Source organism: Phascolarctos cinereus, unplaced genomic scaffold, assembly GCF_003287225.1.
Source record: "Phascolarctos cinereus isolate Bilbo 61053 unplaced genomic scaffold, phaCin_HiC Scaffold_3;HRSCAF=262, whole genome shotgun sequence".
In the NCBI taxonomy this organism is placed as follows: domain Eukaryota; kingdom Metazoa; phylum Chordata; class Mammalia; order Diprotodontia; family Phascolarctidae; genus Phascolarctos; species Phascolarctos cinereus.
Window position 1 is genome coordinate 61,433,859 of NW_027555736.1, and position 65,889 is coordinate 61,499,747.

The following is a 65,889-nucleotide window of genomic DNA, read 5'->3' on the forward strand; positions in this document are numbered from 1 at the left end:
GGAATTCAAGCTCTTGTGTGTCCTACCATGAGGGAAAGGCTTCAGATAGGGACTCAGCAAAAGACTGTGTGCATCATCCAGGCCAAACTAGCTAAGTTGGCGAGACTTCTCAACAAAGAGTTTACCACCATGTTATAAATGATTTTGGCCACCGCGATTCTAGTAAGTTATGGAGGGGTTATGGTGTACACCGTGGCAATGGATTATCCATACCACAGATCTTTGTAAGTATGGAAACTAAAAAATAAATCCATTTGTCAAATCCTTTTAGACATACATCTTACTGGGAAATGTTTTTAAAATTTTTTTTTAAATGGCCTACGAATCTGTTGATAAAGAAATAACACAGGCAAAAAGGGATCTGAAATTCCCCCAAAAGTATTGTACCCTTCTAGGTGGGCCCTTTGTACTCTGCCCTCATCAAAATATATCTGTAATATAGTCAATTCTGTGAACCACATCTTGGGAAGGATAATGAGGGCCTGGACAACATTGGGAGGAAGTAACCAAGACGTTGAAGGACAGAAGTTCAGGCCGCATGAAGCTAGCTAAAGGAATTGGAACTGTTCACCCTGGAAAGGGGAAGACGTAGAGGGAACCTGAGGGCTGGCTTCAAGCATTTAAAAGGTACTCTTGTGGAAAAGGAACTAAATCTGTTTACTTGACCATAGATGCCAGAATTAAATGAAACAGGTGGAAATTAGAGCAACAAAAGTGGAGTAGATTGTCTTAAGAGATAGAAGATACCTACATCCCACTAATACCACCCTCTGCTTCCAGGAAAGGTTAGATGACAACTGTGTTTACTAGGTAGAATGGGACATCCTTTTCAAGATATGGAGCAGAATAAAAGGCCTCTGAGGCCCCTTAAAACTTTGATATTCTATGATTCTATGATATGGGTATGAGGGAAAGAAAGATTGGGGCACTGCCCAAGAGAGGGCATTTATGGTCTAGGCCATCCAAAGGGAAGACTGAAGGTACTGAATGCTAGAAATGAGCAGAAGGGTTAGGGCATGAGAGGGATAAAGCTATGAAAGACAAAGAGGAGGATGTCAAATTAAACTTTGCTGATTTCGCAGTTTTCCTGACCCTGTTTCGTGTACCTTCCTGTGAAGCGAAGGAAAGACATATACAGAAACTGTTGTATAATACATGGTTTCACAACAGCATCTAAAGTTAGGTACTGTCAAGAGCCCTTCAGGGTTTTCCCAGCAACTACTTGTCCTATAAGTGACCTTCTGTTCTCATCTGGGACTCTGAACCTAAATGAGCCTCTTTGCTCTGCAATCCATGCTCCACAAAACTGCCCAAGTGATTCTCCTTGGGCATAGGAAAATGGCCTGGCCATGTCACTTCTTTATTCAATAAATCCTATTGATTCCTTGTTGCCTCCAGCATCAAATATAATCTCCTCTGATAATTCTTCCATACTCTGGCCCCTACCTTTTTACCTTCATTATATGCCACTCTCTCCCCCACATTCTATAGTCCAGTCAAACTGGCCTTCTTTCTCTTCTTCACACATGATACTTCATTTCTCATCTTTGTGACTTTTCGCTGGCTTTATCCCATGCTGGGAATGCCCTCCCTCATCACATCTACTTTGTCGCTTCAAGACTCAGCTTAAACACCACCTTCTAAAAGAAACTTTCCTGATTCACCCAGCTGCAAGTGTCCTCCCTCCCAAGGCTGCCATTTATTCATAGGAGAGCTTTCACCTTTTCTTGCCTGGAATGAGACCTCTGGGCCATTTCTACATCATGCCACTATGTATATCCCACTCCAGATACCCTTTATATGTTGGCTTTTCTCATTAGAATGTATGCTTCTTAAAATCAGAGACTGCATTACTTGCTGGTTTTTGTATCTCAAACATTCAGCACAGTTTCTAGCACATAGTAAGCAATTAATAACTATTTCAATCTATCCTACCATCTTATATATCTGTCTACATACCTATCCATCCGTCTACCTATCTACCCATCCATACATCCATTTATCCATCTCTATCACTATCTATCCATTTATCTATCATCTGCCCATCCATCCATCCATCCATCATCCACCCATCTATCAATCTATTGATCTATCTCTCCTGGACAAAAATAATCTGTCTCCTCTGGGCTCACGTAGCATTTTGTTCTCTCTTATATCATTTACTATCTTCAACATACAACCATACCAGTAAATGCCATATCCAAGTGGTAGTGGAAGAAGAACTGGATTAGGAGTCAGAAAACCTGGATTTGAGTATCTTTTCCACCATTATCTCCATATATATAATTTAATTTCTCTGAGTCTCCACTATATGATCAGGATAAAAATACTTATGCTAGCATCTCATAAAATGATTCTAAAGAAAGTCTTCTGTAAACCTTAAAAAGCTAGAAAAATATGCGTGATTTTGGTTGTTTGTGTTATTTTGCCCCTTTAAGGGTCATGGCCAAACTGTCCTATTTGCTGTTCTTCATACATGGCATTCATCTTCTGCCCCCATGCCTTCATACAAGCTATTGCCCATATCTGCCCTCCTCACTTCCATCTCTTGGAATCTCCAGCTTCTTTTAAGACTGAGCTCAAGTGCATTTGCTATGAGAGGCTTTTCCTATCTCCATACCCAACCTTAGTGCTCTCCTGATCTGCCACTTCTGGAATTACTTTGTATTTACTTATCTGTATACACATTTTCTGCTTCCGAAAGAATATAAACTCCTTGAGGGAAAGGACTGTTATTGGGTTTTCCTTTATAGCTCTAGTATGTTACACAGTGCCTGGTACATAGCAGTATTTATCAAATGCTTGTGGAATTGAATTAACAAAACTAACTCAACAGTCACAACTGCCTACAATCAAGTTGTTCAAGCCAACAAGAATTTAATAAGTACCTGCTACGTACCAACAACCGTATTAAATGCTAGTGAAACCATGAAAGGGGGAAAATTGCTGAACACACTTATACATGTACACACAAATAAAATAACCTGGAAAATGCCCCTGTCCCCCCACAAAAAAAAACCCTCCATGTTGTTGTCTTATTTGTATGCGTTTCTCTATGGACTTCAGGCAATCATGATTGCTGTGTTTTTGTCCACCCACGTCAGAGACAGAGACAAGGTCCCACAAGGTTAGGATATAACCACTCCTCACAGTCATTAAGGGCCCAGTCCTCCTCAGTTATCAGGACTGTGGCTTTTATAATTCATTCCAAACTGCACAGCACGGTCTGATGCAGATAGACTCCAGTCTTTAAAAGAACACCAAAAGTGACCTTGACAGTGCAAAATCCAAATGGAAAGAACAGATCAATTAAACAAGGGATATGGTAGGGGTTTTTTTTCATTTGACAAAACGTTTTTGGCATGTGGTTTGTTAATGAGCTGCCCTTATATGTTTAGAATGGGATTCAATTTATTGAAAATAGGAAAAAATATGTATACACAACTTTTTCTAGGCCACAGCTGTTTTTGTATTCAGATATTTCTTGTGTGGCTGCTCTGCAGAAAAGGAAGGATTCAAATGAAGAAAATCTTTCATAAAACTACAAATAGTGTGAAGGCAGTGTGGGCCAGTAGAAAGAGAATGAGGTAAGAATCAGGTCTGCAATAGTCTTATAATAGCCATATGAGTAGTATTCTTTTCTCCATACACATTTTGAGAAAACCCCTCCCTCTATTCATGGGAAACTCCTGGGACCCCTACAGGAAAAGGATCTGCTTCCATACGTGAGTGGGAACATGTGAACCTTGTGGGCAAAAGACAGAGATGCACAGCTGCATCCAGAAACTGAACCCTAAAGCAAACTTCATATACAGGAGCAATCAACCCGAGACAGACATGATGGATTAAATGGCAAGTAACCATTAGAGAGAATAATCAAACTGGTAGCCTTTGCCCTTGCTAGTATTAGAGAAATTGGCACATCAAGTAATCACATGCACCAGAAAATGATGAAGCAAAGAACCCCAATGAAGAGGGGCAGCACACCTGTCCCTTTTCTGGTACCATGAGTCATGTGACCCGAGTTACCATAGGACCCACCAAAGAAGGGACTTGCTTGATATCGTCCAGAATGCTGAGGAGAGTTTTCCTGAGGAAAGTTTAGTTATAAACCAGATGTGGGGAACCTGTGGCCTCAAGGCCACACATATTAGGTTCTCAAGTACTGCCCTTAATAAAAGGACTTGTTTGGGCTCAGTCAAAATGTCATGCCCGAGGACCTAGAAAGCCACACGTGGCCTCAAGGCCACAGGTTTCCCCACTACTGTTATAAACCCTTTCAGCATTTTCATGTTGGGTTACATTAATCCTGTCCTGAAGTAGTTATCTGATTAATCTAAGCTCTTGTAGGGAACTGAGGGCCCTTTTGGAAAGAGAAGAATGATTTAGATAATGATGTTCTCAGCTTTTGCCTGGGTAGGGGCATGAGCCAGAGAAATTTTGTGAAAGACTCCCCCCACAAATCATACTCAGGTCTCTCATATTAGAGATTCAGGCTTAATTAACAGAATAATTTCAAATGTGAGGTACTTAGCTAAAGAGAAACAAGATTGTTTTAATTAAGAAGAGGAGACTGGGAGGGACAGGGCAATGTAACTCAAAGGAAGTGATAGATTTAATTAAACAGAGCTGAAAAATTTTCTATCTGTCCATCAGTCTTTCCGAAATTTTCTGAATCAGAAACTCCTCACTTATTCACCTGTAGGAGTTCCTGATATCCTATTAGTCAAGGTCCTTTTACCCACTGCACAGAAGGAAAGCACCAAGTACCCCCTTCAACTCACTTGAATCTTCAGGGAAGAAATTAAATATGTAAATAAAAGAGGTTTTTTTTCCCCCTCCCTCTACCTAACACTTTCTGGAATCCCTAGTCACCAGATCTTTCCTTCAGGTACAGGATATATAAATATAGATATATTGCATTACAAACAGTATAAATGGGACCACTAGCTTCTCCTTGCTGACACTGCCTGGAAGAAGAGAGGTAAGTGTCAGTTACATAAACTTTAAAATGTTTCTGAATTTCTTTGTATCCAGGACATTTATCCCTTCCCCCTCTGAGATAGCTAAGGGACACAGGGACCAGGGCAAATGGAAGGGTGGTATTGGGAACCAGGTGAGAGCAGACAGAGCTAAGCTAAGCCACTCTTAGGAAAGAGTAGTATGGTGGGATATAGGGGAAACCAGAAAGGCTTCTTTGTAGAACAATATCTTCCCACCTGTCTTCCACAATACCTGAAATTTCCATCATTAGACAGTCATTCCCTTTTGGGACCAGGGAATGATGTCATTCAAAGTCTTCAGGAGGGCCAACATATTGAGCTATTATTAATTAGAAAATGTCTATTAGGACCCTTCCATTGTGGCTACAGACTGAGAAAAGTTCCTTGCAGAAGAGTTTCCAAGGCAAGTTCTGAATAACAGATGATGTGGAAAAGTCTGCAGATGGGACACTGAAGTGGGGGACTCTACGTAGCATTCAGGAAATTCACAGGCAAAGCACCCAGTGAGAGAGTGGGAGAGCTAGGCAGAGAGGGAGCTGCAGAAATACAGTAACAAGAAAAAACTTTATCTACGTGTGTTTTTTTTTCTTTCCCAACACCTTCCCCCATCTCCCTGTAAACCTCATAACCAATAGGTTAACAAAAGTTGAACTCTCCCAATCATTTGCCTATACATCCAGCACTAATAATGAGGAAAATGATGGGGATTGGGGAGGACTGGGGACTGTCTCAGTGATGAAGGTAGTTTTAAGAAAATATTGCCCAGGATCCCAAAGTAAATAGCAACTCACCGATTTGGCCAACTTTCTGATAAATGGTGATGTCGATGGGATTTTAATATCTCTATGTCTCAGTTTCTTCAGCTCTAAAGCAGGGATAATAAATCCATTCTAGATCTAAAATGTTATGATTCCTGTATCCCTACTGGCAGCCCAACTTATAATCTAATAGTGATTGATACAAACTCTTTTATCTCTGTATATTCCCAAATCATTTAATATTCTTTACGGCCCCTACAGGTATAGGGGAATTTACATCCCAGTTTCCTCATCTGCTGTTTTCAGTTCAAAATGGGGTGGTCTGGATTGGATGAAATATAAGATAGTTCCAGCTCTAAACCCTAGGCACCCCTATGGAAGTGATATTATTTTTCTTTGAGTTCAAAGGCAGTGGAGGACAGTGGGCAAAGCAGTGGCTTTGAGGTTAGAGGACCTGTTTTTAATCCTGCCTCTGATACTTATTACTTGGTACTTGGGCAAGTACCAATCTCTTAGGGACTCAGTTTCCTCATCTATAAAATGAAAGGATTGGTGTACATGACTTCTAGCACTAAATACACACACACATGTACATACATACATACATACATATATATATATATATATATATATATATATATATATAAATAGTTGAGGAAATTAATTTTACAGTTGAGGAAACTGAGGCCAAAAGACATTGTATAATGCCCAAAATCACAGAGTGAGTTAGCAAATGAGCTGGGACCAGAATTCAGGTCTCTCACTGCCCAGTATTTTTTCTGTTGCTTCCCATGGATCAAAGTCTGGCATTTAAAGAATAAAGCTTTAATGGTGAAATTGTAGGTAGCATCTAATTAGTAAAAAACCTGTAGAGGGATATTGTGAACAATATCTCCAGTCTTTGAGTGGTATGCAGTCCCTTCATGAAGATAGTTTGAGTGGTAATGGGGACTAAGGGCAAGGGGCCTGTCTCAAGCTGATGAGCCAGTGTGGAGGCATAAAATGCTAGTTAAAATTTCGGAAAGGATGGCAGCCTGTCATATTATAACCTATTCTGCTAAGCAAATACCTCCATTGACCTTTGCAGGTGGACCTGGAGCAATGATCCTGTCCTCACTGGTCTTGGCCCTGATACTTCTGGTGCCTTCCCTGGTCACGGGTGGCATGGAACTGTGCTCTGGAAATCCCGGTATCCCAGGAACCCCTGGTGCTCCAGGTCTGCCTGGCAGAGATGGTCGGGATGGTGTCAAAGGAGACCCTGGGCCACCAGGTACCCAAGAAAGCTCCCTGTCACCTGCCTGAATGTGTCATAATTATTATTGGGAAAAGAGCACTAGATGTGACCATGAAATCTGGGTTTAAATTCTCACTCTCAGATTTACTAACTCTAGGGTAATGAGAAAGTCATTCGATTTCTCTGAGGTTTAATTTCTTCATCTCTAAAATTGGGATAAAACTTGTACTTCCAGCTGCCTCATACACCTGGTAGGAGGAAAGCATTTTATAAATCTTAAAGTACTTGATTAATGTGAATTGCTATTATTATGGGATGGGGGGAGGGGAGTGACTTACCACAACACTCTCTGGGATTACTGACATGGGACACTAAAAAGGGGGATGAAATTTGGAATCAGAGGACAAGCTTCACATCTTGGCTCTTTCACTTACTACTGATGTGACCTTGAGGTAGTCACAATCCCTTTGGACCCCCATTTCCTCATGTATAAAATGAAAAGGTTGGACTAGATGACTTCTACTTAAAGTCCCTCCCAGCTTTAAGGCTATTATCCTATGATCTGATGGAACCCTCAGACTAAATAGAGGAAAGTGGAAGGTTCCAGAAGCACAGATGAGGTTAACTGTGAAGGATAGGCCTATATATCAGGGGTAGATGAGAAAATGGTGGCATTAGCCCTTGCTCTAGAACAAGGAGGTCTTAACCTGTGGTTCATGGACCCCTGAGGATTCCACTGAAGGATTTCAGGGGGTCTTTGAACGTAGAGGGGGAAAAATTGCATCTTTATTTTCATTAACCTCTAACTAAAAATTTAGCATTTCCTTTAATTATGAATTTTTAAAAGTATTATTCTCAGAAGTGGTTCTCTAGATAACACAAAAAAGTTGAGAATTCCTATTCTAGAACATGCTTGCTTGAGGATGCTTGCTTGAGGATGAAGAAAAGCCAGTTTTATTTCAACTAAGTGTGCTATTGGCAAAAGTATAGGGGGTCATAGGAGGCCATGATCATTGTGGGCTGGAGTAATAAGTAAAGACTTCATTAAGGACATTGGTACTTAAAAGATGGGTAAACTGTGGCTAGATGGAGAGGAATAAAAAGGAAATCTTAGATGGCGAGAATTTTTGGTAAAGGTGGGGTGTTTTGGTCAAGGCTCTCCTTAATCATAGCTTCATTTCTATTTTCCTCTGAGATTTGGTTGAAGCTTCACCAAAGCAGAGAATTGTGGGAGGTGAAGGAAGTTGTTAAGAATAGTTGACTATGTTGTGGAACTTGTCCAAACCCTGTGTCAAGATGTCCACTTTTTTGCTGTGAGTCCTCTAGGCTATGGATTCCTGTGTTCACCCAGTCTTGTGGTTCTCTCTCTACAGGCCCCATGGGACCCCCTGGAGGCATGCCTGGGCTCCCTGGAAGGGATGGACTGACTGGGGCTCCTGGAAGCATGGGTGAACGAGGGGAAAAGGGTGAAAAGGGTGAAATGGGACCTCCAGGTGAGCATGGCTGTGTGATAAAACACGGGGTAATACTCCGTCTCTCTAAGTGCTTGTAGGTGCCAGGTTCAGTCTTTGCTTTCCCTGCTCAATGGTACAAAAGGGGGAAAATCTAGCTTTGAAAGCGCATACTCCTTCCCCCCACTCTTCCTAGGTTCTCCAGAGACACTCAGAGCTATAACTAGGGCAGAGAATTTTGAAGATGAGGACTTTGAAAGGCACATTCTACCCTGCCCTGTCTACCCTACCCTAAGATGGCCATAGTTTCATTCCAAGGTGCTTCTCCCTCACCTTCTATACTACCTATCATTGGCCACAGAAATGGTCAGTGCTTAGGTTCTGGCAATACTCCCTTTGTCCCTTTGTCCTTTCTGTTCTCTGAAATCCACCAGTCAGGCATTTGAAGTACACAACCAGATACATGCACACATGAAAGAACTTTGGGTACCAGCTATCATAGCTGCCCTGAACTGCACTCTTACTTTTTTACCAAATGAAAGTGACCTAGAGGTGCTAAAGTGAAGAAACAAGGAGATAATCACTTTGGAATAGTATAGTCAAGGTAAAATTTTTGGTTTGGGTTTTCAGCCTAAAGGAGATTTGTAAATAGAGGGAAAGAAATCATTGGTAAAGGAGAGACCAAAGATGCAAAAGGGGAAGTCAGGGCCCTAGAAAATAGTATGATCACCTTCATATTAAAGGGAATCCTTCATCTGGCCCAGGGAAACACTATTGATTTCAATTTTTAATATTGATGATCCCATATTTATATTTCAAAACAAGAAAAATATTTTCTTTCCTGCCTTAATTCTGGTCTGGAGAAGACAAAGGATTCACAACCACTTTGCCAAAACCTCAAATGAATTCCACACCCCAAAACACTGTCACTGGCTTCCTTTTTCCCCAACAGCCTATTCAAGGAAGTCTGGTTTCAGATGGAATGTGGATCCATCATACTCCTACCACTCTGGCCTGCCAGCCTAAAGCACCAACTACAGATAGAATATGTTGCATTTAGAAAAATAAAAGAACTAGACTAGGGGTCAGAGAGCCTATATTAAAACTCTCTCTGCTACTGTGTTGCCTTGAGCAAATCATTTAACCTTTCCACGCCTCAATTTTCTCATTTGTAAAATGGGAGGAGGCAGACAAGATGATCTCCAAGGTCTGATAAAACACACTTCTACTCAGGGGTACAAAATGCCTGAAATTCCATTAAGAACTATCATGTTGGGGAGTTTTCATAATGTATTTTCCCATCCCCCAAAATCCATTCGGTTCAACACATCTTCTGTTAGGTGCTATGGAGGATAAAAGGGATGAAGACTAGGTTTCTGCCATCAAAGAGCTTTTAGCCTAAGAAAGAAAGAAAGAAAGACACAGAGAAAAATATAAGATATTTCATAATGAAGAGACAACATCACTTATGAGGTAGGAATGAAGAAGCAGGGGAGAGATAACTGTGGACTGAGACAGTCAGGGAAGGTTTGAGTGAAGAGGTCAGATTTGAACTGTGCCTGAAGGATGGGTAGGATATGGACAGATAAAGAGGATGGGGAAAATACTCCTGCTCGATGAATGGGATAAGCATGGCTTGTGCCGAGGAATAGAGAGGAGATTGCTCTGAGTGACTCATTAGACTGCTCCTGCAAGGCAGAAACACTTAATACTCCTATGTCAAGAAATGGTAGAACATGTCCTATGATCTAAATGAATCCCTGACTCAGCAAGGTGCTTAGCAAGGTGTGTTTTACCAGACCTTGGAGATCATCTTGTCCACTTCCCATTTTACAGATGAGAAAACTGAGGCCAGGAGAGGTTAAATGATTTGCTCAAGGCAACACAGTAGCAGAGCCAGAGTTTGAATATAGACTCTCTGACTCCTACTCTAGTTCTTGGATAGCAGAGTTTGCAGAATGTGAATGAACACTGAGCAATGCCTCATAAGCTCAGTTGGCTCTCAGCCTTGATAGTGATTCCTAAGAGGGGGTGTCTCCTCCCCAGGGCCACCTGCTTATTTAGATGAAGAGTTACAGTCTGTACTTCAGGACCTCAGACAGCGCATCCTGCAGTCAATGGGAGGTAAGGGGGACAATTCTTACCATAGAGTGAGAAAGACTTGTAGTGTGGACCTTTGTGGACCCTGCAGTGGAAGAAGCTGAGGGTCTGTTTCATATCCTCAATCTTTAGGGTCATAGTGTGGGTTAGGGAAGTGGCTGGGGAGAAGGAAGGAAAAAGTGGAGTGGGGAGAGAATGGGCAACGGAAAAGAGAATAAGATTAAAATGGGGGGGAAACCCAGGGATAAAATTTTGAGGTTACTTATGAGTCTAGGATTCTCCTTTCCTTCTTATCTGACTGAATTTTCCAAGGTGGAAATGGTGGTGGCAGTTTAGGGGCATAGGGCTACTGACCAGAGTGCAAGAAGGACCTTGAGCTTCAGACTGGCCAAGGTCTATGTTATTGACCAGCATGTATAGCTATGTAGCTTCTGGTCACACAATATGGCCAACCTCCAACCCTTCCTACCACAACCACCCCCTTTCTATTCAGGTTCTGGCTGAGAACCAAGTCCCTGGGAAGCTAATGGTTTTGTCAGGGTCTTTGAATCTGAATCTGAATCTGAATATCTCTCTCTCTCTCTCTCTCTCTCTCTCTCTCTCTCTCCCCTACCCTCCCCTCTTCCTTCTCTCTCCTTCCATCCCTGTCTTCCTCTTTCTCTACAAATAAACAGAGAATTGAAAGCTACACAAAGACAAAGAAACCTTAACTTAGTTTCCTTTGCTCTTCAGTTCTCAACTTGCAAGGCACCATGTTGCAAGTGGGTGAGAAGGTCTTTTCTACAAATGGTCAGTCAGTGAATTTCCAGGGAATCAGAGAGACATGTGCCAAGGCAGGTGGTATGGTTGCCACTCCAAGAAATGCAGAGGAGAACTCCGCTATCATGAGCCTTGTGAAGAAGTACAACTCATACGCCTACCTAGGCCTGGCAGAAGGGAAGACACCTGGGAAATTCTACTACCTCAATGGAAGTCCAGTGAACTATACCAACTGGTACTCAAGTGAGCCTGCGGGTAAAGGGCAAGAGCCTTGTGTGGAGATGTACAAAGATGGCACCTGGAATGACAAAAGCTGTCTCCAGTACCGTCTCACCGTCTGTGAGTTCTGAGTCCCTGACCACGGCCTGATTCCCCAGACCAAAGTGGGAAGGAAGCACAGCTCATTGGCCTTGACCCGCCTCCCTCCCTTCTGGCCATTTGTCTGCCTCTTCCAGGAAACTCTTTTTAAAGTCCCATTCTTTGCTTTGGATTACTTATGTCTCCCTAAATTGGTGGCTGCTAAGCTGTCTCTCCCAAACATAGACAATGTACTGTGGCAAAAAGAACAATGGATAACTTGGAATCAGAGGACCAAACCAGGCTGTGTTTTAACTTACTTTGCCCTCTAGTAAATCACTTAACTCTAGTCTTCATGCCTCAGTGTTCTAACCTATATAGTAGAGATTAGCTAGCTAGCTAGAGACATAGAGACATAGAGAATATATGATAGTGAAAGATGTGAAAGAGAGAGAGAGAGAGAGAGATGCCTGCATCTGTGATTCATCAGTGCAAGGATTTCCTGAAATGAAAACTCCTTCCCCCCAAAGATGTGGAAATTCATTTGTAAGTTACCTCAAGTACAACTCATTTGTAACTTATAGCCTTAGAGAGTTACTGAGGGTACTGAGAAGTTTAGTGATTTGTCCACAGTCCCTCAGCTTTGTCAGAAGCAAGACTTAGTTGAGAATCTTCTGGGCTGCGAGGCTCTATTCATTCTGCACACAGTCTCTCAGGTATGATACTAACATCATATATTTTTATAAGACTTAACTTTTTCAAAGTGCTTTCATATTATGGACTGATGCAAGTCTCTTGTGATGCGATGTGTTCACTTCTCCATAAGAAGCCTGTTTGGAGAAAGTGTAATCATTCTGTAGCCACAAGACAAGATAAAGCTGCTGTTGGGTCCTCTTCCAGGAATACATTTCTCTTGCCACTTTCTTCCACTTACTCAAATCCCACATGTCCGTCATGACCCAGTTTGATTCTCACCTCTCCCACAAAAGCCTTCCTAACTGCAATCCCACAGTGTTTTCCCCTTTCTCTGCACTCCTGAAGCACATATGACTCTGTACCCCTCAAATTCTTCCTCATTGTCTGGTAATGTTAATAAATGCTTCCAGTATGTATGTCCGAAATCCTCAATTTGACTGTAAGTTCCTGAAGGGCAGATAATTTTTATTCCCTTATAATCCTCACAGTGCCTAGCACTAGGATAGGCAACTGGAAGATAGTCAATAAAGGCATATTCACTGACTGAATGAAAATTGATTAATCGTTATTGATCTATGCTCTTATTCCATCTCCTCTAAGCAATTGTCCTGGAGCAACTGATCAGCATTTCTGATTTCTCTCACAATACCCTTCAGGAGATCTGAAGCTTACCAACACATAAAGAATGCCATCCTAGGCAATTAATCTCTCTGTACCTCAGTTTTCTTATCTGTAACATGAAGGATATAAACCCCATTTAGTAATGCAGATCCTTTAAGCTCCGATCCAAAACCTACCTTCTCCAGGAATTGTTCACCAAATACTGTAGTTGATCAAACACATAAACTCATAGAATTTTGGAGGTGAATATGAACTTAGAGATTATTTCATCCATATCTTTCATGGAACAAATAAGGAAACTGAGGTTTAATGAGATTAATTGATTAGATAGATAGTACACTATACAAGACAGATCATTGGACTTGAAAACAAAAGTCCTGAACTGAAGCATGGATTCTACTATCTGTAACCTTCAAAACTTTAAGCAGCTCACTTTTCCAAAACTCAGTTTCCTTAAATTTTTTTTAAAAAAAGATAATAAATAATACCTGCTCTGAGGCTATCTCATAGTGTTGTTATAATGATCAAATTGAAACATCAACCCTGGCACAGAGCTCAGTAGCCACCCTGAAAAAAAATATCCTCCTACAGTATATCCCACAAGAGGCCAACCAGCATTTGCTTGACTATTTCTAATGAGAAAGAAAGAACCCACCTCTTTCCAAGGCAGCCCATCCCACTTTTTGATGGCCCCAATTGTCAGGAATTTTTTTGTTTTGTTTTCCTAACATCAAGCCAAAAGTTGCCTCTTTGCAGCCTATGCACATCACTGCAGAATCTACCCTCAGAGACCAAGTAGAATAAATCTAGTCTCACTTCCACCTGACAGCCCTTAACAGCTGTCACAACCCCTCTAAGTCTTTCCCTTCTCTAGACTAAGAGATCCAGGTCCTTCAACAAATTGTCATATAGCTAGAACTTGAGGCCTTTCAAATGAGATAAGAATGTGACAGCTACCATAATGGGCTGAATATAGGCTATCTGTGAAAACAAAATCTCTTTGAAAAGATATATATGTGTGTGTGTGTATATATACACACACACACACACACACACACATACACACATATATTATTTATATATATACATACACACATACATGTATGTATAGATATGTGTATAGAGATATAGATATATAGATATGCATATATATATCCATATCTATATATCTATATATAGATATGTATATAGAGATATAGAGATATAGATATGCATATACATCCACATCTATATATACACGCATACATACACGGATATATACGCATACAAACATGTGTGTGTACATATATGTGTGTGTGTGTGTGTGTATGCATTGGGAAGCTAAGTGGTGCAGTAGATAAAGCACTAGCTCTGTGTGACCCCAAGCAAGTCACTTAACCCTGTTTGCTTCAGTTTCCTCATCTGTAAAATAAGCTGGGGAAGGAAATGGCGAGCCACTTCAGTATCTCTGCCACGAAAACCCCAAATGGAGTCACAAAGAGTGAGACATGACCGAAAAACAACTCAACAGCAAAATATATGTATATCAGGTGTGTGTGTGTGTGTAAACTCCAACCTCAAAAAAAAAAAATCTCAGTCCCAGTTATCACAGTGAGCCATTTTTGGTGGGGAAGAACAACCCATTATAGTACATGTCAAATCTTTTTGTAACCATAAAGCATGATATGATATAAACATGATCTATTATTTTTCTCTAAAATGGCCATTTTTGGTGGTAGAGAGAGAATCCTGTGTTCTATGATCTTTGTGTCACTCCATCCTTCCCTCTCCTTCTTCTGGATTCCTGTAGCACCTGTCATCCAGACCACATAGCACACTCCTGAATTATTCTCTTGTTATTTCATGTGTATGAGTCTTATTTCTCCAGCTATAATATGTGCACTTTGAGAGCAGATATCATACCAAAGGAAAAGTTTTACTATGCTTTCCTCGTACTTTAGCCTAAGGCTTTGCCTGCATTAGCTTCATCATTGATTAGGACACCATATGTCAGAGCCTGGCAACTAGAAGAGAGGCAAAGGGACAGCCAGGGTGAGAGTAGCAAGTCCCCTTCCAGAAATGGAAAAAGAGACCAGTTCCAACATAATATAGTGAAAAGAATACTAGACTAGGAATCAGGACACTTGGGTCTGCTTCTGATGTAACATGGTGACCTTGCACCATCAGTTCCTCTTTCTGGGCCTCAATTTCCCCTATTTAAAATGAGTGGGTTGGACTAGAGCTCTGCAAACTTCTCAGGACTACTTAAATGCGAGTTACTGTTATTCCCCATAAGTTACTGCTAGCAAAGTAGAATAGAAAGAATATTTCACTACAAATCATGAGTCCCTGGCAGAACCATAGCTAGCAGTTTTGACAGTTGCAAACACGCAACTAAAAGTCACACTCAAAATTCACTATGTAACTCAATTCATAATGTGAAAATGTTTGTTAAATTAACAGTGATGACAAAAGATGGGAACCATCAATGTTGGAGGGGCTGCAGTAAGACAGGCATGTGAATACATCACCAATCAAGCTGTGAATTGGTCCAACAGCTGTAGAAGGCAATTTGAAATTACTCTAAAAAATGACTAAAATAGCCACATTCTTTGACTCAAAGATCCCACTGTTAAGCATCGATTCCCAAGGAGGTAAGACAGAAATAAAGATCCTATATGTGCCAAAATAGCAACACTGTTCATAGTTTCAAGAAACTAAAACAACATCAATGCCCATTAATAGGTAAATAACTTTAAAAAATGTGGCATATAAATGTAATGGAATAATACTGGGCTATAAGAAATTATGAATTTGAAGAATACAGAGAAACAAGGAAAAGCTTAAAGAACTGATTAAGAATAAAGTGAGCAGAACGAGGGAAAAAACCAGACATAATCACAACAGCAACATACGTGGAGAGAAGGACAGCAAATTGGGATGATCATCACATGGCTTTAATGAGTTTAATGACTATTGAACCTCAAGAAAAGACAAGCATATACTTTCCTACTTTGCAGATGTGAGGGACTATTGGTGTGGAAAGTTGCATAGAGTGTTGGACCTATCTGATGTGTTGGTAAGTTATGAAATATTTTTCCCCCTTTTTTATTCTTTGGTGCAAAGAATGAAGGAAGGAAAGGAAGGGGTATGTTCAGAAATTATGGTGCTATGAAAACAAAAACTATCCACATTTTTAAATTAATAAGGGATTAAGTTAATAATTAAGAAAGTATACCATATATAATAAAGGTTTAAGTTAATAAGAGGTGTGCTTCTGATGTAATATGGTGACCTTGCACCAAGTCAGTTCCTCTTTCTGGGCCTCACTTTCCCCCTATTTAAAACGAGTGGGTTGGACTAGAGCTCTGCAAACTTCTCAGGACTACTTAAATGTGAGTTACAGTTATTCCCCATAAGCTACTTCCAGCAAAGTAGAATAGAAAGAATATTTCACTACAAATCATGAGTCCTTGGCAGAACCATAGCTAGCAGTTTTGACACTTGCGAACACGCAGCTAAAAGTCACAGTATAATAATTAAGAAAATAAATTTGAGGGTCTTGTTGTTGTTGTTTTATCTGAATCTATAATTTCAATGGGAGGGAGAATTCCAGCTATGGGAACTCTATAGGTACAGCACAGACACTAAACTGTATATGTGTAGTCTTGGAAAGGTGCCTGGGAGAAAGAGAGATGAAGTGACTTGCCCACAGTCACATAGCGGGTATGTGTCAGAGTTAGGACCTGAACCAAGGCCTTCTTGGCTGTCAGGCTGGTCCTCAAACCACTATGCCACATTGCCTATAACAATCAAGGCAAATTCAATTGAGTTTGAAAGTAAATTAGTTACTATAGAAACTATCCTTTGCAACCTCTACATTTTAATGTCCTAGGACAAAGCCACAGACACCCCAACCCAGTTCTGGTTCTGCCCTGGCTTTCCAATTCTGCCACCTACTAGCTGTGTGATCTTGGGCAAGTCAATGATGGGAAGGATGTTTGCACTTCATATTTCAAAGCGATGTTGTGGACAAAAGCCTTTGGTAAATCATAAAGTGCTATGTAAACATAAGCAATAATTTTTATGCCAAGATCATACTCCTATAAATTCCTGTGCCATATAGTCACTAGAGACTTCCCTAGACATTCTAGCTGTAGCATTGAATTCCTTCAATGTTTTCTGCCCATAAGACAGAAGTAAGTAGTTTAGTTTGTCTAAGCTTTAATCATATTGATTTAGGGATGGGAGAGCCCTTTTCTCATGCCAACAATTCAGGATACTTTCCAGAGTTGAAACTACTGAAAACAGAGAGCACTAAATATCTTTAATCAATACAGGACATCAAAGCCCTGAACTGTTCACATTGGAGAGAACAGCAGGATAAAAAAACGGAGGTAAGCACTGGGAGGGGGGTAGAGGAGAGAAGAAGAGAGATAGATAGAGAAAGCAGATTGGAACACTTTGATTCACTGACCCAGTTCTTAAGGGTTTCACATTTATTGATGGGTGTATCTGAGCAAGACCATAAGGAAGTCTGAGTATAGTCCTTATTGCAGATGAAATGTAGTCTTAATCCATTGCCAAAGCCTTGGGGGTAGTCAAGAAAGAGTCCAATGCTACACTGTGAGTTGAGGCCCTTGAGAATATCTAAGGTCTGGGAGCGGAGCCAAGATGGCAGAGTGAAAGCAGTGACTTGCTTGAGCTCTCCCCCAAACCCCTCCAAATACTCATTAAAAAATGGCTCTAAACAAATTCTGAAGCAGTAGAACCCACAAAAAGACAGAGTGAAACAAATTTCCAGCCCAAGAAAACCTGGATGATTGATCAGAAAGGTGTATCGTGCTGGGCTGGGAGCGCAGCGCAGCATGAACTCGCAGGCCGCAGCAAACCTGGAGCAGGCCTCAGAGGACTGAATTGCGGGCAGCTGTGGAGGTTTCCAGACTCTTCAATCCACAAATGCCAAAGACAACTTGGAAGGTCAGTGGGGAAAGTCTGTTTCTGTCGGGGGTCAGAGAGGAAGGCGGGGTATCAGCTCCATTCCCCAAGACCCTGGCCCTTGGGGGGGGGAGCTGCTTCCTGAGCTTCGGCCCACAGACTGAGGGGGAATCCAGTGGCTGATCAGAGAGGGATTGCAGGGATCTCTTTGCCAGTGCTGAGGCAGGAATCGCTTGCTTTGCCCGTGTGTGGATCTGGGTCACAGTTCTGGGCAGCAGTGCTGGGGTGAGGAGGAACGCTGGTGTGGTGGAGCTTGTAGTGGCTGTGAAGAGGAATTCCTCCTCACAGTTACGGCATAGAAAGGAATACTTGTGGTCCCAGGCCAGGAAAGGAGTAAACACCTCGCCCCTTATCATACCACCTTGGAAGAACTGAAAATTTACAGGTCCCTACAAGTATCTCTGAAAACAGCTACACAAACCCCTGAAGCTTGGGACAGTACACTCTCCACATTGGAAGCAGACTCTTACCTTAACAAAGAGTTTAAAACTCAAGTAATTGGCTGGATCATGAGCAAGCAGCAAAAAAGAGTCAGACTATATTATCTTACTTTGGTGAAAAAGAAGATCAAAAATACAACCAGAAGAAGACAACAAAGTCAAAGCTCCTACATCCAAAGCCTCCAAGAAAAATATGAATCAGTCCCAGGCCTTGGAAGAGCTCAAAAGGGATTTTGAGAAGCAAGTAAGGGAAGTAGAGGAAAAACTGGGAAGAGAAATGAGAGTGATGCAAGAAAATCATGAAAAACAAGTCAACAGCTTGCTAGAGGAGACCCAAATAACACCTTAAAAAATAGCCTAACCCAAACGGCAAAAGAGGTCCAAAAAGCCAATGAGGAGAAAAATGCCCTAAAAAGAAAATTGGCCAAATGGAAAAGGAAGTCCAAAAGATTACTGAAGAAAATACTTCCTTAAAAATTAGAATAGAGCAATTGGAAGACAGTGACTTTATGAGAAATCAAGACACTGTAAAACAAATCCAAAAGAATGAAAAATTAGAAAACAATGTGAAATATCTCATTGGAAAAACAACTGACCTGGAAAATAGATCCAGGAGAGAGAATTTAAAAATTATTGGACTATCTGAAAGCCATGATCAAAAAAAGAGCCTAGACATCATCTTTCAAGAAATTATCAAGGAAAACTGCCCTGATATATTAGAACCAGAGGGCAAAATAGAAATTGAAAGAATCCACAGATCTCCTCCTGAAAGAGATCCCCAAAGGAAAACTCCTAGGAATATTATAGCCAAATTCCAGAGTTCCCAGGTCAAGGAGAAAATATTACAAGCTGCCAGAAGAAACAATTCAAGTACTGTGGAAACACAATCAGGATAACACAAGATTTAGCAGCTTCTACATTAAAGGACCGCAGGGCATGGAATATAATATTCCAGAGGGCAAAGGAGATAGGATTACAACCAAGAATCACCTACCCAGCAAAACTGAGTATAATCCTTCAGGGGAAAAAATGGTCATTCAGTGAAATAGAGGACTTTCAAGCATTCTGATGAAAAGACCAGAGCTGAAACAGAAAATTTGACTTTCAAATACAGGACTCAGTGGAACATGAAGAGGTAAACAGGAAAGAGAAATCATAAGAGACTTATTAAGATTGAACTGTTTACATTCCTGCATGGAAAGATGATATTTGTAACTCATGAGACCTTTGTCAGTATTAGGGTAGTTGAAGGAAAAATTATATGTATGTATAGATAGATAGATAGATAGATAGATAGATAGATAGATAGATAGATAGAGGCACAGGGTGAGTTGAAGATTAAGGGGTCATATCTGGAGAATAAAATTAAGGGATGAGAGAGGATTATACTCAGAGAAGAAGAAAGGGAGAGGTAGAATGGGGTAAATTATCTCACACAAAAAAAAAAAACCAGAAAAGTCTCTTACAGTGGAGGGGAAACAGGGGAAGGTGAGAGGGAATGAGGAATCTTATTCTCATAGGATTTGGCTTAGGAGGGAATAACATACACATTCAATTGGGTATGGAAATCTGTCTTACCCTACAGGAAAATAGGGGAGAAGGGGACAAGAGAGCAGGGGGTGATAGAGAGGAGGGCAGATTGGGAAAGAGGGTAATCAGAAGCAAATACTTCTGAGGAGGGACAGGGTCAAAAGAAAGAATAGAATAAATGAGAGGGCAGGATAGGATTAAGGGAAATAGAATTAGTTTTTCACAACATGTCTACTGTGGACGTGTTTTGCATAACTGCACATGTACAACCTATATTGAGTTGCTTGCCTTTTCAATGAGGGTGGGTGGGGAGGGAGGAAGGAGAAAATTTGGAACTCAAAGTTTTAAAAACACATGTTTGTTTTAAAAAAATGTTTTCACATGCAACTGGGAAATAAGAAATACAGGAAATGGGGTACAGAAGTCTATCCTGCTCTACTGGAAAATAGAAGGGGAAGGGGATAAGAGAAGGGAGGGGGGAGAGATAGAAGAGAAGGCAGACCAGGGGAAGGGGTATTCAGAATGCATGCCATCTTGGGGTGGGGGGAGGGGTGAGAAATTTGGAATTGAAAACTAAAAATAAATAAATTCATATTAAAAAAAAAGAGAATATCTAAGGTCAAGGGGTCTCCATTGTAGAGCCCAACACAACTCTACTCTTTCCAGCAACTATGGCAGAAAGGGACCATAGGATCACAGATTCAGAGCTACAAGGGAACATAGATGTCACCTAATCATGAGTCATAAATTTAGAGCTAGAGCCTTGAGGCCCCTAAAGCCCACTCTCTCATTTTACAAATGGGTAAACTGAGGCTGAGAGCGGATAAGTGATAAGAGTCACACAGCTAGTAATTATCTGAGGCATGATTTGAACTTGGGCTAGTTCCACTGAGACAGTCCCTGCATTGTAGAGTGGAACAGGAGTCAAGAAAGGAGGGTGATGGGACTTCTCCACTGGCCATCTGTGGATTTTACAATTCAAAAAAAAAAAAGAAGCATTTTTGTCTGGGTCTGTACTGAGAAACAGCCATGGGAGGACAAAGACCCAAAAGAGAGGGAAAAACAACAACAACAACAACAACAACAACAACATTGTTGATTCAGGATACAGAAAACTACAGCACTGAATGCTTAAACCCCCATCCTACCCCTTTACTGACTCACACCTTGAATTGAAAGGAGAGGGGGAGAGGGAGATGGAAAGAGGGAAGGAAGGAGAAATAGAGGAAGAGAGGAAGGGGAGGAAGAAAGAGGGGGAGGGAAAGAAAGAAAGAGGAATGAGAGGGAAAGGGGGACAGAGAGGGAAAGAGAGAGGGGCAGAGGAGAGAGGCAAGAGAGAGAAGATGCATGTGTTTTCTCAGCAAATCACAAGGAATGCACCCAAGCAAGATGACTCAGTCAGCCTATTTGAAAACTCCTCACAATGCAACCAAGGCTCACTAAGAAGAAGCTATCTCTTTAAGAAAGAGAGGAAAAGGTAATCCAAATCAACACCTACCTACACACTCCACCCTGAGTGTCAGCTTCCCTTTGCTAAAGGACAAACTTTCTTCCCACTTAGATTTCTTTCTTCCACTGAAAGCGCATTGGAGAGGTGAGAAGTGGATAAAAATACATGTTATTTCTTGGTCGGCTGGAAGGTGGTTTTGCAGTTTATAACTGCAGGTTGACAAGCAAACTTTGGATTCCCCTGAAATCCTCTGAATTCATCCCTAATGTCTGCAGAATGAATCCAGGTAAGCTGAGGGAAGACAACACAAGCCAGATTCCAGCATTTTGTCATGGACAGGTTGAGTTAGAACTGAAGGAAAAGTCCCGGTGGAGGAAGTGGGCAAAGAAAATTAGCCAATTGCAGTTGACATCACAATGGACGGTGGGGCTCCTAACCCAGAGAACGTCAAAGATAAAAGGGACGTTTAAGCCCATCTTGTCTGAACCCCTCATCTTACACGTGGAGACACTGAGGTCCAGTGCCAAACAGTTAACTAGTAGCAAAACAGTGGCCAGAACCGAAGTTTTCTGCCTTCAGTCCTGTGCTCTTTCCTATATACCCCTGTGCTTCCTAAATTTGGCTTGATCCAAGTTTGTAGAAATAAATATGAATCATTTGGTAACACACTCTCTCTCTCTCTCTCTCTCTCTCTCTCTCTCTCTCTCTCTCTCTCTCTCTCTCTCTCTCTCTCTCTTCTCTCTCTCTTTCTCACTCTCTCTCTCTTCTCAGAACCTTGGGGTTTTACATATGGAAAAGTTGATTGCATAACATGCCATAACCACACACATCTAGTAAAAAATAAATGAGCCAGACAGCTATGATGTAGGGTTTACAGAAATAGGTCTGCCTAACATAAACCTTTATTTGGATTTCAAACAAGTCTCCTGTGATATCTGTAGACGATGTCTTTTGTTGCTAACAACATTTGCAAATGTGTCAGGTTTGAAGGGAATTCACCTGGAAACTGCACCATATAGTGTACTGGGCTATTTTATACACGGACAAACACACACACACACACACACACACACACACACACACACACACACATATCAGATCCTAGACATTTTCTGCTGCTTAGATCCACTGACTTCTCCCTGAACACTCGGTTCTCTCTCTGGGGACTCAGAAAGGCCAACTCAAATATAAGGCCAAATCTGCCCAGAGTTATTCATTGTGGGCCACCTGTGATGTTAGTATTGCTCTGCTCAACACTAGTACCCAAGGCTCCTATTCACTTTCCAACAGTGCCACAGTTAGAGGTTGCCTACCTTCACCTGGACTAGAACCCCTTCCCCATGTGCCTGACATGGCATTAGCTCCAAGAATCTACACTTTGAACATGATGGCTATGTCCACAGGTTCTTGCTTTCTACCTACATTCCACAGACACAGCCAGTGTTCCATACTCTTCATATCTTCTCCTCCATCTGCTCCATTCTATGAAGAGTAACGATCTAATAATCATATCCCCACCACAACCACCCGGGAGACCAGCTTATCATATCTTCTTTATCGTCGTATGCCAATAGTTAGGAAGACTCCTGACCTCTCTTCTACAGTTCAAGTTCTTGACTTTTTTATTTGCTTTGGTGGGGTAGATCATGATAATCAGCCATGGCAAAAAGTGACATCATTCTCACATATCTCACCTGTCTTCTCCTGGACACCCCAGTCTTAACAAGAGCCCCTGAAATCAGGCCACAGGCTGTCTTATACAACCAAACTTACTAGAGTATATACCATCGCTCTCAATGGAATATCCCCATTACCACAGACACCTAGACGTCTGCTCTGAAGGTTGCGGCTGTAATAAGGGAGTGCTGTGCTATCAATACAAGATACAGATGAGTGGAGTGGCAGACAGTGTTACCCAAAAAATGGAAAGAGCATTGAATTTGGCAGCAGAGGACTCGGCTTCAAATTATGGCTTTCCTATTCACTGGCTGTGTGACTGTATAAATCACTTAATTAATCCAGGCATCAGTTTCCTTATCTATAAAATGAAAGGACTAGACTAAATTAGTGATTCTTAAGTTGGGGCCTGTGAATTTGGTTCCTTAAAAAATACTTTGATGAGTTGGAAAAGTTGTTCTAGCTTTTTAGGCCTCAGTTTCCTCATCTGTCTGATGGGGGTAATCTGTCAGTTATCTATCATCTATTAAGTGCTTACTGTGTGCCAGGCACCAGAGATACAAAGAAAAGCAAAAACAATTCCTGTTCACAAAGAGATTACAGTCTAATAGAATAATTCTGATCTCTTAGTATAGGCTGTTTAAAGGATCAAATAAGATTAAGAAATTTAGGAAAAGGCTTTGAAAAGCTTATAGTGTAATTCAAGTGTAAGGTAACAATCACTTGTCAGATGAGAGGGTTAGACTAGAGGATCCCCAACATCCATTTCAACTAAAATTCTCTGTGCTTCCATGGTTCCAGGGACTACTTGGTGAAGATCTTGCTTCATAAGGAGTCTCAGAGACAAGTGGAAAAGGTAACTCCCCCCTATGTTCTATAGGTGGTAAAGTGTCCTGTCACCTGGCTCTGCCTTGGTAGTATTCCCCATCTTATGAAATCATCCTGCAATGCTGAAAGTGAAGGGAGCTGGTTAGTCTGACGCTAAGGGCAATTTGAAGGCTGGACACCCTAGAGGAGCACTTGTGTGTCTGGAGAAGGTGTTTGGAAGGTACAGGGGAGATTGAAAGGTTATTAAAGGTATTTGCATTTCAATAGTAAACTTTAAGTCTGAGTAACACTTAATACTTAACGAAAGCATCCTAAGCCAATCCAACAAGCATTTATTAAATGCCTGCTTAAGGCACTGGTGGATAGAAAGACAAAATGGAGGGGAATAAATACTCCCTGACTCCAAATAACTCACATCCCTCTGGGAAATACCCCACAAATAAGTGGATTTGTAGTTTAGTCTTTTCAGTCTTGTCTGATCTCATTTGGGGTTTTCTTGGCAAAGATACTGGAGTGGTTTGCCAATTTTTTCTCCAGCTCATTTTACCGATGAGGAAACTGAGGCAAACAGATGACTTGCCCAGGGTCACACAGCTAGTAAGTGTCTCAGGCCATATTTGAACTCAGGAGTCTTCCTAACTCCAGGTTGGGCATTCTATCCACTGCACCATATAAGTGGATATGTGATTATCTGAGGAAGAACTAAACACTGAGAATTAGGGGAATTAGGAAAGGTCACTCCTAAAAGATGGTGTATGATTCGGCGCTTGAAGGAAGTCAGGAATTCTAAGAGATGGAGGTGAGACAAGAGTAAATTCCAGACATACGGGAGCACCTGTGCAAAAACAGACAGGAAATATAATGCTGAGAGAGCAGGCAGACTGAATATAGAATGAACCAAGTGGTGTCATGGAAAATAAATCTGAAGAGGAAGCAAGAGGGAGCCTGTGAAGGTCTTTAAATGCCAAGCCGAAGAGTTTGAAAACCCTCCTGAGTCTTCTTTCCTCCAACAGCCCTTCAGCTGAGCCTTACATGGCTTCATTTTGACTCCCCTCATCATTCCAATAGCCTTCCTCTGGGCTTCCTCAAGTGTGTCAATGTATGGTATAGTGAGAAAGTGCTGTATTTGGAGTGAGAGGGTTATAGTTCAGATTCTGATTCCACTGCTTACTATGTGACCTCAGAAAGCCTGTGGTCCTCAGTTTCTTCTCTGGGGCACATTTATAAACTAAGGGGAGTTGACTCTAAGGTCCATTCTACTTTTGGTGGTATAATCCTAGAATCTTACATGACTTCCAAAGATCCTTCCAGCTCTAATTCAATCATCTAGTCATCTTCCCTAAAAAGGTGGCATCCAAATGTAAACACAATCCTCTAGGTGTGGCATAAGCAAGGCAGGGCATGTTGGGTGGTGTTAGGTTCTGAAGCATGTACTGGTTAAATTCTGTGTGTGAACCACTATCTAGGTGCTATGATCCCTAACATGTAGGAACCTATAGTCTAGTTCAGGTGAAAATACATACATGAAATTCATATAATTGAACTTAATAGTTGCTAGTCAGATTACTAGCCTAATGCTATCCATCAATCACAGACAAAGTAAGGGATTTAAAGATCCATCAAAGGAGAAAATGGAGTTGAAGAAGGGAGCATTATAGCAAAAAAAAAAATGGGGCTTATCCTAAAGAATGTGAGGGACAGGAACGGACAAAGAGGGAGGAAGGAGGGAATTTCAGAAATGAAGAGAAGTGGGCAGTAGAGTCTATGAAAAAAGAGAAAGAAGAAGAAGAAAACACAGCCCCAATCTTCAAGAAGCTCCCAAGACCCAAGCTTTGGTCTAAAATCAAAGATGTGAAGCCTAGTCCATCCGTCAGCCAACAAGGATTTTCTAAATGCTTACTCAGGATATAAAGAAAGGCAGAAAAATAGGGGCCAGTCCCTGGTCCCTTGGGACCATGTTTAATTGTCTGAAGAGGGAGACAACATGCAAAAAAAAAAACCATACAAACAAGCCTATAATGGAAAAATCACTTTGAAATCAAAAGAGCCTTTGAAGAGTCTTTGAAGCCTTGCTGTGACACTTTCTAGGGCTTCATAACTCTCTGTTAAATTGACTAGCTCTATGAATACAGGTAAATTATTTACCCTGCCTGAGTCTTAGTTTCTTTATCTGTAAAACAGATGGTAATATGTGCACTGGCTAGTTTGGAGGTTATCAAGAGGAAAGGACTTTGTAAAAAAAATCCTATATAAGTGTAGGATGGTGGATGGTTAAGTATTATTAGGCGTGGGGCAACCTGCAGTGGATAGAATATCCAGTCCTGGAGTCAGGAGGACCTGAGTTCAAATCTGGACTCATATATTTGACCTTTACTAGCTATGTGACCCTGGGCAAGTCACTTAACTCTAACTGCCTCCAAAAAAAAAGTATTATTAGGTGTGCTCAATGTATAGACTAAAATAATGACTATGGAAATAGGAAGATGGGAATACAGCAAAGACTCTACGTTAATTCAGCTTAAGAAATCAGTCACAGCCTAATGGATAGAGAGCTAACCCTAGAAGCAGGAAGACCTGGTTTAAAGTTTACCTCCGATTTTTAATGGCTGTGCAACCCTAGGCAAGTCACTTAACCTCTAAGTGCTCTAAGAAACTCTATGATTGTAAGTTGCAGAGAAGGTACCAGCTGCATTACTAGAATGAGTTTCCTATCCCAATGAATTCACAGGGCCAGTTCCTATAACTTATGATATTGGTTTTATGTTTGCCAAATCATACTGTTTGTTCTCATATTAAGACACAACGTGGTGTGGTATATAACCAACAACAACAACAATAACAATAACAGCTTTTATATAGTGTTCTAAGGTTTCCAAGATGCTTTATAAATATTATCTTATTTTATCCTCCCAATAACCCTGGGAAGCAGGTGCTAATAAGAGCTGGCATTTGCAAAAAGCTTTCAGGTTTGCAAAGCCCTTTAGAAATAGTGTCTCACATCTCATCTATCTCACAACCCAGTACTGGGTCTAAGTGTGATAAGGTATTTTAACCCCAATCTGCTTCAGTTTCCTCATCTGTAAAATAACTGAAAATGCCAACCTGAAAGCAAAATATAAAGGTAACCCACTTTAAAGAATTGTTAGGAGGAAGGTGTTTTGTAAAACTTATGCTACTATATAAACATGCGCTGTTATCATAGAGCTCAGAGCATATAGAAAAATCTCGCTTTTTAAAAGATAGGAAACTGTCTAGATACCTCCCATTCCAGCTTGTGCCTGTGCAATATTAAGTGTGTCAATACATTTACAAAAGTAAATTAATAAAAATACTTATATGAAGTGTTTACAGTCAATAAGACCTAGGATTTCTGCTATATGCTGGTGGTGTTCCCATCAGCCTTGTTTCTGACTCTACTTCAAGTTATGTCTCTGCTGCTGTCTCATTCTGCAGCTTCCTCCACCCTAGAACATCCTGCCACCCTTATGGCATGCTCATCCTGGAATATTCCTCTACAAGGCCCGCCCCCTTCTGACCATTGGTGAGCTCCTGCTGGAGCTTCCATTTTGTGGAAGGGGCCCAGGACAGCCTGCCTTCATCCCCCTCCCAGCCCTTTTCCTGACATTCTGGCACCAGGTCCTTTCATGTCCTCTCTCCCCACTCATTCAGTTTTCAGCTCCCTTTCGGTGTTTTGTTTTCTTCCATTTAAATGTAAACTCCTTGAGAATGGACATTTGTCTTTCTTTTTGCTTGTCTGTAAGTATTCAATAAATTTCTGTTTCCTTCCTCCCTTTTTCCCTTCCTCCCTTTCTTCCTTCCTCCCTTCTTTCTTCCCTCTTTCCTTCCTGTCTTCCTCCCTTTTCTCCCTACTTTCCCTTTTCCCTTCCTCCCTTCTCTCTTTCCTTCCTTTTTACTTTCCTTTCTTTCTTCCTCTCTTTCCTCCCTTCCTCTTTTATTTCCTTCCTACTTTCCTTTCTTCCTGATGTATATATGTATGTATCTGTGTGTGTGTGTCTGTGTGTGTGTGTGTGTGTGTGTGTGTGTATATACACACATAGAGGGAAGAAATAATCATCTTTGTGTCTTGGCCACCGCCCACCTACTGAACAGGTTTCCATGTATTCCTGTCATAATCCCAGCTGCCCAACTTCTGACAAGAGGCCATTCATGGTTCACAGAGTTTCACATTCCCCAGCCATCCTTACATTTCCACATTTTGAATTCTTCTCTTGACCTGGCCTTTTTTGTGACTCAGAATGTTAATTTGTGAGTGTTGTCCTGGTAAGGGGGTTAGTAAGGGCTATTTGCAAGAGCTGAGCTCGACTGCAGTGTAATTTTCAAAATTTTCTCTGCAACTGCTGAACTCTAAAGCAACATTTCCCTTGTTATAAAAGTTGGGATCATCGTGAGGTCCCAAAGAATCTAAACTTTCACTTTGAGTTTTTCTAACCAACTTTCCATATGGTTAAGTAGGATGAACTCTAGCCTTCTCCAGCAGTGTCTCCGATGATCAAGCACGAAATGTTATGACAGAAATAGAAATGATGGATTATAAACCTTCCTACTCCCCAAATTTTTCAAAAGTTCAGCCCCACCTAAAATCCAGGTGTCCTAGCTCACAGTCTAGGGCTCTTTCCACTTAGCAGTGATAAAAATAATTAGACAGCAAGGTGGCTCAGTGGATAGAGTGCTCACCCTGGAGTCAGAAAGACGAGTTCAAATCTAGCCTCAGACATTTACTAGCTGGGTGACCCTGAGCAAGTCCCTCAGTGTCCTCATCTATATGTTAGGGATAACAAGAGCACCAAACTCACAGGATTGTTGCAAAGATGAAATGAGATAATAAAGTGTAAAATGTTTAAAAACCTCAAATAGTATGTAAATGTTAGGTTCTATTACTATATAATCCCTACAACGTCCCTAGGAGGTATTAAATCTAAGTATTTGTATCCCCATTTAACAGATGAAAAATGGTCTCATAGAGATGAAGCAATTTGTCATTTTCAGTGCTCATATTCACTGGTATAGCCTTGACAATGTGCTGCTTGGAGTTCCCCTTGTAACGTGTTACTAGCTTATTAATGATACTGTCTTACATGAAGTGGACATTTAAATACAGGGAGTGTCTTGACTTCATTCTTCCTTACCCACCCAGCCTCAGTTTCCTCTCTGCTCTGATGCTTTTCTCCACCATCCCATGCACGCCCAGTTCAATGGCAATGGCCTCATTTCCTCCATTAAATAATAAAGCAATGACCTGCTTAATCCCAGCCAGAGCAATGAACCCACTCCTAGATTAGAGCACACAGTCACAAATATCTTATTCATCTATTTGGGGCATTGGAAAGCCAAATATATTTTTACACTTTGGGTTAGACAGGTAAGAAAAAAACTCCAAGGCGCCAGTAACAAGAGTCATGAATATTGAGGACAACCCTTCAAAGCTTAGCCCCTTAGAGGCCTTTAAGGGAAGCAGCTGCAGGAGTAAAAAACTGCATCCCCAGCCTAGTTCATCACAAAGTGGAGCCCTTTTTTTAAAAACTGCTTAAACGTTTTGAGTAGAAACAAAACAGAGATTCAAAGGCCTGCATCTGGTAAGATGAAAAGGCTTTGGGAGGCTGCTTTCTGGAGCTCTCCCAGGAGCAGTTGCTGATGATAGGAATAACTCACTCTTGAGTAGCACATTCTTTCCTTTGAATGAAGCTTAAGACAGCATTAGTGGTTTGGGGAACTGAGTCACCAGTACCTACTCCAAATCCTTGCCTTGAGTGCTTCATTGGGTTATGAAGATGACCCTCGATTTTCAAAGGCTACAACAGCAGAATGAAAGCGTGGCAGGTTTATTATGCCAAAAATGGCACAGACAGATGATGTCTGCTTTTTGAAGGGCCGTTCTAGCAAGTTAGGCACACATAGGCTGTCCAATTGGTGATGAATTCCTTGGTTGTGACAACTGATGAAACGAAGAAAAAATACAAAATGATACATAATGGATAAAGTACAGCCGTTTTCACTACCATGACAAGAGTGAGAGTGGTAGTAGTAGCAGTAGAAGGACAGAAGAGAAATCCAAAGGCACTAAGAATCCCATAGTTTTATGACTATCTAGAAACATGATGGGCAGCTAGGTGGCACAGTGGATAGAGCATTAGGCCTGAAGTCAGGAAAACTCATCTTCTTGAGTTGAAATCCAGCCTCAGACACTTACTAGCTATGTGACCCTGGGCAAGTCACTTAACCCTGTTTCCTTGTTTATAAAATGAGCTGCAGATGGAAATGGAAAACCATTCCAGTATCTTTGCCAAGAAAACCCCAAAGGAGGTCACAAAGAGTAAGACACGACTGAAAAACTTCTGAACAACAACAAAAAGAAACATGAACTTAGATGGTGAGATCCTTATCCATGCACTAATAATTAGTCAATACAGTGCTCACATAGTAAGTACTTAATACATACTTCTTGACTGATGGATTGAAAATCTGAAGCATGTCAATCTTGAAGGCCTAACAATAAATCAGAGGCTCTTAACCTTTTCCATATCATAAACTCCTTTTCAGAATAATGGTTTTAAAAGCATAAAATCAAATACATAGATTACAAAGAAAATCAATGATATTGAAATGCAATTTTCAAAATATTTAAAGTTCCAAGTTCACAGCTGCCCCCTAAAATCTGTCCACTTGGGAGGCTGTGGATGCCTGGCTAAGAATCTCTTCTATAAATAAATGAAAGTAAGAAATTAAAAATAGCTGCCCCTAACCAAAAACAGTGGTTCCCAGGTTTTCCCTAGAGAAGTTGTGAAGTCAGTTTTGTTGAATGTCTAAAGGCAACATGAAAAATAATTCCATCAGATATTTGGTCACCTAATTTGTAGTGCTCATGCTAAGCACTTATAAAATAATTTAAAGAAAATAGTTTGAGTTTATGCTTCAACATGTATCATTAAAGATAACTCACCGCAGAGAAATTCTACTAACTTGAGGAGATCCTTGAAATTAAATCTTGGCAACTTCAATGCAAAGATGGCCATAAAGGAGAGATGACTACATTGAGGAGGTCACAGATCAATCCATGTGCCAAAGAAGTCACACCAGTGAGTCATAGTGAACACACATTACATAGTTACATGGCTAGTACATGTTGAAAACAGGGAGCCTGGGTATTTCAGTTTCAGGTCCAACACTTTCCACCGTGTCTGGGTAAATGGCCATATCATTGACCGAAACAAGGTAATTGGGAGGCAAGTAGGTTTCAGATGATAAAATTGATTTCATTTTGGCACTTGTTGAGTTTGAGATGCCAGTGGACTGTCCAAGTAGATAGAGCTAGAGAGAGAGTGGTGGTATGATAGATTGATAGATAGATAGATAGATAGATAGATAGATAGATAGATAGACAGACAGACAGACAGACAGACAGACAGACAGACAGACAGACAGACAGACACAGATTGCTGCATTTGGACTGAGCAAGCCCTAAATCCAAATTCTGCCTCCAGCACTTGCTAGCTGTGTGACTCTGATCAAGTCACTTATCTTCTCTCTCAGCCTCAACTTCTTCCTCTGTAAAATGAGGATAGCACCTACCTCACAAGATTATTATGAGGATCGAATGACATAACACGTGGAGCACTTTGTAAACCTTAAAGCACTACATAAAGCCTAGCTATCATTGGCATCATCCTCATTATTATTTCTAACCTATTCTATCTCTGTTTTTGTTCTTAACTGGAAAAATAGGATTTCCTTTGACCTTCCCTATAACTACTATGTTCAGACTTTAAATAAAGAACCTGGTGATGATCTCAATGGACAACCTCCTTTGCAAAGTTTCTCTAGGCAAGCACTATGGGGTTTTCCAGATCTAAACCCCTCCAACTCCCAGATTGCTCCAGAAGCGGAGCTGCCTACATTCCCCATCCTCACCTCACTGAATTTCTTGCCGTTTCATCAACAATCTAGCCAACCAGAAACCACAGCTGTTTTCTTAATAAACCCTTGCCATTATATTTGTGCTGACACCAAATAACATGGGATCCGTGTCACACAGTACACACAACAAACACGATGTCAGCTATGAGAAAGCTTTCCCCACATGGATCTCACCAACAGTCTTGTTTCCCAGAATTAACATGAAATAGACACTTTCACCTTCTTGTTGTCAAATAGAAGAGGAAACCAGCAGAGATTGTTTTCATTGGGTCATTGACCGAAAAGGAGAACCCAAAGCATTGCTCAGAAAGCCCCTCATTTTTGATGCTTCTCATCACTAGAGATGATTCATTTGAGGATAGTTTTCCATTGGTTCATCTGCTTCTCCAGGGAAAAGGACTGCTTTGGGTTTATTCAGGCTATGGCTGACACAATGTTGCACATGGGATTATAGCTTTGGAGATGGATGAGAGCAAAGATTTCATCTAGTCCAGGCCCTCACTTTACAGAGAAGGAACCTGAAGCTCAGGGAGGGTTGACCTGGGGTTTGCTCAAGGTCACTAAGGTAGAAAGTAGCAGAACCAGGATTTGAATGCAGGTATTCTGATTCCAGACCCTGCACTCTAGATACTGAACCATGATGCTTCTCCTCAAATAAACTGGCCCCATATGACCTTCAACTTATAATCACCACAATCTAAACAGCTAAATTAACTACCCTTAACCTGTACACTTTTTGTCCTAGGAAATAATAACTGATAGAACTCAGTCAAGTATTCAGACACTGGTCCTTATGTCCAGCACCCACTGATGATGCTAGAAACTGACCTGGAGTCAAAAAGCTGTACTAAACACAAGAAATCTGGTGTTTAGGGAGATTAATTATAATAATAACAATAATCACTGACATGTAGCATTTTTAGGTTTGCAAGATATATTACTCAAATGATTGCATTTCATCTTTTTTTTTTTTTTACAAATGAGGAAATTGAAGTTCGGAAAGCTTGAGTGACTTAACAGAGCACTAGCTTCCTTAAGTGGCACAAGCCAGTGGTTCTTATCAGTACACATAGCATGCTTCTCCATAGCCCATTTTTGGTGATCATTCTCTTGAGGAAATATGTGCCAGATTTGACTGTTAGACCCATGACTTATCCCTCACCTCACAGTTGACAGAATGGCTTGAACCATAGGCTTGGAGATAGAAAGGACCTTAGAGATCACCTAGTCCACTCCTGCTCATTTTCCAGATAAGGAAACTGAGGCTAGAAAAGGTTAAGTGCCCTGCCTACTGATGTTGCAGAGCTGAAATCTCAAGCCAAGGTAGATTCTGCCTTCATCTCCAGCACTGTTTCTATAGTAGTCCCAGCGACAGGGAAGTCACTACCCTATTCGCACTAATGCTGGTGCTTCACTGCTTCCCTTGTAATGCTAGCTTGCAGTCCATTAACAACCTAAGATCTTTCAAGCAAATTGCTACCTACCTCCACATCAATCAATCAAACAATAAACCTTTATCAGGCTTTTGTTATTGTTCAGTCGTTTCAGTCATGTCCCATTCTTTGTGACCCCACTTGGGGTTTTCTTGGCAAGGGTACTACAATGGTTTGCCATTTCCGTTTCCAACTCATTTTGCAGATGAGGAAACTGAGGCAAACAGGGTTAAGTGACTTACCCAGGGTCATATTGCTAGTAAATGTCCAAAGCCAGATTTGAATTCAGGAAGATGAGTCTTCTTGACTCCAGGCCTGGTAGTCTACACACTGCTCCACCTAAACATCTATTTATTTGCCAGGCTCTTTGCTAGGAATTTGGAGATGTCAACACAAAGAATAAAACAATCCCCACATTCACATATTTGTAGTGTAGTTGATTGAGTAGTTGATTTTTTAATTTAATAAAGAAGGCTTTACATTTATTTTTATTGAATTAAGCCCATCATCCTAATCTTAGACCTTTCAGGAAACAACTCTTTCATCCAAAATAGTAGCTTTCCCTCACAGCTTCAAACCATCAGAAAATTTTCTAAGGATCGGAATATAGAGTTTCATCTGAGCCACTGATAAAAGCGTGTAAGAAATATACCATCAAGGATATTAATGAAGTTTCCCATCTTACATTACAGAATAAGTGAGGATATAAAAGTAAATGTCTAGATTCTTTTTGATATCTATGGACAACTCAGCCAGAGACAATGTGCCTTTCTACATAAAGAACCCTGACTCTGCTTTCTATTTGCAGATTTCCAAAGCCGGCATGGAAGGGACAGTCCTTGCCCCTTGGGCCATTGCCCTGCTGATCTTTGGTGCTGTGCTGATAATGACCTCACTGATGATCCTCCCTCCTGTCACTCTCCTCATCTGGAGAATCCACCAGATGCCAGAGATCTCGCTGGTAGGGGCCATATAAGTCCAGGCCCCTTCCAGACCTCTGCTGACTCCCAGATTGTTCTGTCTTAGATGGCGTTACCCAGACCAAAAAGTCTTGGGCCATTTATGAAATTCACATAGCCCTTACCTCCCTGTCACAAGCTTTCAGTGGTCTTCCGTATCAGACAACTGCTTCCCTTTGTAGAATCACGGAATGCAAAAGCTTGAAGCAACCAAACTCTCCATGGTACATATGAAAAAAAAAATTGAAGGGGAAGGGACTGGCCCAAAGCCACACAGATAGTAAATGGCAGAGCCAAGAGTCAAACCTAGGTCTAACCATAGGTCAGAGCATTAGCTCTTTCCCCTTTTTTTGAACGTGTCCAATTGAGATCATATTTCAATGTGTCCTTCTAGGACCTGGTGAATTGGCCTCCTATTACTACATAAAATGCCCTGACTACACACAGCAGATAGGGAGCCAAATGGACAAAAACTTCATCTTTGTTCTTTCACCCTCAAAGTGGCTCTCTGGAACCTCTGTTGATATAGTAACAATGCAGAATTACAGATAACAATAGCTTAAAGGACTTTAGAGATAAACTAGGTTAACCCTCTCATTTTACAGCAAAGGAAGCAGAAGTTTCCCAGAGAGATTATGTGATTGGCCCATGGTCACAGAAAGTAAAGAGGACAGCTGAGATGTGAAGTCTAACTCCAAGTATAACACACTACCTTGTTAGAACCAGCACAATATCAATGCCATTTTCTTAAGACACTCTTGCTCTGACTTATATACATGAAGCAACGAGTTGGTTGCCATTCAATTGATCAACCAGCAAGCATTTATTAAGCACTTACTATGTGCCAGACACTGTTCCAGGTGTTAGGGATACAAATATAAAAGTAAAATAGCCCTTACCCTTGAGAAGCTTACATTCTAGCTAAGAGAAACAATATAGGTAGGTAGGACGATAGAATAGGATAGATGGAGAGAGAGAGAGAGAGAGAGAGAGAGAGAGAATTTATGAAATATATACAAAATGGTACAAGATAATTTAGAGGGGTAACACACTAGCAGTTAAGAATTCAGCTTCATGTAGAATGGAGGTATTAAACCCACAGGCCACATGCATCCCATGATATTCTTTACTGCTGCCTGAAAAAAGATTAAAATGTAATTGGAAATTATTAAAAAAAATAAAATATAAAATTACATTTTAAAACTAAGTCAATATGCAGCCACCAAGAATCTTATGTATGGATTAGTGACCCTGTTTCTATTTGATACCAATAATGTAGAAGATGGAACTTGGGATGAACCTGGAAGTAAACTGGATTTATAAGAGATGAAGGTGAAGAGAACTGTCCAGCATGGTGGGGGTTAGTGGGGATGTTGGGAAAGGGAGTCAACCAGAGAAAAGACAGAGATGAGAAATGGGGTGCTATGTATGAGGAACAGAAAGTTTGGCTGAACCATATTATAAAGGAAGGAGAATAATGGGTAATAAGTCTGGGGCAAAAAAGGTTGAAGCAAGATTGTGAAGGATTGTTATTGACAATGAAGCAAAAGGGAGCCACTGATGTTTATTGACTAGGACAATAACATGATTAGACCAACACTTTAGGAAAATAACTTTTACAGCTATGTAGAGGATGGATTGGATTGAGGTGAAATGGGGCATAGAAAACAATGACAAGGCTATTTCAATAGTCCAGGTGATAAGGGCCTAAAGGAGGTGAGAGACTACATGAGCAGAAAAAAAGACATATGCTAGTATCAAACTCTGGGGAGACCCTGGGAGCCCTACCCGCAGTTTCTAACTGCTCCCAAGAAAACCCACACATACCCCAGCAATTTCCAACAGCCCCTATTCCTGGTACACTTGGCAAAGCTAACCCAAGTTCATTTCTGTGACTGTGTTTCTGTAACTCTTCAATGCTCCCCTCCTCCAGCTCTGCTATTCTGTGTACCCAGACTATATGCTCTCCATGATATTTCCCATGACGGTGCCTAATGAGAACTCCATTCTCCCTTTCCTCCCTGGGCATCTCTGTCTGAATAAGGCAATATGTTGTCCCAAATTGCAATTCCTTGACCTTGAATAAATGCCTCAGTTTATTTACTGATCACAGAGTTGTTCTGAGTTCTTCCAACTTGACACTAGAAATGTTGTGGGGATAAAAAAACAACAACTATATTTGGTAACTGATGGGATATATGGGGTGAATGAGAATGAAAAATCAAGGCGATACTGAGCCTTCAAATCTAGTGGCTAGAAGCATGGTGATACCTTCAACAGATAAAGGGAAATTATTTAAATAAACACAATGAAAGTTCTGTATCCAAAGGAGAATTCCCTTTCTTTTAGTCACCCTGAAATGAAAGATCCTATTCCAACCATGTCACTATTGCTTAAATATGAGTTGGGAACTCATCTCCAAGAATGGGCTTCTGTGCCAATGTATGCTTCATGCAAGAAAGTCAGTCTCATGACTTCTTAGGCACACCTTGTTTTTGACCCAAAACAGCCTTACTCTGTTGGACCACTGTTTTGTTTGTTTCGTTTTGGCCAGACTTGGTTCTAAATAATTTTTGCTTTTATCCAAAGATCCTCAAGGGAGGAGGACTGATCATCTCTAAGGATAGTCACAGATTCTTAGCTGATCAGAAAAGGAATGTGCCACACACAATCTCTGACAGCAATTCCAGAAGAGTTCCAAAGACATGCCAAAGACAGCATCCTAATATGTGGGAGCCTCCACATAGGTGGCTATTGTGAAGGGCAAAACATTCATCAGAAGCATACATGTTCCACTGGGTTTGTTTTAAATACATATAAATATAAAAGCCACCTTGCAATCAACTTTCATAGTTCATATCCAAGGAATTTTTCTCTCTTAGGCTGACACAGGGGCAAGGACTATAACATATTAATCAACTGCTTTAGGGACGTTAGTGGAAAGAAATTATTTAAAAAAGAAACTGTAATGGTATTATGTGCCTAAACTTACAACTGCCCCAATTCTTGAAGCACTGGACCTGAAGGAAAAGGAAGGCTAAGCCTAAGGCAAAGCAGAAATTCAGCTGGCTTGGTCCCTGCTCCTTTGTATCTCATTCTGCTAGAGTGAGCAGCTGTCTTTTCATCTCACTCCATGATAGATTGATAGATAGATAGATAGATAGATAGATAGATAGATAGATAGATAGATAGATAGATAGATAGGTAGATAGATAGATGTGGATGGTTGGATAGAGAGAGAGATGGATGGATAAATGGATGGATGGATAAGTGGATAGATATTAAATACTTATCATGTGCCAGGCACTGTATTAAGCAAAGGGAATACAAACACAAGCAATGAATCCAGTCCCTGCCTTTAAGGAGTTTGCTTACATTCTAAGTAAGGGGAAAACAACACTTAAGTTAGTGATTCTGTGACATCTCAGCTATGTCAAGAAGTATTACTAAGTTCAGAATGAAAAAACCTCCAAAATAATTTTAAGTCATCCAGAAAAATCACTTTTCATTCTTTTTAATCTAAAAGAAATATGTTCTATATAGTCCTATTTTGTGTATGTGATGGAAAAGGGTTCCAAAAAATAATAAAAGATAGTATGTGGTATAAACCATGTGAAAGACTCTCACATGTTTAGAAAGGCCCAAGTATATTTTTTTTCTTATTTAATTACTTCTTATTCTAAATTTAACACTCAATAAAATGGATATTTCCACATACAAAAAAAATAAACAAACAAGGATTGTACATGAAACGGTGAATCTCTAATATATTAAGTTTGTATTTCCTTTGAAGTACATAATAAATTTAACCTATAACTTTCAAAGGTATAACATTTGTATTTCATATGGGTCTTATTCTGGTTCTTCCTGTGAATTTTTTTAATTAAATTTTATTTTTTCAGTTACCAAGAGCTTTTTTTCTTCTTCTTCCCACATCCCTTCCCTCTCCCCACTGGGGAAAAAAAAAGAAAAGAACATCAGAATTCTTATTAGTTAAGCAAAAGAAATTCCCACACCAGCCTTGTCCAAAAACAGGTCTCTTTCTGCCCATCGCTTCTCTGTCAGAATGTAGGCAGCACTCTTTATCATCAGTCCTCTATAATCATGAGTGATCATCACACTAAGAGTTTTTAAGTCTTTCAAATATGGTATTGGTGTTTCAGTGTGAAGTATTTTCTGGGTTCTTCTCACTTCATTCTGCATCAATCTATATGTATCTTCCAAAGGTTTCTCTAAATTTACTTTGTATTTCTTCACTTTAAATATGTCTATTCATAGCTTTTGGCCATTTATCAATTGGAAAACAGCTTATTCTTATAAACTTGAATTGATTCCTTGTATATCTTGGATATGAAACCATATCAGAGAAGCCTGATGCAAAGATTTTCCCCCTCAGTTATTTTCCCCTCTAATCTTAGCTGTACTAGATTGGTTTCTGTGCAAAAAATAAAATAAAAAATTACATTTTAAGAATTTTTTATTTTTTTTCTTTTCAGGCAATTGGGGTTAAGTGACTTGTCTAGGGTCACACAGTTAGTAAGTGTCAAGCATTTGGTCTGAGGCCGGATTTAAATTCAGGTCCTCCTAACTTTAGGGCCAGTGCTCTATCCACTGCGCCACCTAGCTGCCCATGAATTTTTTTAATACTATTTTCTTAACACTTTTTCTCTGCTCCCCAACCCCTCTTTGCACAGAAGAAGACAGTTATGTAATAAAAATGTGTTCAGCACTAATGCTCTAGGGCTTTATGCAAATAGCGTCTAAGCCCCTGTCCCTTTTCTCTGTCCCTCATTCAGGCCTCAATCACAGGTTCTCACCCTTTCTTTTTAAATTGTTTTTCACAATTTTTCTCTTTTAATCGGGTGTCGAAAAGAATCGTGATGGTGGCAACCAGGCCCGATGAACTAGCGGATTCACTCACTGCCTCCCAGACCTGTCCACCGCTTCTGAGAAAGGACACCCTCACACACACTCCTTACCGGCCCAGTGTCTTGGGGAGAAGGCGATCACGACTGCTCATGCCAGGAGAAAGCGACAGCGGCCCAGGTCGGGGGAAAGGCCGTCCTGCCAGACGAATGTTACCAACCCCACCAGCCGCCTGGACCCAACGCCCGAGAAGCCGACCGAGCCCACAGCAACCATGGCTTCCCTGGGCCCACGTACACCACGCACATCACTCTAAATTACCTCCAGCAACAGACCTTCAAGACTGATTTCCACCCCGAGGAGCCAATTAAGGCACTGAAAGAGAAAATTGAATCTGAAAAGGGAAAAGATGCCTTTCCAGTAGCAGACCAAAAATTAATTTATGCAAGCAAAATTCTCAAAGATGAAACTACCCTCAAAGAAGACAAAACTGATGAGTAGAACTTTGTGGTGGTCGTGGTGACAAAATGCACAGCAGAAGCCACTTCAACACCATCGGCAGCTAGCTACAGCTCAACAGTCAAATCCTGCTTACAATTAGTTCAACTACCTCAGCATCTGTGGCTCGAGACCAACCCCCTTCTCAGGCCTTGGATCCCACCTTACATCTTCAGCTGTCACTCCCACTCCAGCTGCAGCAGCTTGTGAACCTAAACCTACTGATGATTAGGTACTGATAAGTACTAAATAGTACTAATAAGTGAACCTATACCTACTGATAAGTAGGTACTAATAAGTACTAAATAGTACTAATAAGTGAACCTATACCTACTGATCAGTAGGTACTAATAAGTACTAAATAGTACTAATAAGTGAACCTATACCTACTGATCAGTAGGTACTAATAAGTACTAAATAGTACTAATAAGTGAAACTATATCTACTAAAGAGTAGGTACTGATAAGCACTAAATGGTACTAATAAGTGAACCTATATCTACTAAAGAGTAGGTACTGATAAGCACTAAATAGTACTAACAAGTGAACGTATATCTACTAAGGAGTAGGTACTGATAAGCACTAAATGGTACTAGTAAGTGAATCTATATCTACTGATAAGTAGGTACTAATAAGTACTAAATAGTATTAATAAGTGAACCTATACCTACCGATGAGTAGGTACTGATAAGCACTAAATAGTACTAATAAGGGAACCTATATCTACTAATGACTAGGTACTGATAAGAACTAAATAGTACTAATAAGTGAACCTATATCTACTAAAGAGTAGGTACTGATAAGCACTAAATAGTACTAACAAGTGAACGTATATCTACTAAGGAGTAGGTACTGATAAGCACTAAATGGTACTAGTAAGTGAATCTATATCTACTGATAAGTAGGTACTAATAAGTACTAAATAGTATTAATAAGTGAACCTATACCTACCGATGAGTAGGTACTGATAAGCACTAAATAGTACTAATAAGGGAACCTATATCTACTAATGACTAGGTACTGATAAGAACTAAATAGTACTAATAAGTGAACCTATATCTACTAAAGAGTAGGTACTGATAAGCACTAAATAGTACTAATAAGTGAACCTATATCTACTAATGACTAGGTACTGATAAGCACTAAATAGTACTAATAAGTGAACCTATATCTACCAATGAGTAGGTACTGATAAGCACTAAATAGTACTAATAAGTGAACCTATATCTACTAAAGAGTAGGTACTGATAAACACTAAATAGTACTAATAAGTGAACCTATACCTACCGATGAGTAGGTACTGATAAGCACTAAATAGTACTAATAAGTGAACCTATATCTACTAATGACTAGGTACTGATAAGCACTAAATAGTACTAATAAGTGAACCTATATCTATTAAATAGTAGGTACTGATAAGCACTAAATAGTACTAATAAGTGAATCTATATCTACTAAATAGTAGGTACTGATAAGCACTAAATAGTACTAATAAGTGAACCTATATCTACTAAATAGTAGGTACTGATAAGCACTAAATAGTACTAATAAGTGAATCTATATCTACTAAATAGTAGGTACTGATAAGCACTAAATAGTACTAATAAGTGAACCTATATCTACTAAATAGTAAGTACTGATAAGCATTAAATGGTACTAATAAGTGAACCTATATCTACTAAATAGTAGGTACTGATAAGCACTAAATAGTACTAAAAAGTGAACCTATATCTACTAAATATAGGTACTGATAAGCACTAAATAGCACTAAATAGTGAACCATATCTACTCATGAGTAGGTACTTTGATAAGCACTAAATAGTACTAATAAGTGAACCTATATCTACTAAAGAGTAGGTACTGATAAGCACTAAATGTACTAATAAGTGAACCTATATCTACTAAAGAGTAGTACTGATAAGCACTAAATATACTAATAAGTGAACCTATACCTACTGATCAGTAGGTACTAATAAGTACAAATAGTACTAATAAGTGAAACTATATCTACTAAAGAGTAGGTACTGATAAGCACTAAATCGGTACTAATAAGTGAACCTATATCTTACTAAAGAGTAGTACTGATAAGCACTAAATAGTACTAATAATGAACCTATATCTACAAATACTAGGTACTGATAAGCACTAAATAGTACTAACAAGTGAACGTATATTCTACTAAGGAGTAGGTACTGATAAGCACTAAATGGTACTAGTAAGTGAATCTATATTCTACTGATAAGTAGGTACTAATAATACTAAATAGTATTAATAAGTGAACCTATACCTACCGATGAGTAGGTACTGATAAGCACTAAATAGTACTAATAAGGAACCTATATCTACTAATGACTAGGTACTGATAAAACTAAATAGTACTAATAAGTGAACCTATATCTACTAAAGAGTAGGTATTGATAAGCACTAAATAGTACTAATAAGTGAACCTATATCTACTAATGACTAGGTACTGATAAGCACTAAATAGTACTAATAAGTGAACCTATATCTACCGATGAGTAGTACTGATAAGCACTAAATAGTACTAATAAGTGAACCTATATCTACTAAAAGAGTAGGTACTGATAAGCACTAAATAGTACTAATAAGTGAACCTATACCTACCGATGAGTAGGTACTGATAAGCACTAAATAGTACTAATAAGTGAACCTATATCTACTAATGACTAGGTACTGATAAGCACTAAATAGTACTAATAAGTGAACCTATATCTATTAAATAGTAGGTACTGATAAGCACTAAATAGTACTAATAAGTGAATCTATATCTACTAAATAGTAGGTACTGATAAGCACTAAATAGTACTAATAGTGAACCTATATCTACTAAAGAGTAGGTACTGATAAGCACTAAATAGTACTAATAAGTGAATCTATATCTACTAAATAGTAGTACTATAAGCACTAAATAGTACTAATAAGTGAACCTATATCTACTAAATAGTAAGTACTGATAAGCATTAAATGGCACTAATAATGAACCTATATCTACTAAATAGTAGGTACTGATAAGCACTAAATAGTACTAAAAAGTGAACCTATATCTACTAAATAGTAGGTACTGATAAGCACTAAATAGTACTAATAAGTGAACCTATATCTACTCATGAGTAGGTACTGATAAGCACTAAATAGTACTAATAAGTGAACCTATATCTACTAAAGCGTAGGGACTGATAGGCACTAAATAGTACTAATAAGTGAACCTATACGTACTAAAGAGTAGGTACTCATAAGCACTAAATAGTACTAATAAGTGAACCTATACCTACTGATCAGTAGGTATTGATAAGCACTAAATAGTACTAATAAGTGAACCTATATCTACTCATGAGTAGGTACTGATAAGCACTAAATAGTACTAATAAGTGAACCTATACCTACTGATCAGTAGGTACTGATAAGCACTAAATAGTACTAATAAGTGAACCTATACCTACTGATCAGTAGGTACTGATAAGCACTAAATAGTACTAATAAGTGAACCTATACCTACTGATCAGTAGGTACTGATAAGCACTAAATAGTACTAATAGTGAACCTATATCTACTCATGAGTAGGTACTGATAAGCACTAAATAGTACTAATAAGTGAACCTATATCTACTAAAGAGTAGGTACTGATAAGCACTAAATAGTACTAATAAGTGAACCTATATCTACTCATGAGTAGGTACTGACAAGCACTAAATAGTACTAATAAGTGAACCTATACCTACTGATCAGTAGGTACTGATAAGCACTAAATACTACTAATAAGTGAACCTATACCTACTAAAGCGTAGGTACTGATAAGCACTAAATACTACTAATAAGTGAACCTATATCTACTAAAGTAGGTACTGATAAGCACTAAATACTACTAATAAGTGAACCTATACCTACTGATGAGTAGGTACTGATAAGCACTAAACAGTACTAATAAGTGAACCTATATCTACTAAATAGTAGGTACTGATAAGCACTAAATAGTACTAATAAGTGAACCTATATCTACTAAAGAGTAGGTACTGATAAGCACTAAATAGTACTAATAAGTGAACCTATATCTACTGATGAGTAGGTACTGATAAGCACTAAATAGTACTAATAAGTGAACCTATACCTACTGATCAGTAGGTACTGATAAGCACTAAATAGCACTAATAAGTGAACCTATACCTACTAAAGCGTAGGTACTGATAAGCACTAAATACTACTAATAAGTGAACCTATATCTACTAAAGCGTAGGTACTGATAAGCACTAAATAGTACTAATAAGTGAACCTATACCTACTGATCAGTAGGTACTGATAAGCACTAAATAGCACTAACAAGTGAACCTATACCTACTAAAGCGTAGGTACTGATAAGCACTAAATACTACTAATAAGTGAACCTATATCTACTAAAGCGTAGGTACTGATAAGCACTAAATAGTACTAATAAGTGAACCTATATCTACTAAATAGTAGGTACTGATAAGCACTAAATAGCACTAACAAGTGAACCTATACCTACTAAAGCGTAGGTACTGATAAGCACTAAATAGTACTAATAAGTGAAACCTATACTCTACTAAATAGTAAGGTACTGATAAGCACTAAATAGTACTAATAAGTGAAACCTATACGTACTAAAGATAGGTACTGATAAGCACTAAATAGTACTAATAAGTGAACCTATATCTACTAAAGAGTAGGTACTGATAAGCACTCAATATTTACTAATAGTGAACCTATATCTACTCTATGAGTAGGTACTGATAAGCACTAATAGTACTAATAAGTGAACTATACCTACTGATCAGTAGGTACTAATAAGTACTAAATAGTACTAATAAGTGAACCTATATCTACTAAAGAGTAGGTACTGATAAGCACTAAATAGTACTAATAAGTGAACCTATATCTACTAATAGCGTAGGTACTGATAAGCACTAAATAGTACTAATAAGTGAACCTATATTCTCAAAGAGTAGGTACTGATAAGCACTAAATAGTACTAATAAGTGAACCTATACCTACTGATCAGTAGGTACTGATAAGCACTAAATAGTACTAATAAGTGAACCTATACCTATAAAGCGTAGGTACTGATAAGCACTAATACTACTAATAAGTGAACCTATATCTACTAAAGCGTAGGTACTGATAAGCACTAAATAGTACTAATAAGTGAACCTATACCTACTGATCAGTAGGTACTGATAAGCACTAAATAGTACTAATACGTGAACCTATTACCTACTAAAGCGTACGGTACTGATAAGCACTAAATAGTACTAATAAGTGAACCTATATCTACTAAAGTGTAGGTACTGATAAGCACTAAACAGTACTAATAAGTGAACCTATACCTACTGATGAGTAGGTACTGATAAGCACTAAACAGTACTAATAAGTGAACCTATATCTACTAAAGAGTAGGTACTGATAAGCACTAAATAGTACTAATAAGTGAACCTATATCTACTCTGGAGTAGTACTGATAAGCACTAAATAGTACTAATAAGTGAACCTATATCTACTAAATAGTAGGTACTGATAAGAACTAAATAGTACTAATAAGTGAACCTATATCTACTAAAGAGTAGGTACTGATAAGCACTAAATAGTACTAATAAGTGAACCTATACCTACTGATCAGTAGGTACTGATAAGCACTAAATAGTACTAATAAGTGTACCTATACCTACTTATCAGTAGGTACAAATAAGTACTAAATAGTACTAATAAGTGAACCTATATCTACTCATGAGTAGGTACTGATAAGCACTAAATATACTAATAAGTGAACCTATATCTACTAAATAGTAGGTACTGAAAGCACTAAATAGTACTAATAAGTGAACCTATACCTACTAAAGCGTAGTACTGATAAGCACTAAATACTACTAATAATTGAACCTATACTTACTGATCAGTAGGTACTGATAAGCACTAAATAGTACTAATAAGTGAACCTATACGTACTAAAGAGTAGGTACTCATAAGCACTAACTAGTACTAATAAGTGAACCTATACCTACTGATGAGTAGCAACTAATAAGTACTAAATAGTACTAATAAGTGAACCTATACCTACTGATGAGTAGGTACTGATAAGCACTAAATATACTAATAAGTGAACCTATATCTACAAATAGTAGGTACTGATAAGCACTAAATAGCACTAACAAGTGAACCTATACCTACTAAAGCGTAGGTACTGATAAGCACTAAATAGTACTAATAAGTGAACCTATATCTACTAAATAGTAGGTACTGATAAGCACTAAATAGTACTAATAAGTGAACCTATAAGTACTAAAGAGTAGGTACTGATAAGCACTAAATAGTACTAATAAGTGAACCTATATCTACTCATGAGTAGGTACTGATAAGCACTAAATAGTACTAATAAGTGAACCTATACCTACTGATCAGTAGGTACTGATAAGCACTAAATAGTACTAATAAGTGAACCTATATCTACTAAATAGTAGGTACTGATAAGCACTAAATAGTACTAATAAGTGAACCTATATCTACTTAAGAGTAGGTACTGATAAGCACTAAATAGTACTAATAAGTGAACCTATACCTACTAAAGCGTAGGTACTGATAAGCACTAAATACTACTAATAATTGAACCTATACTTACTGATCAGTAGGTACTGATAAGCACTAAATAGTACTAATAAGTGAACCTATACGTACTAAAGAGTAGGTACTCATAAGCACTAACTAGTACTAATAAGTGAACCTATACCTACTGATGAGTAGCTACTAATAAGTACCAAATAGTACTAATAAGTGAACCTATACCTACTGATGAGTAGGTACTGATAAGCACTAAATAGTACTAATAAGTGAACCTATATCTACTAAATAGTAGGTACTGATAAGCACTAAATAGCACTAACAAGTGAACCTATACCTACTAAAGCGTACTGGCACTATGATAAGAACACTAAATAATAAATAGTACTAATAAGTGAACCTATATCTACTAAATAGTAGGTACTGATAAGCACTAAATAGTACTAATAAGTGAACCTATACGTAATAAAGAGTAGGTACTGATAAGCACTAAATAGTACTAATAAGTGAACCTATATCTACTCATGAGTAGGTACTGATAAGCACTAAATAGTACTAATAAGTGAACCTATACCTACTGATCAGTAGGTACTGATAAGCACTAAATAGTACTAATAAGTGAACCTATATCTACTAAATAGTAGGTACTGATAAGCACTAAATAGTACTAATAAGTGAACCTATATCTACTAAAGAGTAGGTACTGATAAGCACTAAATAGTACTAATAAGTGAACCTATATCTACTGATGAGTAGGTACTGATAAGCACTAAATAGTACTAATAAGTGAACCTATACCTACTGATCAGTAGGTACTGATAAGCACTAAATAGCACTAACAAGTGAACCTATACCTACTAAAGCGTAGGTAATGATAAGCACTAAATACTACTAATAAGTGAACCTATATCTACTAAAGCGTAGGTACTGATAAGCACTAAATAGTACTAATAAGTGAACCTATACCTACTGATCAGTAGGTACTGATAAGCACTAAATAGTACTAATAAGTGAACCTATACCTACTAAAGCGTAGGTACTGATAAGCACTAAATACTACTAATAAGTGAACCTATACCTACTGATGAGTAGGTACTGATAAGCACTAAATAGTACTAATAAGTGAACCTATACCTACTGATGAGTAGGTACTGATAAGCACTAAACAGTACTAATAAGTGAACCTATATCTACTCATGAGTAGGTACTGATAAGCACTAAATAGTACTAATAAGTGAACCTATATCTACTAAATAGTAGGTACTGATAAGCACTAAATAGTACTAATAAGTGAACCTATACCTACTGATCAGTAGGTACAGATAAGTACTAAATTGCACTAATAAGTGAACCTATATCTACTAAAGAGTAGGTACTGATAAGCACTCAATATTACTAATAAGTGAACCTATATCTACTCATGAGTAGGTACTGATAAGCACTAAATAACAAAGTGAACCTATACCTACTGATCAGTGGGTACAAATAAGTACTAAATAGTACTAATAAGTGAACCTATATCTACTAAAGAGTAGGTACTGATAAGCACTAAATAGTACTAATAAGTGAACCTATATCTACTAAATAGTAGGTACTGATAAGCACTAAATAGTACTAATAAGTGAACCTATATCTACTAAAGAGTAGGTACTGATAAGCACTAAATAGTACTAATAAGTGAACCTATGCCTACTAAAGCATAGGTACTGATAAGCACTAAATACTACTAATAAGTGAACCTATATCTACTAAAGTAGTACTGATAAGCACTAAATAGTACTAATAAGTGAACCTATACGTACTAAAGAGTAGGTACTCATAAGCACTAAACTAGTACTAATAAGTGAACCTATACCTACTGATGAGTAGGTACTAATAAGTACTAAATAGTACTAATAAGTGAATCTATACCTACTGATGAGTAGGTACTGATAAGCACTAAATAGTACTAATAAGTGAACCTATATCTACTAAATAGTAGGTACTGATAAGCACTAAATAGCACTAACAAGTGAACCTATACCTACTAAAGCGTAGGTACTGATAAGCACTAAATAGTACTAATAAGTGAACCTATATCTACTAAATAGTACTGATAAGCACTAAATAGTACTAATAAGTGAACCTATACCTACTGATCAGTAGGTACAAATAAGTACTAAATAGTACTAATAAGTGAACCTATATCTACTAAATAGTAGGTACTGATAAGCACTAAATAGTACTAATAAGTGAACCTATATCTACTAAAGCGTAGGTACTGATAAGCACTAAATAGTACTAATAAGTGAACCTATACCTACTGATGAGTAGGTACTGATAAGCACTAAACAGTACTAATAAGTGAACCTATATCTACTAAATAGTAGGTACTGATAAGCACTAAATAGTACTAATAAGTGAACCTATATCTACTAAAGAGTAGGTACTGATAAGCACTAAATAGTACTAATAAGTGAACCTATATCTACTCATGAGTAGGTACTGATAAGCACTAAATAGTACTAATAAGTGAACCTATACCTACTGATCAGTAGGTACTGATAAGCACTAAATAGTACTAATAAGTGAACCTATACCTACTAAAGCGTAGGTACTGATAAGCACTAAATACTACTAATAAGTGAACCTATATCTACTAAAGCGTAGGTACTGATAAGCACTAAATAGTACTAATAAGTGAACCTATACCTACTGATCAGTAGGTACTGATAAGCACTAAATAGTACTAATAAGTGAACCTATACCTACTAAAGCGTAGGTACTGATAAGCACTAAATACTACTAATAAGTGAACCTATATCTACTAAAGCGTAGGTACTGATAAGCACTAAACAGTACTAATAAGTGAACCTATACCTACTGATGAGTAGGTACTGATAAGCACTAAACAGTACTAATAAGTGAACCTATATCTACTAAAGAGTAGGTACTGATAAGCACTAAATAGTACTAATAAGTGAACCTATATCTACTCATGAGTAGGTACTGATAAGCACTAAATAGTACTAATAAGTGAACCTATATCTACTAAATAGTAGGTACTGATAAGCACTAAATAGTACTAATAAGTGAACCTATATCTACTAAAGAGTAGGTACTGATAAGCACTAAATAGTACTAATAAGTGAACCTATATCTACTCATGAGTAGGTACTGATAAGCACTAAATAGTACTAATAAGTGTACCTATACCTACTGATCAGTAGGTACAAATAAGTACTAAATAGTACTAATAAGTGAACCTATATCTACTCATGAGTAGGTACTGATAAGCACTAAATAGTACTAATAAGTGAACCTATATCTACTAAATAGTAGGTACTGATAAGCACTAAATAGTACTAATAAGTGAACCTATACCTACTAAAGCGTAGGTACTGATAAGCACTAAATACTACTAATAATTGAACCTATACTTACTGATCAGTAGGTACTGATAAGCACTAAATAGTACTAATAAGTGAACCTATGCCTACTAAAGCATAGGTACTGATAAGCACTAAATACTACTAATAAGTGAACCTATATCTACTAAAGCGTAGGTACTGATAAGCACTAAATAGTACTAATAAGTGAACCTATACGTACTAAAGATTAGGTACTCATAAGCACTAACTAGTACTAATAAGTGAACCTATACCTACTGATGAGTAGGTACTAATAAGTACTAAATAGTACTAATAAGTGAATCTATACCTACTGATGAGTAGGTACTGATAAGCACTAAAACGTACTAATAAGTGAACCTATATCTACTAAATAGTAGGTACTGATAAGCACTAAATAGCACTAACAAGTGAACCTATACCTACTAAAGCCTAGGTACTGATAAGCACTAAATAGTACTAATAAGTGAACCTATATCTACTAAATAGTAGGTACTGATAAGCACTAAATAGTACTAATAAGTGAACCTATACCTACTGATCAGTAGGTACAAATAAGTACTAAATAGTACTAATAAGTGAACCTATATCTACTAAATAGTAGGTACTGATAAGCACTAAATAGTACTAATAAGTGAACCTATATCTACTAAATAGTAGGTACTGATAAGCACTAAATAGTACTAATAAGTGAACCTATACCTACTGATCAGTAGGTACAAATAAGTACTAAATAGTACTAATAAGTGAACCTATATCTACTAAATAGTAGGTACTGATAAGCACTAAATAGTACTAATAAGTGAACCTATATCTACTAAAGCGTAGGTACTGATAAGCACTAAATAGTACTAATAAGTGAACCTATACCTACTGATGAGTAGGTACTGATAAGCACTAAACAGTACTAATAAGTGAACCTATATCTACTAAATAGTAGGTACTGATAAGCACTAAATAGTACTAATAAGTGAACCTATATCTACTAAAGAGTAGGTACTGATAAGCACTAAATAGTACTAATAAGTGAACCTATATCTACTCATGAGTAGGTACTATAAGCACTAAATAGTACTAATAAGTGAACCTATCTACTGATCAGTAGGTACTGATAAGCACTAAATAGTACTAATAAGTGAACCTATACCTACTAAAGTAGGTACTGATAAGCACTAAATACTACTAATAAGTGAACCTATATCTACTAAAGCGTAGTACTGATAAGCACTAAATAGTACTAATAAGTGAACCTATACCTACTGATCAGTAGGTACTGATAAGCACTAAATAGTACTAATAAGTGAACCTATATACCTACTAAAGCGTAGGTACTGATAAGCACTAAATACTACTAATAAGTGAACCTATATCTACTAAAGCGTAGGTACTGATAAGCACTAACAGTACTAATAAGTGAACCTATACCTACTGTGAGTAGGTACTGATAAGCACTAAACAGTACTAATAAGTGAACCTATATCTACTAAAGAGTAGGTACTGATAAGCACTAAATAGTACTAATAAGTGAACCTATATCTACTCATGAGTAGGTACTGATAAGCACTAAATAGTACTAATAAGTGAACCTATATCTACTAAATAGTAGGTACTGATAAGCACTAAATAGTACTAATAAGTGAACCTATATCTACTAAAGAGTAGTACTGATAAGCACTAAATATACTAATAAGTGAACCTATATCTACTCATGAGTAGGTACTGATAAGCACTAAATAGTACTAATAAGTGTACCTATACCTACTGATCAGTAGGTACAAATAAGTACTAAATAGTACTAATAAGTGAACCTATATCTACTCATGAGTAGGTACTGATAAGCACTAAATAGTACTAATAAGTGAACCTATATCTACTAAATAGTAGTACTGATAAGCACTAAATAGTACTAATAAGTGAACCTATACCTACTAAAGCGTAGGTACTGATAAGCACTAAATACTACTAATAATTGAACCTATACTTACTGATCAGTAGGTACTGATAAGCACTAAATAGTACTAATAAGTGAACCTATATCTACTAAATAGTAGGTACTGATAAGCACTAAATAGTACTAATAAGTGAACCTATACCTACTGATGAGTAGCTACTAATAAGTACTAAATAGTACTAATAAGTGAACCTATACCTACTGATGAGTAGGTACTGATAAGCACTAAATAGTACTAATAAGTGAACCTATATCTACTAAATAGTAGGTACTGATAAGCACTAAATAGCACTAACAAGTGAACCTATACCTACTAAAGCGTAGGTACTGATAAGCACTAAATAGTACTAATAAGTGAACCTATACCTACTGATGAGTAGGTACTGATAAGCACTAAATAGTACTAATAAGTGAACCTATACGTACTAAAGAGTAGGTACTGATAAGCACTAATTAGTACTAATAAGTGAACCTATATCTACTCATGAGTAGGTACTGATAAGCACTAAATAGTACTAATAAGTGAACCTATACCTACTGATCAGTAGGTACTGATAAGCACTAAATAGTACTAATAAGTGAACCTATATCTACTAAATAGTAGGTACTGATAAGCACTAAATAGTACTAATAAGTGAACCTATATCTACTCATCAGTAGGTACTGATAAGCACTAAATAGTACTAATAAGTGAACCTATACCTACTGATGAGTAGGTACTGATAAGCACTAAATAGTACTAATAAGTGAACCTATATCTACTAAAGAGTAGGTACTGATAAGTACTAAATAGTACTAATAAGTGAACCTATACGTACTAAAGAGTAGGTACTGATAAGCACTAAATAGTACTAATAAGTGAACCTATACGTACTAAAGAGTAGGTACTCATAAGCACTAACTAGTACTAATAAGTGAACCTATACCTACTGATGAGTAGGTACTGATAAGCACTAAATAGTACTAATAAGTGAACCTATATCTACTCATGAGTAGGTACTGATAAGCACTAAATAGTACTAATAAGTGAACCTATATCTACTCATGAGTAGGTACTGATAAGCACTAAATAGTACTAATAAGTGAACCTATACGTACTAAAGAGTAGGTACTGATAAGCACTAAATAGTACTAATAAGTGAACCTATACCTACTGATCAGTAGGTACTGATAAGCACTAAATAGTACTAATAAGTGAACCTATACCTCCTGATGAGTAGGTACTGATAAGCACTAAATAGTACTAATAAGTGAACCTATACGTACTAAAGAGTAGGTACTCATAAGCACTAAATAGTACTAATAAGTGAACCTATACCTACTGATCAGTAGGTATTGATAAGCACTAAATAGTACTAATAAGTGAACCTATATCTACTCATGAGTAGGTACTGATAAGCACTAAATAGTACTAATAAGTGAACCTATACCTACTGATCAGTAGGTACTGATAAGCACTAAATAGTACTAATAAGTGAACCTATAGTATTAATGCTCCTAAGGAAGAACAACCAGCAGAGAAGCCAGTAGAAGCCGAACACCATCTGGCAGTACCCTCGGTGACTCTTCTCAGTCAAACCTTTTCGAAGATGCAAGGAATGCTTTTGTGACTGGCCAATCCTATAAAAATATGGTAACCGAGATCATGGCAATGGGCTATGAGCAAGAGCAAGTAATTGCAGCCCTGAGAGCCAGTTTCAACAACCCTGATAGAGCAGAGGAATATCTTTCAATGGGTACCCCAGGAGATAGAGAGAGTCTGGCTGTGGTGGATTCCCCAACCCCCAATCCCACCCCAGGCTGCCAGCACAGGTGTGGCTCAGTCTTCAGCAGTGGCAGCAGCTGCAGCCCCAATAACAACTAGCACTACTTCTAGAGGACATCCACTTAAATTTTTACAGAACCAACCTTAGTTCCAGCAGATGACACAAATTATTGAACAGAATCCTTACCTTCTGCCAGCCTCATTACAGCAAATGGGAAAAGAAAATCCCCAGTTACTGAAGCAAATCAGCCAAAACCAAGAGCATTTTATTCAAATGCTAAATGAAGCAGTTCAAGAATCTTTTGGTGAAGGAGGAGATGGGGGTGGCAGTGGAGGAATGAGTGAAGCTGGAAGTGGTCATAAGAACTACAATCAAGTAACACCTCAGGAAAAAGAAGCTATAGAAAGGTTAAAGGCATGAGGATTCCTTGAAGGACTCGTGATACAGGCTTCTTTTGCTTGTGAGAAGAATGAAAATTTGGCTGCCAGTTTTCTTCTACAGCAGAATTTTGATGAAGATTGAAAGTGACTTTTTAAAAATCTCATACTTCACATGAATGTTCACTGGATTATCTGGGATGGCTGGGCTCATATCCGTAATACTTGGTATAAGGTAGGAGTTGTTGGGAAAGGGTTGAGAGAAGATGTAGGAAACAGGGCAGGAATAAATACAGTGTGTGTCTGCTTTAAATTAGCAGATGCAGAAAATCCACCCATTGTAAAATACTATACAACCAAAAACCAGCTTTTGCAGATATTTAGTTCCTTCTATAAAACTGTAGGTAACTTCTCCCAGGTTTTCACTCTTTCTTTTGACTTAACATTGGTTTTGGAAAGAGCCTTTGCCACCTAGGATCTACAATCTTTATTTCATGGCAACACTGGACAATGACTTTGTGAAATTCAAAAGATTTGGAGCAATTGTAAACATAAATGCCAAATTATAGGTGGTTATTTTTGCTGCTTCAAATATGTATGAAATTAGTTGGAGAAAGACAATTCTTTCATGTTAATTTCTGGGGGGAGGGAGAAATCCTGTCTGATGAAAACTATTACTGCTATTTTACCATTCCTTGATAATTGACTGAGACCCCTTCTAACACGACTTAAGAAGCTGTACACATCCAGGCAAAGTTATTTTCTTGTTGGTGAATTTTTTTTCTTGTGGCGAAAAAAAAAATAGTAGAAACCTAATTACTTTTTACTTCAATGTTATATTGCAGTGAAAGTTTTAAAATAATATTGTATGTTTGCTTTTGATGTATTCCATTGCCAACTGAGCACTTTTGGGGCAAATGGAGAAATGTAACATTCACTCTCTCTTCTCTCCCCTCTCCCCTCAGCAGAAATGTTTTGAGTTCCAGATGCTACCTTTTTTACTGATTAAAAAGCTGATCCAATATAAAATTGAAAGGAGTATTTCAAAACTAGTTTTCTGATGCTTGTATACTTTTCCCCCTTTCTCATATGAGAGTATATGGCCAACTCAAGTCACTGGTATTGTATTTCTTTCTTTAAAAAAAAAATAAGTACATAGAACTGCCTCCAGGAACTTTTCTTCCATTAAAACAAAAAGGGCAAAACCTATTGGGAGGGTTGGGAAATGGAAGCTGGTAAGATACAAAACTTTTTAAGCAATCAAGGTAGAAAATCAAAGTAACTCAAGGCATATTAAAAGCAAAACCTTAATAGCAGTGTTGGCTTTCTTTTGTTTTGTTTTACCCTTTTGATTTTCCTTTGTAAATCTTGGTAGTTAATCCTAAGAGGGAGCAGGCACCTACGCTCTTGTTTCTCGAAGATATTTTGGCCTAACATAAACTTAAGTATTTAAAGAACTGATCTTGAACTTATTTTGACTCTGTGATGCTGAACAGGAAGATGAAATTGGCACGGATTTTTCCTGAAGTAATCTCTTGCAATATATTTAGCACAGCTTGATGATGATGCTTTTTGAGCTTCTGTGTCATGCATTTGTTACCTTCTGTCTCCTCTGAAAATAAACAAAACTATGATTTTTCTGAAAAAATAAAATAAACTCTTTTTCACAAAAAAAGTATTATTTTCTAAACTTAGGGTTTATTTTGTTTATGATTAATCCCTCTCAGATCTAGCATCCTTCATACTCCTCCATTTTCCTAATTTTTCCTCTCCCCCTTTCCACCTGTTTACCTGTTGGTTGAAGCCCCTGATTGGGTATTTCTGCACCAAACTTTTTATGTATGTGTGTGTTCTGCCTTTCTTTGACCAGTTCAGATGAAAGTGAGATTCAAGTGACATCCACCCTTCCACCCTTCCTTGTTTGCATAGACTTCTACTTGTATCCTCCCTTTTTGTGAGATAAGTTCCCAACTAATTACTCCTCTTTTTTTCCCCTAATGTATACTTTTCCCTCCTTCCTTTCCTTTCTTCTTTTAAGATCAAAAAATGTAACAAAAATCACTCCCAGAGTCTCTGACTTTTTTACTTCTTCTATGACCCCTGATAACATTACAGTTTTTAGGGAATGCTTGTATCATTCTCCCTTCCCATTAGAATAGAAGCACTCTATCCTTATAAAGTCTTTTCCCAGTTGTTCACTTACATTTTCTTTTTTATCTTTCTCTTTATTCTCACATTTGTATTTTAAATTTTCTACTCAGCTCTGGTCTTTTCATTGGGAATCATTGGAAGTTCTCCATTTATTGAAAAGTTCCTGTTTTTCCCACTAGAACTATACTCAGTTTTGCTGGGTAAGCTGTTCTTGTTTGTAAACCTATATCTTTTGCCTTTTAGAATATCCTATTGCATCCTTTCTGCTCCTTTAAAGTGGTAGCTACTAAATTTTGTGTGATCCTGACAATGCTCCTTGATATTTCAACTCTTTTTTTTTTTGGCTACTTGTAGCATTTTTTTTTTCTTTGACTGGAAATTCCAGATAATGACATTCCTTGGAGCTTTCATTCTGGGGCTTCTTTCATGAGGTAACTGGTGAATTCTTTCTATTTTCACTTTACTTTCTGATTCTAAGAGATCTAGAAAATTTTCTTTCAAGATTTTTTGAAATATAGCATTCAGGCTCTTTTCCTGAGCATGGCTTTCAGGTAATCTAATGATTCTTAAATTATCTCTCCTTGATCTGTTTTTCAGGTCAGTAGTTGTTTATATGATGTATCTTACATTTTCGGGGGGGGGGTCTATCTTTTGACGTATTAATGTTTCTTATTTTATGGTATCATTAACTTTTGCTTGGTCTAGTCTAATTCTCAAAGAGTCTGCTACTTGGATGAGGCCTTATACCATGAGATTACTAAGCTATTAATTGTCTTTCTACCTATCCTTCTACCTATCTATCTCCCTGACTCTCATTTCTTTTGCAATGTTTTCATCTAGATCTTTCATTTTATTTTGATGAATCATCTTAATTATTTTGTTTAACACTTACATTATATCTTCTAAAACTTCTAATTGATCTTGTGGGCAATCTTTGTTTTTGTTTGAGGTTTAATTTGTAGGAGTTTTAGAATTATTATTCTTTTCTGGGTTTGTGTCATGAGTATCACTGACATCATAATTGATCTTTATCTTTTTTTGTTTATTAATTCTTCCAGCAGTTTGCTCTAGGAAATTCTGCATTGCTGGCCTAGATAGGAATTCTAGAGCTTGAATCTGTAATTCAGATCCCTCTGGAATATACCTTACCCCCCCAGGTTGCTACCCTAGGTGGAAGAAGCGGGTTCATAATTTTCTCTGGGTAATGCCAGTTCAAGGCTCTGGGCATTAAGTCTACAGTCCTAGTCCATCTTGGAAACCCTACCCTGTAGGCCTGGGCTCAGGTCTGAGTCCACAGTTAACTTTGAGTGTCCTTGAATTTCTGGCCAGGGTCAGATTTCTGGGAGCTAAATCTGTGGTCTCAGACCATTCTAGGTCCACAGTTCTTGCCCTGATCACTTACCTGTAGGATGAATTTTTGATCTTTGGCTAGAAATATGACACATCTTAGTTTAGCCTTTGATATCCAAGTCTGTACTTATCTGGTGGCCTTCTTATATTGTTGTTAGAGTAGTTGTGGGAGGACCTGGGCTGAACTGCTTCATGCTGTTCTACCATCTTGTCTCAATTTCCCATGTATACTTTGACAGATTTCTCACATCATTGGCTCATTGTTCTTCTTGACCACCCACCCCTCAAAAAATGAGAGCTTTCCTATGTGACACAATCCAGTGTGTGGTCACCAATTGCCTTTGGAAGCACACAGATAGAACCCCAGGAAGTATCATCCTGTATGGCTTCTCAGTACATTATAGAATCATAGATTATCCTCTTCTTACTGTCTTCCTGCAATGTAGCTTTTCTGCATTGCTCTGCCTGCAGTTCTATAAAGCTCCCCCAAAGTGGCATGGGTAGCCCCTTTTCAGAAGAAACATAGGATTTGGAATTGGTCCAGCCTCCCTATTTTAGAGATAAGGATAGCTGAGAGCTACAGAAGTTAAAAGACCATGTCCAAACATCATACAGGAAGGGCTCCATCAGGTCTTCTACAGTTTCCCCCAAATATGCAGATTATAAGTCCTCCAAAATTGAGTACATTTCATAAGTTACTATAGTCCTAAAGCTCAAGTAGACATTTATAATGCCCCTTTATGGCACAGTTATTTAATTCATGAGATGTAGAAAATACTCACTCATTGGGGTGAGAATTGTACTAGATAACTTCTTGAGTCATGCTGAGATTTTATGACTGTGAACTGTCCTTATTACTCTCAGGTCCATAAAAAGATTTCCACTTTGTTTTGTATGCCTGATACAATCAAATCTTGCTCAAATAGAGAGGAGAAATGGACTAGTCATCAGAGCATTTCTCTGTGCCCTCTGCCAAGGCAATTAAAGAAAGTATTCATCATTGGAGATGTTTCTGTTCTAAGGCAACCTGCTAAAATATTGTATGGTCCAGAATAACTGGGGTCATTCTGTCATGACATTCAGGGTATGGGCATGCTTGCATCCTCCATTATGAAAGACTGATACAAACACTTATAAACAAATTTATAAGAAATATGTGAATTATTAAGTGTGAAAAATTTATAGAAATATTTTTCTAATTGGAAAAGTATGATAGGTGAAAATGTTGTTTGTTTAGGGTTTTTTTTCATCTTGAACTCTGGGATGTTCCCAGCACAGAGCAGGTCATGAGAGATGAAAGTATTTGGGAAATTCTTGTTGAAGACATCTTTGTTACTTAGGTGCATCTTGCTTCTTCCCTCATTGGGAATTGCTTACTTAGTTGATGGAATCAAAAATATAATAATAACTGACATTTATATGGTACTTTAAAGTTTTCAAAATGTTTTACATATACACCTCACAACATTACCCTATGAGGTATGTACTACAGGCATTATTATCCCCATTTTTCAAATGGAAAAAAGTGAGTCTCAGAGAGACCCTTTACCCAGGGTCACATAGCATCAGAAGTGGGATTTGAACCCATAATTTACTGAAGTCTTCTTGACCCCAAGTCCAATTCTCTATCCACTACACCTCAGTGCCTCCATGTACTTCTCCCTAGAGGCCAGAGGTTGATGGGTGGAAAAAAGTCCAAAAAACATCCTTTTTATCCGCAGAAGAAATCCTAATTAATTACCGTGCACCTCTATGAAAATCTGGTCTCTTCTACCCTCTAGTGGCCAAAATAACTTATGGCTAAAGCCTACTCTAAAGTTTTTCATTGGCCCTTCAATACGATAGAATATTTTGTTTTCCAGATGGGTGGAATCACAAATGAACTTTCAAATGTCACAGCAGGTTAGAATAAAGATCTATAAACTAATGTCTTCACACCCCCAAGCCATTTTGCTGGCAAAGGTGTAGAGAAGAACTTGTTCTGATAGTAAGTAAGGGGTGTGTGAGTGTTCAAGAAGGACCAGCACCTCAGGTGTGAGGGCTTGCCAAGCCCCTTTCAAGGCTGCTCATCCACCTTTGATGTCCACCTGGCATATGGTTCTCACCTGTACCTCCAGGAAGCTGTAGCAAGCAAGCATCTGAGCCTGGAGAAAGAAGCATGCTGGGATGGCAAGCACCCCCTCTCTCTTTACCTCTCAAGATCAGAATTCAGGTGTTTCATGTGACCCACCCTTGAGGAATGTAGCTTTACTATGCATGCTAAGATCTCTAAGGCTGACTCAGGTTAAGCTTGTAATAACTCCCCTCTCTAAGTTGTGAAAATCCAGTGAACAATGAGAGCATCTCTTTCTCTGATACAAAAATAGAAGAGCTTTTGTCTGGGAGAAGTCATCAGTTCTAGGACACAGCATTTAAGAGCCCTCTCATCTAAAATGAGCAAGGAGGGCTGACTGGAATCTACAGAAAGCATTAAGAATGAATTGCTCTCTCTTTATCCCAACAGACCTGTTTCAAAAGAGTTGCAACTCTGTAAACATGACCTTCCTAATCAAAGTCGGCTAGGTAGAGGCAAATATTAGTTGAGGGGAAAGGGCTCCCTGAGATTAAATTCAAGGTCTTTACAGAGTTCATGGGGAATGAGAGTTCCCATTTTCTGGCTAACCACAGGTCTTCACTTTCCAGCAAAGTCAACAGTGCATTGAGGATACTTACAGATACTTAGCCTTTCAAAATTATTCCAGTAACTGAGGATGACTGCCAGAGACTTGCAATCTCTGACTCAGGCATGCCTCAAAGAAGTGAAAGACATACAGCTTGTATATAACATCATCAGCTGCCTCTTCAATGCTTTCTGGGTCTTAAAGTTCAAGCAGTTTACAGCAAAGCCTGGCATACAAGTTTTCTTCAAAAATACACACACACACACACACACACACCAGAGCAGCACAGTAACATTAGTAACACTAAAATGCTTGAAACAGACTTGTTCGGTACTCCAATCTGTAAGACCTACACTGCTCTTCCATGAAAAGATATGTGGTTTTCTTGTTGTACCTTGATCCATAGCAATACCACTCTTTAACTGTAACATAAGGACCTCGCCTCAACAAAAGCCAGAAGTTCCAGCTCTCCTAGCTTTCATATATTGCCTATGGTCATTCTCAATGTAGGCAGGGAAAAAAAAAAACAACTGTGCCCTTGCTGGGAATATTGCCAATAGTTACTCTCTTGGTACTCTGCCATCTTGTTTATTTTTGTATCGATCTCTTTTCTATGTTTTGAAATCTATGAAGAAATGTCATTTCACCCACCCTAGATCCCAAAGGTTGTAGATAGAGAGAATGAGCAGGTCAAATTAGAACCTCAGCAGTTACATATTAATTAACATCAGGTCCAGGAAGCCTGACCATGTCAATTCCCAGAAGGAGCAAGTAGCCAGAGAAAATCAACCACCGAGAACAATACGTTCTTAGGTTTGTGGGTAGATCAAATCACAAGAAGGATAGATATGTGCTAGGAGGAAGAATAGAAGGCAGAAAGGACTATGTAGGAGTGGGGGGAAATGAAGAAGTAAAGATCTATGTCAAAAAGTCAAAAGAAATGAAGTCTGGGAGATAGGTGACTGCCCTAACTTCATGAAGCAACTCAACAGAATAGTCTGATCAACTTGTCTTCTAAATCCTTAGGAGGGCTTACTATTGTCTGTATATGGATGCATCTGTCAGATAACTCAAGTACCCAGGATACATTTTTATGGCAAAAGATTAGGAAACATCAAAATGACTTTTCTTTTCAGGTACTCCAATGTGTCGTAGATGCCATGTTGACTACAAATTTACGGGACAGAGGTGCAACTCTTCAAAAACTAGATCAAAATCAAATATCCCCTTCCTTGGCAGCAACATTGCTGACAGCAACAAGACCTAAACAAAACAGGAATTACAGATTACTCTAAAAGTTAATTAAACGTTGAACAGAGACCTAGACAGTTTTTCCCATGTTGTCTTCTTTATGTGGTCCAGGAACTACACCATGACCCTCAGCCAGAGAGGAGAGATGCCCTATGCAGAGGTAAATTACATGGCCACCTCTATCATGTGATTTGAGGGTGACCACAGAGCTCTGCCTACCCCAGACTGTCTTACCCACTGGCCTGCTCTGCCACCAAATACTCACCATTATAGTCACTCTTTTCAATTAGCCAATGAAAGCAGTGACTGTTATGTGCTCCTTCTTCATTTCTACTTCTCAGAATTCTTATCTGTCTTCCATCCATCAGCAAAGTCACCGCCTCTTCTCTAATTACCTCAGGTATTAATGCTTTCTTCTCTTTTACTTCCCCTCACTTAACCTGGTATTTCCTCATCTGTATATATTATATTCCTTACCCCACCCCAATAGAATTTAAACTCCTTGGAGTCAGGGCTTGTTTTGTTTTTTATGTTTGTGTGCCCAGCACCAAGAACAGTGCCTTGCATGTAGTAGGTACTTAATAAATATTCCATTGTTATTTTTATTGTAGCTTTGCCTTTTTTTTCTCTTCGGCTTTCAATTGGGGGGCATCTTCCAGGACTATGTTTGTCCTGGAAGATGCCCCCTCAAAGACAGAATGATCTGAAATACAAGTGCCTACTCTGTTCAAGGCATTGTGATAGGGCTGGGGATACAGAGATTAAAATGGCATTTATATAGTACTTTAAGGTTTGCTAAGTGCCTTATATGTATTATTTCACTTGGTCCTCAGAAAAACTCTGGGAGGTAGTCTCCATTTTTACCGATGAGGAAGTGTAAGAGATCTGCCCAGAGTCACTCAGCTAACAAGTAACTGAGGCAGGATTTGACCTTGTCTCCCTACATTCAAAGAATCTACAGTCTAAAGGAGGTGGGGGCAATACTAAAACATGTACAACATGCCAGAACAAGGAATAAGATGTCAGCCTTATTTCCAGGGGCCCTGAGCAAAACAAACACTAAACCAATGTAACCATAGAACCATATTTCTCACTCCTCTCCTCTCATCCCACTCACATGATGGCAATTTTCTGTCTGCTTGTGGAGGAAATCTGGAGAGCCGGAAAATTTCTGACCTACTCTACCATCTTCCCAGAATGCTCCCCTCCAGGCCTCCTTTAAAGAAACTTCTCAGAAGCAATTCTTTCCAGTTGTTCCATAGCCATCCTTAGAATGACAGGGTTGAATGCTTCATTCATTCCAGTTGAATCATCTCCATTGGGATAATTCACCAAAGCAACCAAACATCTCAGTTCAGCATGAATTGCCACTATGTGCAAAACTCTTAGGAATGTACAAAGTAGAGCATGCTGGCCGTGATAGCTGCCGCTGACACTTCACTTTACAAACCAGATCCTCCCAACAGCCTTATCTAACAGAGCTGCTGTTGTTATCCTCATTTTACAGATGAGGAAACTGAAGTTCCAAGAAGTTGACCTGATGGTATGGAATTTGAACTCAGGTTCTCTCTGCTCCTCTGGCCACCATTCTACTTCAGTTCTCCATAATCTCTTGCCTAGATTATTACAAAAGCCTTCAAATTGGTCTCCCTACCTCAAGTCTGGGTCAGGTAGGTGGCGCAATGGATAGAGCACCGGGCTTGGAATCAGCAAGACTTATCTCCCTTAGTTCAAATCTGGCCACAGACATTTATTAGCTGTGTGACCCTGGGCAAGTCCCTTAACTCTGTTTGTCTCAGTTTCCTCATCTGTAAAAGGAGCTGGAGAAGGAAATGACAAAGCACTCCAATATCTTTGCCAAGAAAAGCCCAAATGGGATCAGAAAGAGTCCAACATGACTGAAATGATTGAACTGCAACAAAAAACCTGAAATCTGACTCTTCTCTAATTTAACCTCCAGACCGTATTGGCTTAGAAAACCACAAATTGACATTGTCTACATGGTATTTCAATCATTTTGCTAAACATGACCCAATTGCATTTTAATATTGTTCCCTCAGTGGGAGTCTGACATCTCTGTTCCACACAACTGCCTAATTATTATTCCTAAAGCATGGGTCTGACCATGTCACTCCCTTGCCTAAGAAATGTCATTACCTCATTCCCCCTAGAATAAAATGCCAGCCCCACTGTTTGTTATGTAAAGCCCTGTCTAGATCCAGTTCCTTTTTACAAACTTAATTTGCATTATTTGTCTTTATGCATCATACATTCTAGCCATACTTACTATTCCCCATACACAACATTCCATTTCCTGACTGCTCATCTGTTGTCCCCTGTGCCTAGAATGTTCTCTCTCCTCATTCCAGGCCTCTTGAAATTTCTAGTTCTAGCTCACATGCTGCCTCACACACAAGACCTTCCCTCATTCCCTAGTTGATAGTAATCTCTACCCCCCAAACTCCTTTGTATTTACTTTGAATTTTCTTATCTATGTGTCCCTGACCCTCAGTTGCTCCTACCTTTTGTCTTTGTATGCCCAGCTCCTACCAAAATAGTTGTTGTTGTTTGTCCTTCATTCTCGAAGAGGACCATGACATCAGGAAAATGATGCCATGACTTGCAAGTGAATTGGATTTAAGTGACGGAGGGCTGTGAAAACTCATCAGCCTCACTTTCTTTGGAGCCATCCAGGTCCAGTGGTGAGATATAGAGCAGGATGACTGGAAAGGACAGAGATAAAGACAGGGCCTAGAAAAATGATTTCATGATCACAGGGATATTAGATAAGGAAATTCCAACTTGTACAGGTTGACACTTTTCTGTGACTTGGAATATTCACTTCTTAGAACAGTATGTTAGAGGTAAGACCTGAAGCCAGGTCTTCCTTCCTCAGAGGCCAACTATCTGTATACCATACCAAACACTTGTTGAATGAGAATGAGGAAGGATTGCCATTCCATCTGCTAACTAATGAGGCCACTGATAACATCAAAGAGAGAGCTTTCATTATGTAATGGGGAGGGTGTTGAAGCAATAGAGACAGTAAATGTAAATTATTCCCTCAAAGGACTGCTCAATAAACAAGAGAAGTGAGAGATAGCAACTCAAGCATATGGCAAAACTGAGAGAAAGCAGGTTTTATCTTTAGGTGATATGTCTATAGGCAGGAGTGAAAGAACCAGTCCACAACCTGTATTACTCCTAGAACAAACCACAGATTATCTAGGATAGGCAGTAGGTCTTTTCCTGGAATCACAAGTTTCAAGAAGTTATTCAGGGTTGCCATCTCTCTTTCTAAGAAAAAAAAAAGCCCCCAAATCCTCAAAAAACCCAAAAATATCTCTAAAATAATTTCTTAAAACCTTACCACATGACATGCCAATCTCAGCACCAAGAAAAGCTGAAATAGCATCTGAGGGACCTGAAAGATATATAAGAATTTCCTTTTTAAGGGATCATCATCCCAGCAGGAAAGGAGGTGGGGAGATTCGCATGACTTATTCTACAGAAGATGAATCTAGACTTTCTGGAAGAGCAGGGTGCATGTGTCTCTGTGTGTTCACACCAGAGCTCTCCAGTGCCTCATCATATTCTGGTAGTGGCCCTGGGTTCTTGAAGGCTATGGGAGCACCTGACTTGGTAGGTCCTTCCAAATTCAAAGACTTTCAAGTACAGGCCTGCCAAATGTCTATCATCTAAGCAGCAGCCAAGCCAAGCGTAGAGGTACAGCTCGACACAAGGTTGGCCACAAAGTGATGAAGTTTTTCAGCTGCAGTAATTCACAAAGAGCACGTACTACAGCAAAGTGGGGTTGCAGTCTATGTTTGTGAAAGTGCACCAACAAATTGTAGATTCTTGGAGCTGAAGGAGAAGGAGGAAGGAAAAGAAGGAAGGAGAAAACAGAGGAAAACAAGAAGGACAAGGAAGGAGGATGAAAAGAGAAAAGTAGGAGAGGGAGAGAAGGAAGAGTGTGGGAAGAAAGGACAGGGAGGACAAGAGGGGAAGGAAATAGAGGAGGGAGAGGGGAATTTATGGTTTTCTAACACTTTAAAGTTTATAGAGCATTTCCCCCAGCCCCCCAAAATGTGTATGTACATATATGTGTGTACATATACATGTATGTATGTTATTATTCAAGCTTCGTTTTTGAAGAGGACTAATGATATCACAGGATGATGTTTGACTCATATGAAATGGATTTCAGTGAGGCAGAGCTGCACAAAGTCATCAGCCTCACTCTCTCTTCCTGAGTCTTCATAGTCCAGTGACAAGGCAAAAGTCAGGACGACTGGCAATGGCCCAGGATGCAGTGGATGACCTTGGCATCTTGGATTATCTGACCAAGCTCTAAGTGCTCCACAGTGCCTGCTTCAGCAGCCTTCACGGCCATCGGAACAAATTCCCTGTTCCACCAGAGGAAGTCTTGGAGTAGACAGTACGCTAACTCGCTGACAGGTTTGAGGCCTGTCAGTTACTCTGAACTCAATTTAGCCCATCTGCTGAGATGGTTTTACCAGGATAGGGCCACTGCATACTACAGCTTCTTGGAACCACAAGTGAGAGAGTTTGGGAGACAGGTGGACACCAAAGGTGGATTAGCAACCCTAAAAAGGACTCAGCAGGCACTCATACTAGGTGCGTGTCCTAGTATGGTAATATGCTTGTCCTAGCACCATAGGAGATACTAGTCTTCCTTGAGCACTCACATACTCCATGTATGTATGTGTGTTTGTATGTATGTGTGTATATACATATGTGTGTGTGTATATATATATGCAAATATATTACACACAAATGTACAAAGCTTATATTGGGGGAAGGTATACAAAGGTCAGTGTGGTGGCATACTTGTTCATTCTAGAAAATTCGTAATTTTTGTATTTTGACATTAAGGTTAA

General features: G+C 38.8%; 2 protein-coding genes and 1 pseudogene across 3 annotated transcripts; all 3 read left to right on the plus strand.

Moving 5' to 3' along the window:
- The first annotated feature begins 4,883 nt into the window (after positions 1–4,883).
- On the plus strand, positions 4,884–12,842 carry LOC110201595 (pulmonary surfactant-associated protein A-like). Its single transcript, XM_020977370.2, has 5 exons — positions 4,884–4,984; positions 6,849–7,031; positions 8,369–8,488; positions 10,493–10,570; positions 11,279–12,842. Exons 2-5 carry the CDS (start codon positions 6,863–6,865, stop codon positions 11,653–11,655), a joined length of 744 nt encoding a protein of 247 aa, XP_020833029.1. The 5' UTR covers positions 4,884–4,984; positions 6,849–6,862; the 3' UTR covers positions 11,656–12,842.
- A 4,729-nt stretch (positions 12,843–17,571) lies between these two features.
- On the plus strand, positions 17,572–36,252 carry LOC110201596 (uncharacterized). 2 transcript variants are annotated; one of them, XM_078150879.1, is made up of 3 exons: positions 17,572–17,878; positions 23,795–23,849; positions 33,995–36,252. In XM_078150879.1, the coding sequence occupies exons 1-3, from the start codon at positions 17,718–17,720 to the stop codon at positions 34,160–34,162; spliced, it is 384 nt and encodes a 127-aa protein (XP_078007005.1). In that variant the 5' UTR covers positions 17,572–17,717; the 3' UTR covers positions 34,163–36,252. The 2 variants fall into 2 exon arrangements, 1 of the variants encoding a protein (XP_078007005.1); XR_002322522.2 differs by lacking the exon at positions 17,572–17,878 and adding an exon at positions 21,375–21,602.
- A 317-nt stretch (positions 36,253–36,569) lies between these two features.
- On the plus strand, positions 36,570–54,962 carry LOC110201583 (UV excision repair protein RAD23 homolog B pseudogene; annotated as a pseudogene).
- The last annotated feature ends 10,927 nt before the right edge of the window (positions 54,963–65,889 follow it).

Bases quoted from the DNA above. Each gene is read 5' to 3' on its own strand.
- LOC110201595 (XM_020977370.2), top strand. From the start codon at position 6,863: ATGATCCTGTCCTCACTGGTCTTGGCCCTGATACTTCTGGTGCCTTCC. The intron at 8,489-10,492 runs GTGAGCATGGCT...TCTCCTCCCCAG, and splicing joins GGGTGAAATGGGACCTCCAG to GGCCACCTGCTTATTTAGAT. The intron at 10,571-11,278 runs GTAAGGGGGACA...TTTGCTCTTCAG, and splicing joins CATCCTGCAGTCAATGGGAG to TTCTCAACTTGCAAGGCACC.
- LOC110201596 (XM_078150879.1), top strand. From the start codon at position 17,718: ATGATTGATCAGAAAGGTGTATCGTGCTGGGCTGGGAGCGCAGCGCAG. The intron at 17,879-23,794 runs GTCAGTGGGGAA...CCATGGTTCCAG, and splicing joins TGCCAAAGACAACTTGGAAG to GGACTACTTGGTGAAGATCT. The intron at 23,850-33,994 runs GTAACTCCCCCC...TTCTATTTGCAG, and splicing joins CTCAGAGACAAGTGGAAAAG to ATTTCCAAAGCCGGCATGGA.